At 31.8% G+C, this 72,089-nt stretch overlaps 2 protein-coding genes across 2 annotated transcripts; both read right to left on the bottom strand.

Annotated features, from left to right (window-relative positions):
• Positions 1 to 36,458: 36,458 nt before the first annotated feature.
• LOC127714929 (lysozyme-like) lies at positions 36,459 to 41,708 on the bottom strand. Its single transcript, XM_052220951.1, is given in 5 exon segments — positions 36,459 to 36,642; positions 37,578 to 37,596; positions 38,380 to 38,494; positions 39,397 to 39,431; positions 41,636 to 41,708. Coding segments are annotated over 5 exon segments (426 nt in total).
• A 2,475-nt stretch (positions 41,709 to 44,183) lies between these two features.
• LOC127714925 (uncharacterized) lies at positions 44,184 to 69,343 on the bottom strand. Its single transcript, XM_052220947.1, has 5 exons — positions 69,220 to 69,343; positions 68,207 to 68,306; positions 55,124 to 55,257; positions 47,713 to 47,904; positions 44,184 to 44,809 (listed from the first exon to the last, which is right to left on the bottom strand). The coding sequence occupies exons 1-5, from the start codon at positions 69,299 to 69,301 to the stop codon at positions 44,649 to 44,651; spliced, it is 669 nt and encodes a 222-aa protein (XP_052076907.1). The 5' UTR covers positions 69,302 to 69,343; the 3' UTR covers positions 44,184 to 44,648.
• Positions 69,344 to 72,089: the final 2,746 nt, after the last annotated feature.

Genomic DNA, 72,089 nt, shown 5'->3' with positions numbered 1-72,089 from the left:
TGTAACCCGGATTTATTTTCTCTCAATCGATTTATGACTTTTGAACACCGGTATACTACTGTTGGCTTTATGTATATGGGGTTGGCAATATAGTCTATACAGTAGTTTGCTAGAAACGACGGTACAAATATATACAATTCCGCTGCATTCCATGTGAGAAATTATCAGAACTTAGATGGTGATACCACAAGCCCAAATAAATAACCTCAGAATGACAAAATGGCTAATAATAATGGTACCCTCGTTAAACGTTTGGCTTAACCTGGATACTGAATATTCCACATCACGAAACACAAGCCTTCAAATCGATGTGTCGATTCAGTTTAAATATTGATGAGCACAAATAATTTTAGCAATTCTAAAACTTTAATATTTTACATATGTAGATTGACAACCGGATATGCAAAGATTTCAATATTCTAGGCGGTTTGTCATGGAAAGTTGGTCAACGACAATGGAGGGTAAACAGTATTGACTGTAACTGGTAAAAGAGTGTATTAGGAATAGGCATAAATAAATTGCTTTTATTTGTTTTATTAAAGCTCCATTAAGAACAATGAAAGATAAGTTGTAAGTGCTAGAAACGACTTTTAAAACATTATATTTGATCACACACAAATAAAATTCAGAATATAAATGGGAAATGCGTCATAAAGACAACAACCCGACCAAAGACCAGAAAACAGCTGAAGCCTACCAATTGGTCCAACATAGCGAGAAAATCCCGCACCCGGAGGCGTGCTTCAGCTGGCCCCTCAACAAAAATGTGTACTAGTTCAGTGAAAATCGACGTCACACTAAACTCCAAAACATATACATAAACTAAAATTTAAAAACATACAAGACTAGCAAACGCCAGAGGCTCCTGACTTGGGACAGGCGCAACAATGTGGCGGGGTTAAACATGTTTTGTGAGATCTCAACCCTCCCCCTATACCTCTAGCCAATGTAGAATAAACAAACACACAGCAATACGCACAATAAAAATCAGTTTATAAGAAGTCCGAGTCCGATGTCAGGAAAAGGTAACAGAAGAAACTAAGCAAAATGACAATGATACATAAATTTACAAAGGACTACTAGCAGTTACTGACATGCCAGCTCCAGACCTCAATTAAACTAATTGAAAGATTATGTCTTCATCATATGAAAATCAAGCACAATCCCTCCCGTTAGGGGTTTAGTATCATACCATCATAAAATATATGAGAAGAACATAACCTGTATCATGCCAACAACTGGTTTTAGAATAAATGTGTATATTTCCAATGCAAAGACCCTATGAGTGAATCAATATTAATTCCAAAATATGTCATCTTTAATAACCTGACAACAGTATCGTAACATACATTTTCAATTAAACTGATAAACACATGGGTCTTGTTTTAAAAAAATGCGTATAATTGAACCTCAGAAATAATACTCGAGCAGCATCGTAAATGAGTCAGACAAATATCGCCATAGGAAGCATTAAGTGAGAAAATGAAGAGAAAAAACGTTAAAGAAATTTTATGAAAATTATGCGAAAACACATTTACAAGGACATTATGTATGTTATGTTTCTGCAATGTTAGATCTAGTATCAAGAGTGAACGAAAAAGTGACAGCGCCGATTGCATCAAGTCTCGAGAAGAGTAATTTAAGCTATATCTGGTACAGTTGGCAGCTCTTATTTTATTCCAATACCGATCAGTGGCTCGTTTTCAACAGCCGCTTTGACCTCCATTATGCATTATGCAATCTTAGTAGTTCCATATCACCAACCTCCATAACATGCCATATAATTCTGAACACATCCTTTGGCACTTTGCTCACTCTGTATAATCTGCTGGAATAAGACAAACTTAACTGACTTTTAGCTGATTATAACTTTCATTTCGTTGTTCAGTTGTAGTATTAACATATATTACCAAGCGCAGTGTGCATGACACGATGTGTTTCTATAATCTGCATAAGCTCGTACGATATCAAAATGTTTAGAAGCAGAGATTATCACACGTTTGAAACATCAAAATAACATAGGACATACATAGAATAGCCAATTAGTCTTAAGATTAATCATGTGAGCCAGTTTATTCTCAGTTTTATTACACCTACATATTAAATTGATTAAACACTTGAATAAAACGAAACATTCAAATTTTTCCAGTATTGGCACATTGGCAACTGTGCGCATTGATGTATATGATACATCGTTTCATTATTATAGGTTGTAGTACTGAAAAAAAATGCATCTGCAGACTTTAACTAATGAAGGATAGTTGTAATTGAGAAAATATTAAAACACAATGAGTTGTAGTAAGCAGTTGCAAATAAATTAATTCTTTTCATACCGGTAAACCAATTCGTCACACAAAGATATGTGATAGACAAGTAATGAAAATAACAATAATCAAAATTTATCAAAATTACCGTCAAATTATGTAGCATTAATTTAAAATCTGTTCCTGAAGGACCTGGTATTCATGAAGCTATAGACACAAAACTGCAAACTGAAAAAGATAAGTTATAAGGTTAACTATCACAACTTAAGTAATAAGCAATAAGACTACAATACTCTTAGACAAAGTTGACTTAAATGGATTTTGTTATCAATTTAAGTCTTTTTGTCGTATACATCCTTGGATTTCAATTGTTTGCTTTAAGCTTCCCTGCTAAGGTTAATCCAGAATAGCGCTTAAGACGCATACAATTTATGTCTTATCTTAATTGTTTTTGTAAAATGCAAGCTGTTATAATTGTTGTTCTTATATTATACAATTGCATAAACATCAGTCACGTTCGATTGAAATACTGTCTGAGCTCAATACATTGTTGTTGACGTTGTTAATATCAACCGTGGAATGCGTGATTAAATTGACATCTTTGATGAAATTTAACACAAAAAGCAAATTTATAATATGTTGCTTAATCAACAGTAAGGTTATCAATAAAACACAATGCATGAGAGAATCTCTTTTCCTTTTGTAGTAAGTGTAAAACTGAAAAATCACCAAATTACTATACTGCACTAGTATGCATAGAATACGAATAGTTTAAAAATATTTATTGCCAATATGCCATAACAGGTTTTCAATCTAACTCGAGCTCCAAGAATGGTTTAAAACATTTTTTTTCTATCGTTGTGACCTGTTATCTGTAACCTGCATGAAAGATATGTCTCGCATCACTCGGAGTGTGATATGAATAAGTGATTGGAATTATGCCTTAATTTGATTTTCCCAACCAGTAAGATGTTAAGAAAATTGTGACATTTCCAGTTGTGTCCTACTTACGTTTGATTTCGTTTGATATCAGCTTTAGTTTTTCAATTTCAATAATACGAAACACTCGTGAAGTCTCGTTATTTATTTTACGAAAATAAAATAAAAAACTTGAATTGATATCAAGCAATATCGAAGTCTCACTCGTATAATTAACAATGTATACCTCATCAGCGTGGTATATACAGCTGCATTAAACTGCCATAGGGTATATTTCTAGATGTACAGCTATCCAAATAAATTCAAATACAGGTAGATTTTCCATAGTCTCTGAAAAATGTAAATGTCTCTCTCTCTCTCTCTCTCTCTCTCTCTCTCTCTCTCTCTCTCTCAAATATAAATAAAATACATGTTTACTTCAAAATATACATATATATATAAACAAATTCGAAAACAAATGCATTCATTCATCACAAAATTAAAATAGGCAAAGATAAATAACGGCTAAAACTGATGCATTAATTATATTGACAAAGCAATGGAAATTACGCCGAAGAATGAAAAAAAAATCAAGTAAGAGAAACTACAGCCGCAGTTCAGTCACTTATTAGATTTTTTTATAGAGAAATATGTTAAAGGTGAGGAAAAGCCGTATCACACCTTATTATAGTATCGTCCGCTTTTTTATCATAAACTTCGGCGATCAACTATCAAATAGTATATTATATTGGTCAATATAGATTTAGCTGAATAATAAAATAAGCATACATGCAAATAATCGTTCAGCTTTAAAACGTCCGCTTAGTAATTCCGTTTAGCAGTTATTAAACAAAACAAAAATGAAAATTTATAAAGCATAACATTAATTTCCCACTTGTGTGTAATCGTAATTTAATAATTATATTAATACACATCACGAGCACTTGAAATCAGACCCAGTTTTTGTTTGGGTTTGTGTTGCTGAGTCATGTAGTGTTTTGTGGACTTGTTTTTCTTTTCGTCGTATTTCGTGTTTTGCAACGGTGTTTTCAGTTTCTCTTCAACTTATGAGTTTCAAATTACTCGTTGATACTTTACGTATTATTTTGATACTAACTGATGCATTTATTTGTGTACTGATGTGTATTTGAAATTGTGCAGTGATGTATATTTGTAATCGTGCAGTGACATGTATATGTAATGATGTCAGTCTCAGTTAAACGTCATAATGAATTTGATGAGGCAGAAAGTGAAATAAATGAACTGAAGAATGATCAATTATTAATTTTAGATATTCATATTAGAACAACAATGACATGTAAATAAGACAAAAATTTAATAATATGCTTGCTTAAAAAGAAGTCAGTATATGCACTTTTCTTTTAATCATGTACAACTTCTCACTTACTTAGTAAAAGTTAACATATTCATCATATACTTTAATTTAACTATAATTTATGATTAGTGGTGAATAGTTGATTTATAAACTATAGAAATGAATGCCTTATTCATGAAAAAATAACTTTATATGAGTGTCGAAATTGAATCTTAATCAATATGGAAGGAAACTTGTTTAAATTAGAAGAATGACTGGACTGGTTTACTTGTGGTGACTTGTGCAGTTGTCCTTGGTGCTCCCTTCAGTATATAACTAATACGGAAACCTTCCCTGCTTATGGTATCGTCAGTTTGAAAAACAATATACAAAGAGCCGCATGTGCTTTGCAATGAGAACGGGCCATAATCACCAATACCACAACAAGTCTGTTTCAAGAGAGGCGCGCTAGCATTTGCACCTGTAAAACAAAAAACAAGAAAAAACATGCAACGGGGAGTCAACAGCTGCTCCTCAAATCGATCTATATGAATATGAAGATTTACGTAATATACCACATGTCGTGAAGGAGTTTGAACTTAGCATAGGAATATTAGTAAGACGAATTATTTACGACGATGACTATAAATTATCAAACATCTGTGATTGCTTATTACCCTGAAGTTTTGTAATAAAAATTTATCAGCATCCCTATCTTTTTTTTAGAAATAATATCATACATATCGTCATACAATACCAAGTTATCTAATAAATCATACACTCATACATATTTCAAGTTAATGTTGCTGTTAAGCAAACATTCTTATGCACCGTGGAAAAAAAGAAATGGAATATGAAGCTTTTGTTCGAAGCAGTCTAAAATTAAGTCACAGATACAGTTACATCTTACCGTTGAAGTATATTTACTAGTATTATATGTTCAATATTTGCTTAATCTAAAGCAAGTTAATAACGTCATTGCGGGCTACATGTTTCCTCAGTTATTGTTTTTAGTTAAAATTAACAATAATTACGAATATGTCTCGGGATTACTTAGGTTACTGTGATTTATTGATTGATTGACTGATTGTTGCTTGACGTCCAGTGGCGCATATTTCATGCATTTTCAGGACGAGTACCAATTAACAATACATACAGTAGGTATGTCCTGTAATAGGGGACGTTCGGGAAGAAGGTCGGAAGATATGGACTGCCACAGAAAAATGAGGGTATAATGGAAAAGGACAGAATATTTGCCTTCCAGCAGGTCACCTACGGACCACTCAAAATGTTGTTGCAAGAGTTCTGTATGTGCAGAGAGCGTGGCACTCTCTCTACACGAGGAATCGGATTTAACGCCCCTATTCTGACCGGACGTGGCTGTGTATTTGTACATCCTGCATATCTAAATGAATGGCATGGGTTTTAGTGTCGGTTGGAAGAAGACAAAGAGTGATCATATTTCTATTTTCAGCCACCCTTGGGAGGAGGTTACTTTGTTGGATATTTTCTATTTTGTTGGCTTTATAGATAGTTATCAAAGGTACCAGGCTTATAACTTAATACGCCAGACGCGCGTTTTGTCTACATAAGACTCGTCAGTGACTCATCAGTGACGCTATAGAACAAGCTTACTTTTGATTTGACATTTTCAAGATTTAGTTTTTTTTTCTGCAATTTTTCTTAAAATGATATGAAACGAATTTCTTTTAATTATAATGTTATTGAAACTATTTAACCAATGCATTCATATATACTAAACTAAGTTCTGTATGTTTTACAGTTATTGTGAATCTATAACGTATAATGGATAAATAATATTTCATTCCGTCCTTTTTGATCGCAAGCTAATCAACTTCCAAATTTGTTGCCGAAGTTGACCGGATTGTGATATTATAAACAATCTACACAGGGCACGTGGAACAAGTGAAAAAATAAATGAATTTTAGAGCCAAGATATTTGCTTTTGTATTTTCCATGCGTTTTCATTTGATAAATATACTTTTCCTTAACAGTTTTCAAATGATTTCGTGTATTTAATTTGTTTTTTAAGAATCATTAATTACTATTAACCTTCCAATGCACGTTAATTTTCATTGACATTGTCATAATTATAAATTTACTTTTTACAAAACAATAAGGATTTTATACACAAGGAATAGATTACCTTAGCTGTATTTTGCAAAACGTTTAGAAATTAGGGTCCTCAATGCTCTCCAACTGCATACTTTATTTGGCCTTTTTAACACTTTTGGTTCAGGCGTCACTGATGAGTCATCTGTAGATAAAACGCACGTTTGGCGTAAAACCTTCCAATCCTGGTATAATGATTAGTTTATCGTTTACATTCTTTCACCATGGTTTTCCCCTCGCACTTGCGCTGTGCGGTGGCCGAAGTTCTAACGAGAGGTCTCGTAGTTAAGATCACTGCATACGGAAAATAACATCGGCGAATTAGTGTACGTGAAGACAAGTTGTTCTGAAGATTTGAGTGGATTAAATATGTTAATGAGAAAGGCATGGCTATATTTGATTTGTAACACTAAAGGGCGATGACACCTGTCAAAGGTTAAACTTAACTGTACTTTTCATGAATTACATATGTTAATCAAATAGTGGCGCTTTCTATGACAAACGTATCTTATTTTTAGAAAGTTCACTCATAGATCAGGTTATTTTGGTAGGATTTGATTTTATGATACAAGTCAATGCACTAGTGACGTGATATTTTCATCAAGGTTTAAAGACCAGAGAATGATTTAAGTGTTATTGAATTTCTCCCCTCCCGAAGATTCTTGAGGGGAAAGACACAAAATGTTGTTCGATGTTTACCATGTTGCCTGCTTTCAACACTAACAAGATGTGTAGTCTTAGAAGAGTTAAAAGTTGTTATCAAAGAGGAAGCGTTTTTAAAACTTATTGTTAAGGTATTCTTCCTTTCCCAACAGCAGGGAAAAGATCGATTAATTGATGGGTTGTTGATTGTGTAAAATCCAGAGACAAATATTTTAAGCATGTTCAATTCACGGAGATATACTTTTGAAAAGTAGAGGAAATGAAACGACTGAACATCCAGTGTCATATTTTTAGAATATTCATATTCACACGATCTTGTTGCTCTCCTCGGGCATTATTTTCATCAAGTTTGACTAGTCGTGTTATGGTAAGCCCCTTTGAAGCTGGAAGTTAGAGCACTGGTCTTAGCTCTTCCCATTCTTTGCCTTTCCTATGATAAGCGGTCAATGTCGGGATTGTAGAGTGAAATAACTAAAAAATCATTCAGTTAATGCACGCCTCTGAAAATATCAGAAGTTAACTTACTCGAAGATCACAGGAAAAATTACCATTCATGTTACAATTTTTTTTAACCAACATTTTTTTTTTTAAATGCAATGAAAAATTCTTTATTTCTTTAACGTTGGATAAGTGGGTTCGACCTATTTGAACGAATCAACATATATGGGAGAAAGTAAGCCGCTAAATATTTAAACAAATGCTTGTGTGTTCAGTTTTACTACAAATCGGACTGGGTAATAGGTAACTATGCATATAAAAGTACAGGCAAAAGATACGAAGGAGGCATTCAAAACTCAAGTCGAAGAGAAACTAACAACGGCAGGGTAAAATATGAAGAACGACAAAAAAGCCCTCAAAACACCTACATGTAACAGGGTCATATGTGATTTGGATTGGTAAGCAGATGTTGTTCCACTGGTATACGTAGCAAAGGTCAAATTGCTCATAGTTAGTTCAAATTCGATGATAAGTCTCATTCACACTCAAGACCTTTTCTTGAAATAGCTGCTTGTAAGCATCATTCTTCCATCCATCAAATCATTATAGCTTTAGAAACAGAAGCCCTTACAATCTTATTAACAAGGAGATCATACTAAAACAACAGGTGCTTTGGGAAATTTTCGAAAGTTCACAATGGAGATTTATTTTTCTTCAATTTAAATATGGATATAAACGACAAAGAAATGAAACGTGAACACGCATACGGTAACATGTAATGTAAAACAATAGAAAGAAAAACAATACATCGACCATAAAAGAATTTATCATTTTAGTTATATTGGTGTCAGTCAGACCATTAACAGATATCGATAATTAAAAACTGTTAAAATTGTTGCCAATCGTAATTCCTACAACTCAATCCATAACAGCGGGTTATCATTGAGTTTCTGTATCTAGTTAACATGTGTGATATGTACATGTTGAGAAGAGGCTTATCCATCCGATTTTGTTTCGTCTACTGGTTCTATAAGACCTTGTTCTCAACGAAGTTTTAGAAATAAAAGACAAAAGTTTCTAGAGAATAAAAGAACTGACAAATGTTTTCATTGTGTTGAATTTCAATCGAGGAAGCATAAATGAAAGATTATGTAACAATAACCGTATTGAATTAAAAGGTGTACTTTTTATTCTATGCAAAACAAAGTCTCCAAATCAGTCTTTTTCCGACCTCAGTAATTGTATTTATAGATTACTTAACAATATAAACAAGAAATGTGGGACACAAGAAAACCTAATTTTGTTAGCTTGTGTAACTAACAGAAAGCTGAGTGGAAAAACAAAATGTGTACGATTGATGAGCATCGTCATTAGTTGAAGCTATTACATACCATCATAAATAAAGATGTAATCCAAAATGCAAACTCCATGACCGGTCTCCAGGACACATTCGAGGAGTTCTATTGTGATTGTGTAATTCAGTTTTTGTACTGTAATTAACCAGTCCCGAGAATAATTCCTGAAACGAAATAAGAGCCTAGCATAAACCTTAGACTCAGTATGATTGACGCTCCTACCTAAAATTCTCTCTTGTTCTAACGTTTCTGAATGTGGCTCTCCCTGTCAATGAATTATACGTTTCTGATATGCCATTGTAAGAACAATATATAATAGGTAATTCTGTATTATCAGAGTATCTAGGCACCCATTTTTGAACATAACATTCATTGAATATAATATATAATTTATAAATAAATAAATAAAAGTTCTCAAGAACAATATATATATATGGTAAAAACTTCAAATGTACTAAATATGTTTCAAAAGGAAAATTTAAACCGCAGGCTCCATTGACATATGCTTCGATGATCCAAACAAGTCGTTATTATAGAACTAATAAATCTTTTCCTTTGTTATATGTTTCATAAAGAAAATACTTTAACCGCAATGTTCATTGAGGTGTATAAAAGTCTGTATCTCAGATTTGATGGCCTTTTAAATAAATATTGTGATGAGGTATATTCAAAACGCAATGTAGATCAAATGTGGCTCCTTCAAAATTTGTATAGATCTACTCCGCTTGGTAGCTTAATGCATGATCAATAATAGCAATACAAAGAAACATTTACTTTTTTCTCTAAAATCTGCAAACACAACCTTTAAAATTTTACAGTAATATCGATCAAAATCTTTGATTTTTCTACGCTTGACATTACTATTCCCCATGCCCAATGAAAGATCGACTACAGCGTCTCATTTAAATGAGATTTTTCTACATAAATTGGAAACGTAGTTACAAATTCCTTCGTGAAGGATCACACTGATTCTAAAAACAAATACACCGCAGATATTATCATAAAAAATGCCTCACTTTTTAATCGGCAATAATTTGTTGAGCTTAATGGAATGATATTTCAGTAGACGGTCGGTATTTTCATCGATGCTAATTGTGCACCATAACTAGCTGACTTGTTTTGAACTCACATAAAGCAGAATACAGAACCTTTTAAAAGACAAAACAAAAAGTATCTTGCAAAGTTTTTTAATTTCACTTACAGATATATAGATGATGTTCTGTCGCTCAATAACCCACTTATCGATGAGTGCTTACATCTCATATATTCTATTGAACCTGAGATTAAGGATACTACAGAAAGAAGAAGGTCTGCTACATATCTTGATATTTTTCGCGATATTGACACCGATGGTCGACTTCAAACTAGAATCTATGACAAACATGATGCTAGTGACTTTCCATTTGTCAATGTAAAGCTTTTGTTGTAAGTTCTGTTCCTCAATAATATGGATTTATAGTTTGGTTTACAAATCCGACGTGTAGGGTTCATATGACCTTTACCTTATTTGCATGGTTCTTTATCATGGTTGGTGTATGTGATACCTATATAGTTGAACCTTCATATTAAATAACTTTCAACAATAAATTAAATCATGATCAGTAAAGCAGGCAAGACCTCTCAATGTATACACTCTTGTTAAACATTCGGATATGATTTCGACATTATGTCATTTATAAAGTTAAATTGGAATACTGAGTTACTGATAAACCAAAATAACACAGTGCGTTTTAATAAATGTTCAAAAAGGACATTTCAAAAAATGAACTTCATAGATATTTACATTTACTAGGCCACTAGGATGAAAATAGTTCCGTTTACAGCATCTAGGACATACTAATTTAAGTCGTCTTTATCAATGTGCGGAAGAAAAGCGAAAAAAGAGTCAATCTCTGGAAATATATTTGATCTGATGTTCAGCAGAATGAACTTTTACATCTAGATGGTTAATATCTTCCAAATAAGATTTTTAATTTCTAAATACTCGATTTTTTTTACATGTTTATGACAATGAATTTATTGTAAAAAAATAAAGGAAAAATAATCTGATGATAAGTTTAAAGTGTTAATTCAAGAACTAATTATTTGGTAGTGCTTCCGCATATGAGCAGTAGTTTTTGTTTTAATGTCATCCAGACAACATAACTAGACAGATAATATTCCCGAAAATGCGGAATAATAAACAAGTATATGCTATAATTTAATTAGTTTTAGTTTCTTTGAGTAAAATTTTTAATCGAATATAATCGATCTTTATCGATTTGTTCTAATCGGGGACAGTTTTCAAATATAACGTGTCCGAGAATACAGTAAGTGCTCTCTGTCAAATATCAGTTAAAAACATTTTTTATAGATAATATGATTAAAAGATATTCTGTTTTACGTGTCAATGGACACTCTCCTAAAATAAAATTACGCTGGGAATAGTTGTTCAAAGCTCATATGTATAATCGTTCTCCTTTTTAAGTCATATTAAGCTTACTAAATCAAAGTTGTTTCATAATATCAAGCACATAGTGATATCCATGAAATCCTTAATACAACAAATCTGTGATCTATTGAATGGTTCATACTTTGGCTAATCAGCCATATCCCATTCCCCTCCCCCAAAAAAAATTAAAAAACTCGACACCAACAGCATACACAAAGCAACGGGATAGATTTACCAACAAACGTCGAGATGTACCTTTTTAATAGATACTAATTATATATGAACCCCACTTGATATTGTAGTGCTTCATTTGACTGTGTCATTTCAACTTCGTATTTGATCATTTCTTGTTATTTTAAATGAAAAGTCTTAACAGTGTATTTTTTTCTTTATTGGGGGTTAGATTAAGTGCAGAAAAACACAGCGCTCACTTTTTACTTTTAATTTCCGCTATTACTTTTAATCAGTCTGGCAATCTTACCCTTCCGGATAATATATTATCCCATCGTACGTGTCATGTGATACAAATGTCTGCAGGTAAGGAGTTGCTGTCAGATGAATTGCACCATTTACATTATCTATAAAAGAAATGCAAACTGTACAGCAATTGATGAAACATATAGCAGATCTGGGATCGTCTATTTCTAGAATCAGGACGATTTAAGTCATGACATATTGTAAGGATACTTTGTCTATTGTTTAGAACTGTATGTAGAACTCAAGATGTCTATTGATGTTTATGTCGTTGAGTTGTTTTCTCATTGTGGTATACCCCATGCTCCTTTTTAATACTAATGTAAAACGTTTATTATGCAATAAATGATTTTTAATTACTTAAAAGAGAGGCGGATGATATCAAAGGTATATTAAAACTCATTAGTAGAAGGCAAACTGACAACGCCATGGCAAAACACTAAAAAAAAGAAAAAAAAAGCAACAGTCTTAAAACACAACATAGCCAAATGTCTGCTTCTCTTTTAATTTTATAATCCAAATCATAAATAAAAAAAACTTTCACACCTATATCTATATCGAATGTTAAAGTACTTGATGAAGATAATACCAGCCGTTTGCAGCTCTAATAATAATAACTACTTCGAAAAGGGCTAGCATATTCGTATTGGCGATTTACTAAAGTAGAGTTTTCTTACATTTTGACGAAAGGTACGAACAAACGTCAAGGAAGCATGTATTACATTTCCACGATAACACTAAGAGTCTTTGTTTTATCCAGTTAAACAGCTTTCCTTTCTGAATCAAACGTATCTTTAAAAATTTAAGCATATCGCAAATAAAAGAAAAATAGTTTCAAATACACTTACGTCTGATACGTTACTTATATTAACCACGATTGCACACATTTGCGCGGGAATTGTTCAAGCATGCGTTTCACCATAAACATTTTTTTAATGAAATTATTGAAGTATGATACTCATTAACAACAAGATTCACAATCATTTTTATTTTTAATGAGTATGCTCTCTTCAAATTGTCAACGTGGATCATCGAGATTTGCAAGACAAGGATGCTGCAAGTAATGTGAAATAAATCTGTGAAAAGAAGATTTTGCGATAAAGGTAATGTGACTCTTGTGACCGAAGGAAACAAATGTGAAACGGAACAAATACTATACCCCCTCCCCCATCACCCTTGAAAGTTAATGGTCGTTGCCTTAGTATTCCGCAGATGATTTTCATGGTCTGTTTATCAACTAGTAATAACTTCAGGTAATGCTATATACGAAACTGATTTGGGATCATTCTTTTACACGTCGTTAATTTGATTTAATCAACTTATAATTGTGGACCATTTAGAATTTACAGAAGATGTTAACACGAGTGAGGGGCCAATGAACCCACACACAAACACCCTCACAAACAGTTTTGATTTAACTACTATTAGTTCGATGTAGTATATAAATGTCCACGAGACAACAACCAACCAACAAATAGATGATCATCAACATCAATGCAAATATAGTTTAATATGAACGCTACATAGTTCACACTGTATAACAAGCATTAAATGGTAAAAAAAGAAGAAAAACAAACAAGTAAAACTCAAAGAAAAAACGGAAAACTTGGGTGTTTTAGAAACTTAAACCGTCTCTGTCTCTGACTTAGCTGTATATAATAGACCAAGGCGAAGATTAAGAATATGAGGTTAGGAATGTGTCTGCTGAGTAGAGGCACTCGGGAGCGCCTCACTCCTAAATCTGCCCTTTAGCTCTAATTATAGATCAACTAATTATATATAATTTTTGGTCGCTTAACGTCCAGTGGCAAATATTTCATGAATGTTCAGGACAAAAACGCAATTATACGCTGAAAGAACGGTTCCATAGGTGAGCCTAACTAGGGTTTATGGACACAGTTCCTTATGTCGTAACTACAATACCCTTCCCTTTTCACGAATGTGACTTACCGAATTAGACTATTTACCGGATTTGTAATAACATAAGCAACACGACGGGTGCCACATGTGGAGCAGGATCTGCTTACCCTTTCGGAGCACCTGAGATCACCCCCAGTTTTTGGTGGGGTTCGTGTTGCTTAGTCTTTAGTTTTCTATGTTGTGTCATCTGTACTATTATTTGTCTGTTTGTCTTTTTATTTTTGGCCATGGCGTTGTCAGTTTGTTTTCGATCTATGAGTTTGACTGTCCCTCTGGTATCTTTCGTCCCTCTTTTACAAGGTGACAATGGGTATTTCCCAGGGAGAGGCGGGGAATCACTGCAAGTCATTAAACCTTATTATTATCCCTTGGTATTATCCACCTTATTTTTATACCTGGTGACGCATTTATTTGTGCACTGATGTGTATTTGAAATTGAACAGTGACGTATATTTGAATTGTGCAATAACATGTATCTGAACTGTTGTCAGTCTCAATCAAACTTCAAAATGAATTGTATGAGCAGAAAGTGAAATGAATGAACTGAAGAATGACAAATCGTTAATTTTTATATATTCTTATTAGAACAGCGATGACATGTTCATAAGTAAAAAAAATCATAAAATGCATGCTTAAAAAAGAAGTCATTGTATGCACTTTTATTTTCACCTTGTACAGCATCTTGCTTTCTTAACAAAATGATCACATTCATAAATTGTATTTTACTACAGTTTCTGTTTAGTGTTGAATTGCAAGTTTATAAACAATATCAAACTTGCATAGACATCAATGCCTTATTCATGTAAAAAATTACTTTATATGAGTGTCGAAATTGAATCTTAATCAAGATGGAAGGGAATCAATTTTAATTAAAAGAATGACTGGTTTACCTGTGGTGACTTCTGAACATTTCGTTGGTGCTCCCTCCAATATATAACTAATGCGGAATCCTTCATTGCTTACAGTATCGTCAGTTTGAAAAACAACATACAAAGAGCTGTCTGTACTGTGCAATGAGATATTTACAGCAACATCACCAAATCCACAACAGGTCTGTTTCAATAGAGGTGCGCTTGCGTTTACACCTGTAAAACCAAAAAGGAAAATCATACCGAGTCAACATTTGCTTCTCAAACATTACAAACTATATGAATATGAAGATTAACATAATACGGCCCATTTTGCCAAGGAGTTTGAACTTATCACATGGATATTAATAAGAAGAATTTCTTACGACGATGATAAATTGTCAAACATATGTGATTAGATAAGCTATCACCTTGACGTTTTTGTAATCAAAACTTATCTCTATCCTTATTTCAGAAGTAATGACATGCATATCACTATACGATACCGTGTTATTCAATTCAACATATACTCATTTCAAAAATATATTTCTAGTTGATGATGAAGTCAAGCAAACATTCTTATTTTATTCCCTATGAATAAATTTTAAAATTTGGAATACGAAGTTTTGGTTCAAAGCAGTTCAAAATAAAATTACGAAAACAGTTAAATCTTACCATTGGAATAGGTTGTTATTTTTATTATATGCAAATTATTGCTTATTTTAAAGCAAATGTATGAAATCATTCCGAGCTAAACGATTTCCTATATTTTATTGGGTTTCATGCTTCTTTCCCGTTTTGATAGTAGACTTAAAACCTCATCAAAACACTAGGTTAATAAATTTGTAGTCCAGACCCGCGTTTCGTCTACATAAGACTCATCAGTGGCTCTCAATTTAAAACAGTTGGTAGGCTAAATAATATATGAAGTTGTAGAGCTTTAAATACCGAACATTCATATCTGAGGTAGAAAAACCTTAGAGTTTCGAATAATACAACATTTTATATACAGTAAATTCGCAGAAATTGAATATATTGATTATACTTCATGTCTACACAAAAGGGTTGACTGCTGGGTTGGTGATACCCTCGGAAACGAAACTTCCACCAGCAATGGAATCAACCCAGTGGTTGTAAAAACTCATCAAAGATACCAGGCTTATAACTTTGTACGCCAGACTACGTTTACATAATACACAATGTTGTCGCTAAAATTAATACAGTTGGCATGTCAAATCAAATACGTAGTTGTGGAGCTTTAAATACCAAAATTGCTACAGTTGTGCCAAATAAGGCCTAGACATTCTATACTTAGATGTAGTAAACATAAGTGTTTTGAATAAATCAACTTTTAATAAACAGTTAATTTTCCGATAATGAAAATATCAAAAATGTTTTTGCATGCCAACTCAAAAGTGATGACTTCTGTACCTTTACACAGAAAACAGATTTGGTTGTTAAAGAGGATTTGTTTTTTTCAAAAATGAATTATAGGGCAACTGATATTCTTATACAAAGCTGAGAAAAATCTGGATGTTATGAAACAAACATTCTTTTGATAAATATCTTTTGAAGATTTCATTTCTCAGTATTTGCCCTTATTTAAAAATCACAATAATAATGAACACTTCTCGGGATTACTAAATTTGCTTTAATAAATATTTTCTTTTTTGTTGTTTTATAAATCAAACTTATTTTCGGTTCGCACTTTTCTCAGAATCTCTTTGTTCCTTCAATTTTTAATATAAATATCAGGCAGACAATAAACCGATACCAATAATTAAAAAAGGTATATTTTAAGTGCCAATTGCTCACCCAATTTTGTCAATAAAACGGAACTATAATAAACTGTCAAACAACTTGGAGAATAAGCTAGCTGTACAACCAGGTTTAAACCATCATTTTCCCCGAAAAATGCCAGCACCAATTCAGGAATTCGACAGTTGTTTTTCACATTTTCCGTTGGGTGATACTTTTGATTTTGTCAGTTTTTGTGGACTTCTCCTTTTTGAATTGACTTTTGGTTCGGTATTTTTGTTACTTTTTTTCAACAACTTAATTGATAACAGCGGGGTATTATTTAGTAACTGTATCTCTTTAATCTGTTTTATATGTTCATTTTGGAACAAATAATCTTCATACTGTATCAAATCATTTGTCATTTTAAAAAAGAGGGGTCCATGTACTCGTTTTTAAGCTAATGGTTAAAATCCCTCGAAAAATGCATCTTTTCGCGATATGTTTGACACGTCAGGAAAAATAACATATTACGTTAATTGTATCGTATGCCCTTAAGGCGAAGTATACGTAATTGCACGACTCCAGCGGAATTCGGGATAATAAACGTGCGTCGTTAGTTACGCCGGTTATCTCCCTTACTCTAAGAAAGGAAAAATTGACACATGAAAGAGAAAAGACCTCGAGCGGTCTTTTACGAATCCAAAATGGTATGCTTGTGTTGTCTCAAAGCTTCAAAGAAATTATCTGAATGACTCCAATCAGAAATCTGAGTATCGTATTGTTAGTTAGCCTGACTCATGTGACTCTAGATCAATTATCACTGTTTTTGTTTTAGGCACGCAGGAGAGAGAACAAAATACGTTTTGTGTTTATATCAAAAGAAGGTAATTATAAACAATAGAAAAATAAACACGTGACAATTCTGCTTCTATTCGTACCAAATTGATTAAAATCAAACCAGATTTGATCCCGCAATATTTTTTTGAAGAATTGAGTTTTGAATGAAATACACACAGTAGCGTGAAATTGGAGGTAACGAATTATTATACAACATGTGAATTTGTGTGTTGAACTAGAAAGACGTTGACACTTTCTTTTTTATGAAATTGAAAATTTTAGGACATGATTTATATTTATATAAAAAGTAAAAAGAAACAAAGGGGGTAATTCGACCACTAGTGCAACATTTACAAGTCGAAAAAAAGGACAACAAACAAAAAATACCATCAGATTCGGTCCACAAAACATTGCACAGAAACTAAGCTTTTAGCACTCTAACATTTATCTCATATTTTAAGTAAAAACCATTTCATTCAACTCTCAGTTTTCAACTTTATCCACAGGTACAGAAAATAAACAGGTGTCTTCTATTCCGTCCGCAATTTGTAAGGGAAGTCAAATCTAAATTAAGAACCATAGTTGAAACTGAAACTACACATGTATGATAAAAATAGAACGTGTTATTTTTTTCTTTATCAAATTCCAATTTCAAAGTGACAGCGAAATTTGTTTTCTTTTATTGTGCTGTTGTGTATCATTCAGACGTCGTGAATGCAATTTTGAAGTAACATTTTTTCTTCTCAAGTCTCAATTCAAGATTATGACTGAATAGAGAAAAAGGTAGGGGGTCAAGAAAGTAAAGTGACACTTCTAACTGCAATTTACAAAAAAGCATTCAGGAGCCTGTGGTTCATCGGTTGTCGTTGGATCATGTCTGTCATATTTGTTTTTCGTTAAAGGCTTTGTTATAAATAAGGCCGTTCGTTTTCTCTTTGAATTGTTTCACATTATTTATGTCGGGCCTTTTATAGCCGACTATATGGTATGGGGTTTTTCTCATTGTTGAACCTCCTCGGTGGTTTCGTGGTATCGTGTTCGCCTCGAGTGCGGGAGGTCGTGGGTTCGAACCCTGGCCGGATCAAACCAAAACATTGAAAATTAGTATTTGCTGCTTCTCCGCTAAGCACGTGGCATGAAAGAGTAAGAGCACAAACTGGTCGGTTCGGAGTCAGAATAATGTGTCCGTGTAAAGTGACATGTCTTCCTGCGTACTGTTACCTTGTGAACTAGCATTTTAAAAACCCGGCTCAGCGTGTCGGTCTAGTACAAAGCAGGGTTATTATTCATATTATATTAACATGTTATCGTCCTAAATATGCATGTTAATTTGTCACTGGACATTAAGCATCCATTCAGCATCATCATCATCATCATCATCTCATTTTTGAAGGCCGTTTGGTTGGCTATTATAATTGCTTACATCCACTTCATTTAAACTGTGGCGGGTAATTGTATTATTGGCAATCATACCATATCTCCTGCTTTTATATTATATTGATAAAAAAAGCCATTTATTTGCCTTATCTACAGGCACAATTTGTATGACACTACACTAATTAAACTCGTATAGCATTACATTATGAACACTTTCCTAGCATAACACTAGGTACATGCTTATAAGATTACACTAGGTTATTTGTTTAGCATCATACTGGATACATTCTCATAACATCGCCCTTTGTACATTCTAATAGCATTACACTAGTACATTTATAGCATTACACTATACACATTGCTATAGCATTACACTATACATAATGCTATAGAATTACAATATACACAATGCTATGGCATAACACTGGAAATGATCCTGTAGTAAATGCACTAGGCACTTTGATCTTAAAGTATCATATAAAGTGTATGTTTTCATCTTGAAAATGTATAAATTATGTGCTACGGGAAGTTATACTAAAAACTCCAATCTGTTCTATTTTTTGTAAAATCTATATTTTGACCTTATTACAACCATAAAAATTCTCAAAATAATATGCAGATGCCTTTTTCTATTTTTGAAACCGTGCATGCGGCCATTTATCAGATAATGGTACCAAAAAATATATATTCCATTGTACTCTCGTCAGGAATATGCTGCATTTTGGGTTTTGTACCTCCGAAGACGAATGGCTGCCAGGCAATGCACTCCGTATAATCCATAGTTGAGTTGTAAAATAAAAGTTCTATAACGTATATAATATTGTTATAGATATTTAAAGTATCTGATTTTTCAACGACAAAAGTATTTTCCACTGCGGTCACATGATCAGTAAAATGGCTCTTCACAGAGAAACGAGAAACATGGTTTTGACCGATAGAAAAATCTTAAATATTTCCTTACTTAAACACTTTCAAGACTTATAATGGGTTGAAACATAATTTCAGGCATATGAATATTTATGCCAGACACCTTACGATCGTTAAAAAATATATTTGGTAAACAAGTGGAAGAGGGCACTTACCAAACCAAATGGAAAAAGTTAAAAGATACAAATGTTACAATATGCGCAGTTCAAATTAATGTTCATGAAGTCAATAATATTTTCAGTTGCAGGTTATCATCAATAAAGTTTATATCCATATGTAGTTGATTTCTTTCTTCAGTTGAATTGGTAAATTCCAGGTTGTTAAAATAAATAAATGTCAGTTATTCCAGTTATTACAATATCATGCTTTGTCGTGTTGTTAAAGAAAAGGAAATGGGATCGAGACACGAAATTTTGTGAAATAAAGTTGCCGAGTTGTGGCACGTGCATGTGTGTGAACCAGACAAATAAAATGGGTTTTGGTGTAGACTATATTGTGAGCAATACCTCGAATAGCACTGGAAATGGTAAAGATGAAAAGATACAGAAAATAAGGTTTACTTTACAAGCATTACTAAAAAGGTGCGGAAACCTGTCTAATTTAGAAAAGATGGAGTTAAATGTAAAAATAAGAAGTTGTGGTATGATTTCCAATGAGACAACTCTACACCAGAGACCAAATGACATAGAAGTTAACAACTAACAACCACATAGTCTTCACTACGGTAACTTTCTTTCACTAGCAGTACATTTATTTGTCAATTGCATTATTATTTGGCGGCAAAAATTTCCTTGAAGATTAGTCAGTTTAATTTCAGTTGGTTACGCTTGAGCATTTGCAATTATTAGAAAAATGGATAATAAACATTCACGATTTTATTACGACCCTGTACAGTATAATAGCGTTATAGCGTTATAGCGTAGAAGTTGTGGCGACGTTAACGTTACTGTAGACATCAATAACGTCGACGAATATTTCATTTTTTCCCGCTAAAAATCAAAATTCCACAGCGAATAGCTTGAAAAGTAGAACGGTTGCTAGGAGTTTTTTTTGCATCAACAGATAAGTTGTTCAATTTTGAATCGTATATCAATTTTTTTTTTTAAATTATATGTATCAACAAAATAGAAAATCTTGATAATGTAAAATTTTCTGCCGAATTTTATGATTTTCTCTATGTATCCTTTATATTTTTGGCGTATCATGCTGGTAATTTCAACAGCTCGTTCCTAAAAAACGACAATGGTTACCCCCTTTTTTATTTTATTTTCGGTTATACTTTTACAAGCAGAATCTATATGTGAAATTTTAAAGAGTTCTGTGGGGTAGTTAATTACGTACACTTCGCCTATCACGAAAAAATGAAAAAGTTGTGTAACTTATGACTATTGATTATTAATTATACAAATGAGAAATAAAAAGTGTCATTGCCGTTCAGTTACCATAATTATATTATGTTAGCTATTTCTCTTTTTCCGATCTCTGTTGACTATAATTCAATTCATAGATAACTAACCAATACCAAAAAAAAAATGCGTCACATGAAAAAAAAAATAAACACATAAAGAAACATTAAAGAACGACGGACGACAATTCATCCGGTTAGTTAAACTATTACATACCATCATAAATAAATATGTTATCAAATATACAAAATCCTTTATTGTTAGCGGTCTAGAACACATTTTAGGATTTCAATTGTGATTACGTTATTCGGTACCTGTCCTGTGATCAACCAGTCGCGAGAATAATTTCTGAAACGAAATAAGAACATAGCATAGACTCAAGGCGTAAAAATTTCGTTTTCTATAATCGTTGGAGACTTTCCAAACTAATGTTTCGCAGGGATAAATTGTGTTATAGCTTCTCTTTTTAATCAATATATGAGATGAAAATCGATAAACTACGGTTGCCTATATTTAAAGTTCACCTGTATATTCGTTATCTTCTTGAATGATATTAATGTAAAACAGATAAGTATGGTTTTTTTTTTATAAAAAACACAGTTATTCCACGAAAGACTTCAAACACCGATGATTTGACCTATGGTGTACGCAAACAAGACTGCATATACAAACCAATCGGAGAAGTAAACCTTAAATTGTCGAGATGTACCTTTTTGATAGAAATTGGCTCTATATGAATCCCAGTTTATATGTTGGTGCTGTATATGATGGTATCATTTTAACTACGTATTTTATATGGCCTTCCATCTATTTTCATTCCAGCGCCTCTGGTGAGTCTTATGACCAAACTCGATTCTACCTTATCAAATTATAAGCCTGGTATCTTAAATGAGTCTTTTTCCCTAAATATTTCATACATACAAGTCTGACCGTATTTAGTTTATAGAAATTAGGGGTGTGCAAACTTTCATGAAGGCCCAAATGCGACATCAGACATCATTGCAAGAAAGTGCATGTTTTCTAAGAAAATAATTATTAAATGAAACATTGTTTTTATATCAAATTAAACCAAGAGAAGAAAAAAAACTAACAATCATTTCTTTACTATTTCAATCCGCTGTAATTCATTATTTGGAAAAGACAGTTTGACTATCCTACTTACCCTTCCGGATAATATGTTATTCCATCGTACGTGTCATGTGATACAAATGTTTGCAGATAAGGAGTTGCTGTCAGTTGAATTGCAGCATTTACATTTTCTATAAAAAGGAATGCGAAATGTACAACAATTTATATAAAATGTAGAGTATTTGTGAAAGGCGACAATCGAAACGGTTTAGAGCTTGACATACTGTAATAATTTTGTGTCTATAATAAGGACTGTGTACATCTGAAGATGCTTTTGATTTATGGTTCATTAAGTTGTTTTGCCATTAGGGTAGGCCAATTTACTGATATTGATTTTTAAAAAGCAAATTACTTGCTCGCTCAAAATTTGTTTCGTAAGACAATTTCCCTACTCTTGTGTCGGTTCGTTGCTTGTTAACTGTCAGTCTCAAATCGCTGGTAATTCATCAATTGATTGTTCAAAAACTGTGTTAGAAGCTCTACAACGTTCACCGTAACCAATGTCTGTTGTGTTAAAGTCCTTTTGGGTTTTGACTTTCTTAAATAAACCAAGAGAAAAAATACCAAATGGATAATCAAAAGTCAAATAAAACAACAAACATCATGGCCAATACTTAAAAAGATCTAAAGATTAAAAACAATTACAAAGCATAAACGATTAGGAAATAGGGAATAAACAAAATAGATTGAACAGTAAATAGACACCAAATGTTGAGGTACAGTATACAGACACTAAATAATGAGATACAGTATATAGACACCAAATGTTGAGATGCAGTATACAGACACCAAATGCTGATCAACTTCATCACGACCAAAAATGATTTTGAACTCAGGTGCTCCATATTCGCAGTTCCTTTCCCCAAAGTTTAAATGCTTGATGGAATTTTCCTTCCACTTTTGTTATATCCAATGGACCTACTGAACGGAATTCCAGACACTGTTTGTATGCTTTTATATTTGACCAGATTTTCATTACATTACCAATAAATCAAATGGAGAATAATGTCTCATTATGAAACTCACTATTTAAAGAATTAGATAAATTGTAGTATGTTTTCCGACAGTTATGTAATTCTCAACTGCATTCAGTTTATTTTATCCAATGAAATTTATGATTTTGGTTGCAAAAGCTATCATTTTCAAGCACTATAAATTTCCCTTTCATTTGCATAATGACTGTGACAACTATGAGACAAATGGCTAGTGTACGTGACATCTTCTGAGAGTTGGTACTCGCATTATCCTTTTTAGGCATATAAACTTCTTTTTTTTACACTGGATATACTGAAAAAAAAATCATATGATTATATATTTAAGAATTAATCCTTGCAAGCCGTAGATTTGTTGGCAGTTTTCGCAAGGCCAGGGCCGGCATACTCGATTTTCATACCGAGCGTTAACGGCCATGTAAGAATTAGAACATGTTTGGCCTGTAGAATTATATCAATTTTATTTATGACATATACGGTAAAACTGAATAGAAGATAAATGTGCCGTTTTTGTGACTGTTCTTTCTTTTTACCCCTATAAGATAAAGATAGGAATTTCCAAAGCGAAAGCTTACAAAGCGAATGCAGCACATCATATTAGAATATACACTAACGTATTGAATACAACATGCTTAAATAGTATTACAAATACAGATCTTAAATAAATCTAAATTTACATTAAATTGTGATCGGATAGTACATTAAACAGTCAAAAACTGTCGCATTTTTAAAATTGATAAATGATCAAATTTGGGTGTTAACCTGCTTGCTTTTTAATTGAATACATAAATTGACACTAAAAGTCAAAATTGTAAACTATTAAATCACATTTGAAAACTTTTTTCTGCATGAATCAACTATCCAAACATCTTTTAAAAAATGCGCATCTGCTACAGTAAAATTGGCACCGTTAATGTTATTACTACCACTAGTTCCATACCTCTGTTGTTGAACTGTTAGTCTCAAAGGGTATCATCAACCAAGTTACAAGTTTTTCGTCGGTACTGATATGTTAATACAGATATTGTTTAATTAAATGGAGTTTGGTCAAAACGGTCAACCAACTCGTGATGGCGTCCGTAAAGTTCTCGAAGGAATAATGTCAACTTCAACACTTGGAACTCATGGTTCAATAGCTTCTTTATAAGTTGTAACCCTCTGTTAAGCTAGGAAATCGTGATAGGAAATGCTAGCTCTGGAATATCGTATCAACTGGGAGATATATACTTCATATTCAGTCTCTGCTGGAATGGTACTACATAGAAATGGAAAATTCACAATGGGGTAGCTGAAGCCATCTCTTTTGTCGTAAAGTTTTGTTCTCAGCCAACCTTCATTGTCAACTTGTAGATGTAAGTCAAAATAAGAGGCAGACATAACTGTATCATCTGTATCCTTTATTTCAAGTTCAATGGGATAGATGCGTTCAACATATTCATCAAACTTTGAAAAATGTAGTGAAAGGACATCGCATGTATAGCGGAACGTCAAGTTATAGGATAGTTAAAGCTAGCTTCTTTGCAATTGATTCTTCCTAGGAAGATCTTGGATGAAGTCGGCAAAAAGCGGAGCACAGTTGGTTTACCATGGGTATGCCGATTGTGTGTTCTTTAAAAACACATCCTCCAAACGTATAAAATATGTTGTCGATCAAGAAATTAAGCATTTTGATAATATTGTAGAGAATTGATTTGTTTGTTCAGAGTGATTTTTTTTATAAAATACGAATTATCCCTCCCTTAGACAAGGTACATGTATCTACGTTAGCCATTCTTTTTTTTATGAAACAAAACAGGACAAATTCTTTCAATTTGTCTTTCAGCTTGGTATGGCGAATACTTGTGTAAATGGTGCATAAGTCAATTACTTTTGCAAGATCATCGTTACTTAGATTATATGTACTCTAAAAGATCTTTTTAATTTTGAATTATCCACATCTGATTCACGACGCCCATGATTAGATAGTTTCACATTCACTTAGAAGACCGGCTTCGATTGATGATAAAATTGATGTTAATAATTCAGAAAGAGGTTTCATGGGGCACTTGGAAGACTCAGCAACATTGTTCGTAAGGACACAATCTAAGTATCCAATACAATGAAGGAAGATCCAGTCCATCATCTTTGGTTGAAATTTCAAAGAAACATAGAACAGACCTTTGACCATTCAGGATTTCTTTCTTAGTAAATGTCGTGGGAGTATATGTTGAGTTTCCAAGTGAATTAATAACACTGAATTCCTTCATCAATCAGTTTACGTAATGGGATTTACACACAAACACAATGCTGTTTTGGGGATTTAACAGGTGCCTATCAACATTTAAATATGCAAACTTAGATAAACTAAACACTTTTGTTGCCTGCTGTCCGTTTTAACAATGTTGACAGCTTCAAGAGGATAATATTTTTCGAAGATTTTAGCCAAATTGCCTGTTTTTATGCATTCGTTAGGTCTTTTTCCTTCGGGAAAATATTGGCCACACCCTTCGAACAAAATAAAATTGTTACAAAAAGATTTTCATTACTAAAATTTACTTTCACGATACTTTAGGTTCAATATGTACACTTCGTGAACTTTCTCCTTCGTTGTAAAATTTTGAAATCATTTTAAGTTAAGGAATATATATTTTTTATCATTATTATGTCAATACGCTATTGAGTTGTCTTTATACTGCAATCAAAAGCAACTGTAAATAAATTTTCTGTTATCATTTTTGTTGTGTTTTTTTATATTCCAAAAAGGTTCACACTATCAAAGGCCTTCTCGGTGTAACATTGTAAAGTTTCAAAATGTGTAATGTGTAATCAGTTGGATGAACGAGCAAGTGCGGGCGATTTCAGAATCAAATATCGACGTTAAGCAACGTTATGCAGCTTAATAATGTATACATTCTTATCAACAAATAAGAACAAGAAAACCAATATACATGTATACAGTCAACGCAGTTTGATTACTCTCATCTTTAGATTGCAATTGATATCAAGACGCTGTACAGAACGCAAGTAGTTAATCTGCAATACGCCATACACCGTTGTGCAATTCGCCGTACAAATTGTTTGAAATCATATCCTTTCGTTAACATCTTTTTGTACGGGAATTTCAGAGAATATTTAATCACATTGGGGTTGTTTTTAGAGTGAAAACAGTTGTATATCGGGCCTGCATACATAAAGAAATTATTTTATCAGTGGTAATTCAAATCATACTGATATTAATGGTTTAAATAAAAGAAATTCTCACCTTGTTAATTGTTCCTTTCTCTCCGCTTAGGTGTACTCGATTTAGCTGACTGAAATACAGTGGTCATGTGAACAATCTAATTATTCTTACGAATACTTATAGATGAAAAACCAATAAATCTAAGTAACCTAAGAATTTGAGTTTAATATACGATTAAGAGTATGATTAACTTAAAGACATGCTCAGGTCTTAAAGAATTTTTTAGTATCACAGTATAAAATAACGGCACCAGTTCTAATATTTTACAGATGTATAGACCTCATAAATCGATTAATTAAGAAGACAAATCACAGTAGAAAACAAAAACTTTGGGAAATGAATGAGCTTCGAAAGAAGGGATCCAGGTGTGTCGACAGGGTAAGATGATTAAGAAGAAAGTGACAGTATAATTAATTTTATTTTATTACATGTGCAGGCTAATCGATTGAGAGGAAAGTGACAGTTTGATTTAATTTTATACGTATACAGTCAGAGTGTATCATAGAATTCTTCAGTATCTAAGTATAAAACCAATTCATGACATCAATTTGAAGAGATTGAAGATTTATCTGAATCCTTGAATGGGTTCTTTATTTTTGATTTCTTATTTTATGGCCATTTTTGCATTTTTCTCTTTTCTATATTTTAGTACCCAATTATTCTGTATTTCTTTGTTCATTCTTTTCTCTAACCTTTCTTTGCTCCTTTACCTTTAACGCCTTCAAGAACCTCATATCTACTGCTTTATATGTATAGCTAGCTAAATATAGAAACTTTTTGTACTAAATACATGTATATATTTTCTAATAAATTGTGCTAATTTCTTTAAAAAAAAGATTGGGGATTCTGCTGGAGGGATGAGGTAAAATTTCGACAAAATAGGGTTAAACGTTTTACTAGTAATTGAAATGAAAGATTGTACAAGGTGAACTTAATGAATAGTATTTCAACACTTTGGTATGATAGGGAAAACAAATGTTTTTTGCCATTTAATGCAGTTTAAATCAGCAATTTTATTCTAATTGCCTGCTATATAATATCCGCACAGCGTGTCTTATTGCTGTTAAATGCCAGAACATTAAGAAATGGATCACCATATTAAATTAAATAAAGAACGAGATCTTCTTTGAAGATCGAATTCACATGATGGCAATTCTTCGCGATTTTATTTTAATAACGAAATTGGCGTTAATAAAATTCTTACTTTACAGTACTATTTAGCTAGTTTACTGCCAAGTTATAACTCCAAATCCTGAATTTTATATTAATTTTCTAATTTCTAACACAAGATACATGTATTTCATTAGGAAAAATAACTTAATGAAACAGTGAATGTGTCAAAGACAACAATCCAACAAAACAGCCCAAGGCCACCAATGGGTCGTCAATGCATCTAGAGAATCCCGCACCCGACGGCGGTCTTCAGCTAGCCCCTAAACAAAAATGTATACTAGTTCAGCGAAATAGACGCCACGCTAAACTCCGAAACATATAGATGATATGAAAGTATGGTATATAATATGTAAACGCTTGTGGAGTCATTGAGTTAATCTGTTCGCACATGACACATTATAATGCCGGTTTAGATTCATCAGAAACTGGTCTTACCTCGGTCACGTACAACATTTGTATGACAGGTATGCCACAAGAGCATCTCATTTCGGTAGCTTGGGTAACTGTTACAAAACTGATAATTTTTAATACTACTGTCTATCCAGTCAGTATTATATGATACTATATACCATCATAAATAAGAACTTCATCAAATAGACACATTCCTTCATTACTACCCGTCTACTAGACACATTACAGGAGTTCTGTAATTTTTAGTTTTTCAGTGGTTCACCTGTAACCAACCAAAAAAAAAAGTCACGAGGATATTTTTTGAAACGATTTAAAATTTAAGCATAAAAAAAACACTCACACATGTCATTTCTTATTCATCATTTTTTTATTTTAATCACAAACTGGTGAATAAACAGACGAAGAGTTAAATGAAATGTACCATAATATAAAGAGAAAATGTCCTGTACCAAATCAGGAATATGGCAGTTGTTATCACATAGTCCGTGTCTATGTATGTTGGAGTTTGTGTTTGTAGCAGTTCAGTGTTTCTGTTGTTCCGTTTTGTTTCCTCTTATAGTTGATGTGTTTCCCTCAGTTTTGGTTTGTGACCCGGATTTATTTCAGTTCAATCGATTTATGACTATTGAACAGCGGTATACTACTATTGCCTTTATTTACAGCGCTTGCTACAAATATGCTTGATATGACAGCATGTGTAAAGCCTGAGAGAGACAACAAAGTTAAGGTCGGTGCCATGCAAAACAATGCGATGGTTATTATATTTCGGAGTATCGGTCACCGTCTGTTTTCATATACGAAGCCTACGTTAACGAACGACACCATCATTTGGTTGACCATTCACATATTTTTCCTCACAAAAGGCAAATGATATTTTCCACTTATCGTATTCATAATCCTGTTCTCATTTCTCGATTGTGATATCGCATGCAACGACGTATCCCTGAGTTTGTATTTTCCATGAGCAGCAGAACGGGTGCCATTAGTAGGACCATTGGTTTTTTTTGGTAATCCTTTTTTTTAAAGTTAAATATGTGTTCTTGTCCTTCAGTGCTGAGATTTAGACATAAACCGAACGACGAAATCTTTATTTAATATGACCTATGTTGGTCGTATGGTATTTGCATGAGACAGCCTACATATACAGGGGTATGGCACTGAAAATGCTCTTTAAGAACGCCATCATTAAATTGATTGCCAATAAACGGTACATTGTTAATGACGTTGAAAATACAACAAATACTAATTTTTAAAAGACGTTTGTAATATATTTGAAATTAAAGATTCAACTGAAGAGGTTCTCATTATACAAGTCTCAGTTGTACCTAAAAGAGAAACTTTAACAACTAAAAACACTATACGTTCGGAAGCTATGCGGTTTATTGATGGGAATGTCTCAATGGCTCAAAGGGGGAAAGGAATTTATGATCTTGGATTTGGGAACGCTGTTAATTTTCGAAATGATTTGAACAAGACATTGAATCTATTCTAATTCCCTAACTGGGCTGACTTTTTTGGCTAACAACACTACGGTTTTTCATTCCGAGTCCGTTTCAAAAGCACTTCACGCCGTCAGCACAATCTTAAGTCCAATCAGAATTGTTCGATATTTCCAATACGACTATCAACTATGAATTAAGTTTTGTTTTGTTGGAAGCTTGGCACGTGGGATCATTTAACGTTATAGGGAAAATCAAAAACTGCTTATACAAAGACAAATACAATAAGAAATATTCTATAAATCAATGGTATATGGGTTGATAAACAACAAATTTATTTATTTTGTAAAAAATATTTCCTTACTCCTAACAAAAAAAATATTATATTTAAATTTACCTGTGTACGTTATTTTATCTTACGCCATTTTGTCCAAGGTTATATTTGTCTTTTTGGTATTGTTTTACATTCCCTTTTCTTATAAAAATTGTATTTACATTGTGTCATAGATCAAATTTATTCGTTCAGAGTATGTTTACTTGTTTTTGTTAATATGCCTTTTTGATTGAGTTAAGCCATTTAAATTGATATTTTATAGTGTGTCTTTCTATGTTATAATGTTACACTACTGTTTCAGGTTAGGGTGAAGGTTCTCGCCTGCTAACACGTTTAACCCCGCTGCATGTGTCTGCACCTATCCTAAGTCAGGAACCTGTTGTTCAGTGATTGTCGTTTATTGATGTGGTTCATATATTTTTCTCGTTTCTCGTTTTTTGGGGCCCTTTATAGCTTGCTGTTCGGTGTGAGCCAAGGCTCCGTGTTGAAGACCATACTTTGACCTACAATGGTTTACTTTTATAAATTTTAACTTGGATGGAGAGTTGTCTCATTGGCACTCATACCACATCTTCTTATATCTATAGACCGTTGGTTTTCCTGTTTGATTTGTTTTACATAGTCATTTTGGGGCTCTTTATAGCTTGCTTTCGGTGTGAACCAAGGCTTCGTGTTAAAGGCTGTACTTTGAACTATAGTTGTTTACTTTTTACACAGTGTCTCATTGGCACTCATATCGCATCTTCTTATTTCTATTTGCAAACATAGTGAATGCAGCAGTTTGCTGAAAAGCGACGAAGTTACAAATACTTAGATTTTGATGTCTGTCACAAGTCCAAATAAATACCGTCAGAATGACAAAATGTCTAATAACAATGGAACCCAATCTTAAAATTGGTTTAACTGGGATACTGAATATTTCACATGGCGAAACGTAAACCTTTTGATCGATGTGTCGATTCAGTTTAAAAATAGGTAGCGCTAGAAATTTTTAGCATTTCAAAAACTTTAATTTTTGACAGATGTAGATTGACAACCGGATATGCCAAGATTTCTTTATTCAAGGAGGTTTGTTATGTAAAGGATATAAGCCGATAACAGTCCATTCTGTAAAATATTGGACAATATATTACCGAATGGCCTGTTAGAGGCTTATATCTTACTTAAAACATTGTTTAACACGTCAAAAAAGGTGAAAACAAGCAAACAAATACAAACTTTTGTTAAGATTTGTTTCCATCAAGTGTGTAAATTGTTTTGTGAATAAACTTTATTTACATGATCCTACATGTTGGCCTCTTTAACAGTAGCTCAACTTAAACAATAGACAAAAATAAAGTACAGTTGAATATTTTGAAGATAAATACATGTATTGCTACATGTACATGAAGACACAGCGTATGCGTATCATGATTTTTGCCTGCGGTAGGACTACTTTATATATGTCTCATAATGGATAAAGATGATGAAAGTATATTCTTAATGCTAAAAAACGAAGAAAGTGATGTCGTAATTAGTGATTGTGTTGTTTCAAACTTTAGATTAAAATCAAATGTGTATTCAGATATATTCGATTTCAGTGTGGATTACAAAGAGGATATAGTTATAGCAGCTAATAATGGCAAGTTTTATATATATATTTTAAAATTTAGTCCTCTCCTATCACTTCCTTATTTCTTCTGGGGTTTTATTTCTTATTAGGTGAATGAGAAAAAAAAGAAAAACATGTGAAGACAGTTAGGTTCACGTTGAAGAAAAAGGTTCAACCATATCGAGTGCACCGCAGTCGATTTTATTTCATATAAAACTCTAAAACATATAATAAATGAGCATAAATGAAGAGATAACAACATGCAATCAATTTAAATTATTTTGTTGTTCATCGGAATTTCCCCATCTTATATTATTTCAATGAATTTGTAGAGTATTATGATCCAAATATCATATCTTTTATTTGTAAAAATCAATTAATATAGTTATAATATCTAAATTTATCGCCATGATCCGGAGATCAATAAATGGATCAGACCTATTCACCTACTTTACATGAAAAAATATATATATTCACAATGTTCCCGTATGACAGTATGACGCAGGCCCCCTCTTTTCTTCCTCGTTCACCAAAATTTATTTCGACTCGGTTTTTGTCTTGCAAGAGACGGTTATTATTTACCCAAACGGTACCACCTGAATATCCCACTTTTTTCTGGGGTTTTTTTTCTACAATGTCGTGTCGCTCTTTTTTTCGTTTATTTGCGTATTGATGTTCTTGTGGTTAATTTAATTTCAAGAGAGAACATCGGTTTAAAAAAAAAACGATCACTACGAACAAAGTGCGAATCGGACACATGATTGCTTTGCTTAACAGATAACCTGCGGTAACGTATTCCTTTATTCTGCTTCCCATATTCATCGTCGTTGATAAGCGAAGTGTTGCATTGTATTCCTATTCAAAGCAATAATATCAGATTGAAAGAAAAACCTTGCTGTGAAATAAATTTTGGCAGTGTTAAAATCAATTTGAAAGTTATTTTTTTTTTCAAGTAACCGTCTTGATGAGTGACAAAATTATTGTATTAGAAGGTGACTTTGATAAAATATTTTTGTGCACTTGTCATTTGTTCTTTCGTTGTATTTTTTTTTTTTTTTTTGACATGAAGAAACACATTGTGAATTGATTGATTTTTTTTTTCAGTTCTTGAACTATTATTTACCTGTAAGAATCAATTATACTAACTTCAGCTGGCCAATATTTTTTTAAGAAAGAGGAGGGTTATTCTTAAAAGTATTGGACAGTTAAAGGAAACTTAATGGTTTCTAACAGTTAAATGATAGTCCAATCATTGAAATAAAGGGTTTACTACTGGTTTGCCCACATTTAATTATACCAATTATCTATTATTAAAGAAAGCAAAAAACAAAATGTTTAATGAGCATACAATTGTATAGTCTGTTCCAACTTTATAATTATATAGTTTATCTGTGTTTTCTATATATTCAGGTATTTTTCATTTTGTAGTTCCATTTTTATTTGTATAGATAAATAATAAAAAAATCAAATGTTTTGTTTCTCAATAATTTAATACAAATCAATTCAATTAATTCACTTAACATGTGACAAAACAATGGCATTCATTTATAACTGTGTCTTAATAATTCAGCAGTTTCTGAATGATTATAATGTAAATATATATGATACAGTTTGCTTTAATTGCAGACATAATTTATATATTTTATGAATCAAATCTATACATGCATTTCATAAGGAAATTGATAAAGCACTATGGTAAAAATAAGTTATATGGGGCACTATATGTATAATGATGAAAAATGCAACATTTTATATGTACTTCAAAAGTCACAAAACATAAGATTAAAGAACTTGGTAACTTGATGCTCTAGTAGATGGTTGGGTTGGCAAGTTGGTCAGTCTCTTTTTAATTTTTGTGTGCCATCCTACAGGTGGCTGGTGGTGCAGGGTCCTTCTGTGAAGTAGTGATTCCATCCAAAGCGGTATCCTTCAACCCAAAATTCTTGTTACGCAATCGGTAACTCAGAACAAGGTGGGGCTGAACGAGAGGTAATACTGCTGCTCGGCGTATAAGTAGAGTGATGTCTTCATTTTTTTTTAAAAGTATGACTGTAGCCCACATTTCTGTGACTTTCGCTAATCAGAATGTACCAACACTTTAAAAAAAATTGTCGATAATTTGTCAAAATAATAAACATTTTTTGTATTTTATTTTTTTAATATTTGTCAAATTCAATACATTTTCCTGGTAAATTAAAAAAATATTCTTTCATTTGTCAAATTAAGAAACGTTTTTGCATATTTTCTTTTAATATTTGTTAAATTCAATATATTTTCCTGGTAAAATTATAAAACATTTTTGCACATTTTCCTTGATTTAAAAGTAGAATCTTTTATAAAACTTTACAGGTAAACTAAGGTAAAAAAATAAGACTATAATTCAGAAATAAACTATAATTGTTAAAACAACAAAACACTTTATGTTTTTATAAACCTGCAATTAAATGTGGGCAAACCAGGATGACATTAAATAAAGAACGAGTACAACAATAGAATGACGTTTTAAGGAAAGTTAGTTGACGACAATGGAGTGGAAACAGTATTTACAGTACCTGGTAAAAAGCGTTTTATGGGTATAGACATAAACATATTTATTTTTTAAGTCCCATTTAGAACAATGGAAGACTAGTTGTAAGTGCTATTTTACGGAATTCAATGTACTTTGTGTGGATTACTTTATGTTGGTGAAACTTGACAAACTTTGCAAAAAAGGATGAATCAACACCGGTCTGATAATAAAGATCCGCAATTCAGGATCTTGATTTAAAACAAAACCTAAAAAAAACTCTGGCATGTAACTGGTCCCACTCGTCTTATATGTACAGCCCATCTGGCCATGTTAACTGGGGATCTAAACATAGTTCAACATGAACATCTCCGAAAGGTGATATCTCATGGGCCAAAGTTTAGAGAAGCCCAACACATCAATTGGAACCATAACTTCGAAAAAATTATGGATTCCATTGAGGACTACGCCAGAGCATGGGCTAAACGATAAGAAGTTGAGCTGGACACTTTATCAGAAGGGGTCAAAACAATCCGGTCTCTGATAAAATGTCGCATTCATAAGTTGAAATACTGTGCGAATGATCGACCAAAGTCCGTTTTCAGAGACAAAGAGGCTGTAAAATGTCTATCATCTCTTTACGATAAGTATGTTGTTGTTCCTGGGGACAAAGCTTCAAATAATATTGTCTGTGTATGTAAATCGTACTACTACGAGTGTCTGGTAAAAGAATTAGGAATAAATGAGCACTCAGGTATTCCCAAATACAAAAACATATCATTTGACAAGGATGAGATTTTGGCGAATCGTAAGTCCGTCATGGCTTCAATGAACATTACATTGAACAGCAAATCGGAGGACTTACCTTTTGTGTATAGGATACCTAAGCTTCATAAAATTTCGTACAAACAACGGTACATTTCCGGCTCATCTGCATGTTCGCCTAAATAATTGTCCATTAGATTGAGAAAAATTATGTCCGCAGTGAAAGAGCGTCTTCAGAAATACTCGAAACTGTTTACTCGCGTAGTGTTATTAACCATATGTGGATTTTAAAAAACTCTAAAGAACTTCTGGATAATTTTAAATCTCGATCTTTTTCTGAATTTATTTTTATCAAAACTTTTGATTTTTCAACCCTGTATACCACCATTCCCCCATGTGAAATTGAAAAATCGTCTAAAATAAATAATCCACAATGCTTTTCAACATAAAAATGGTAGCATACGCTATAAATTTATAACTTTGGGATACATACGGCGTATTTTGTTAATAGTGAACAAAAAGGTTAACCATGCTACACAGAGGAACAAGTGATCAGTATGCTGGAGTTTCTCATTGACAACATATCTGTTGAATTTAGGGGTAGACTTTTTCAACAAATTGTCGGCATTCCTATAGGAACGAACTGTGCGCCTCTACTTGCCGACCTCTTCTTATTTTCATATGAGTCGGAGTTCCTTCAGACACTTGACAAAAACAAGAAGATAAAAGAAGCCAGATCATTTAATTTCACATTCAAATATATTGATGATGTTCCTTCCATTAACAATCCAAACTTTTCTGATTGGGTTCCATTAATATATCCCCCAGAACTAGAAATTAAAGAAACAAAAGACACGACTTCTTCCGCCTCATTTTTAGACTTCGAATTTGACAAACGCGGTCTGAGCAGAAAGTTGATGAACTAGGGGTATGTCAAATAAAGTCTCGTCCTTTTTCTAAAAAAGTTCATCGGAATGTACCAAGACCTTGTTGATAAATATTCCGTATCAACATCACAAACAATACACGATGGTCTTGAAGTATAGATTCTGGGTACTGAGGTTGTTTATCATCTTAATAACGTGCTCATGTGCTTTGTCTATATGCCTTTTTGTGTTTCTTTGTTACATATTTGTTTGTTTGAATAGTGATTAAGATTATAACACAATGTTGACTGCTGTACCCCTATGTTTGACAATTTTGCCTATTATTTCTGTTTGTTTTGTTCACACATAGTTGTCAATATAATGGAATTTTATGTGACTGTCTTACAAGTGAGAGGTTTGGCTAGTTATAAAACAAGGTTTAATCCACCATTTTCTACATAAGAAAATGTCTGTACCAAGTCAGGAATATGACAGTTGTTATACATCCATTTGATTAGGGTCTTTCCGTTTTGAACTTTCCTCGGAGTTCGGTATTTTTCTTATTTAACTTTTTACATTGAATCCTTCCATTGCTATTTATACATTTTGCACAAACTAAGTCATCCGTAAAACATGGGTTAACTTTCTGAGTATTCATGTTCATTATATGTCTATATCCAAGTAATTCTCCGGTGAGATTGTATACTCAGGCAAAAAGTGCAACGACTTTCAAAACATCGTTACACATGGGTATCGTTTTCAAAACAATAAGTAAAATCAGAACTTTTAAACAATACTCAAGGAGCATCGTAAATGAGTTAGACATATTTCGCTATAGGAAGCATTTTCTGAGAAAATGAAGAATGACAAAATGTTAAAGAATTTTTTGGAAATCATGATGAAATGTTAGGTCTAATATCAAAAATCAATGAAAAAGTGGCTGCTCCGATTGCAATTAGTCTCAGAACGAATTTATAGATTTCAAATTTAACTATATTTGCTGCAGCCGGCAGCTCTTATTTTATTCCAATACTGATCAGTGAAACTTTTGAGGCAGCCTGTTGGACCTCCATTATGCATGCGCACATAATTTTCACAAGTGGTTCCACAACTCGAACCTCCATAACGTTCCATGTAATCCTGAACACATCCTTTGGCACAATCATAATCTATGGAACGCAACAGCTGTGGTATTCTGATAGTACGTTATGTTGTTTTATTATTACTTGATGATATTTTGTCTTTACATAATATGGTTTTGACATTACGTAATGATGTTTTGATACAACTCAATATGGAATAATCATTACTTTACGATATTTCGATATTACATGATATGGTTTCGTATTGACTTGGTATATTTTTGTCATTACTTAATATGGTTTTGTCATTACTCGATGTGGTTTCACCATTATTTGTTGTGGTTGTGTCATTATGCAATGTGGTTTTAACGTTACTTGATGTGTATTTGGCTTAGCGTTATGTAGTTGTTTCATAACATGATGTGGTTTTGTTATTTCGTAATGATGATTGGCCAATTCTTTATATGGCTTTAACATTACATAATGATGTTTCAAGATTTGACAATTTTACACTACATGACGTGTTCGTTCAAGTATTTGATGTGATCCTGTCATTTTTTGATGTGGTTATCTCATTACTTGATGAGGTAAAACAACGTGATCTTTTGTCGAAAAAATAGTTCATTTTTTAGCGTGTATGCTCATTTGAACAGATACGAATATCAATCTTTTATTTATATAAATAGCATTCTCAGTTATAACTCGCACTAAATTGAAAAAAAACTAATGTTAAAACCACATTGCATAATGACACAACCATACTAAATAATGGTGAAACCACATCGAGTAATGACAAAACCATATTAAGTAATGACAAAACGATATCAAGTCAATACGTAACCATATCATGTAATATCGAAATATCATTTAGTAATGACTATTTCATATTGAGTTATATCAAAACATCATTACGTAATGTCAAAACCATATTATGTAAAGACAAAATATCATCAAGTAATAATAAAACAACATAACGTAATATCAGAGTACCACATAAGACAGCTGTTGCGTTCTATAATAATCCTTTGCACACTCTTCATAACCTGCAAAAATAAAAGAAAGACAACTTCTATTGAATTTTAACTAATTAATAATAATTGATAATTGATAATTATCAAGGTGCACAGTTGTAGTAGTTACGTCTGATACGAATTGCAGTGTGTATGACACGTTTTTGTATAATCTTCTACAGGCGCGTACGAGCGTACAAGATATAATTTTTTTCAGTGGAAGATTCCATTAAACGTTTGGGAACATCAAAATCAAAAGGACATTTGTATAATAGGTATAAAGTCAAAGGGTAATTCTGTCAGCCAGTTGAAATGGTTACCTCATGCAGTTTTAGTACAACTAGTTAGTACATAGTTGATTGATTAATAAGACTTGAATAAATTATATAAAATGAGTAAAATCAGACCTCTTAAATAATACTTCAGGAGCATCGTGAATGAGTAAGACAAATTTCGCTATAGGAAGCATTACAACTTTTAAATTCTATCAGTATCGACGTATTGGCTATCCGATGCGTTGATATGTATATATATCATTTCTTGATTATGATAGTACTTAACAAAATCCTGTTGCGGACTGCGACAAATAAACGATAGTAGTTGTTGAGAAATTATCGTAAACTATAGAGTTAAAGTAAACAATTGCACAAAAGAATGACTATTTTTTCGCCTTTAAGTGTTAACCTAAATTTAACTACCTATTAATTCAGTATAACTTTAGTTGGCTTTTGTCGATTTAAGAGTTTCGATTGGAAGACCAGTTAACTTGTCATATCCTAGTTAGTGATTAGTTTCTTAGATTTGAATTATACTTACTGTCGCCTGGTCTATGGCAGTCAATCCAGTACACTTCTTTTATTTGAAATAGACCACAGGAATCCGATCTGCCATCATCCGCACATCCAATTGTCTTGTCACAATTTGATTCTACCTATAAAGTTCATAGCAAATCTGTTATAAACCTAATCGAGATTTTAGAAAGATACGGCTGAGATAAACAAAAATTTTCGTTCAATAGTAGCAACTGATATTAGCAAAAGAGAAAGTAACATGCGAAAATACTTGTATCATGGCGAAAAATAGGACTGAAAATAAAATGCAGCGACACATTCTTTTAAGACTGACTCGCTTAATACGGTTATGATCACGAAATTGATTGATTGACATGATTGATTGAGCAATTGATTGACTTTCTCTTTACTTCTTGGTGTAAGTACTACATACATTTTCAAATAAATAAACATGAGAGCTTTATGCACCATTTGTTTAAGTTTTTTGTTTGGTGAAGTCGGGAATCGATGCAACGATATCTAACACTATGCAAGCTCTGGGCGAGGACACTACAACGAGACAATGATTATTAGATGTAACGTTTTTATCATAAAAACATCAAATTCCATTAAGTTTACATATTTCGATTCGACCAAGATTCTAAACCCAATTCCGTAATAAAGCTGGTGTACTAACCATAACATGAAAACCTCAAATACAAATACAAAGAGTAGAGAATAAAAAGATAGCACGGCATATGTGTTATCCTAGTTAAAATATCAGGCAACCTTAATATAATGAACACTCCTGGAATAAGAAGGAAAACTTTTAATACATAACTTTGTGAAATAAAAAAAACATCAGTTTGGTTTGTTTCCTGTTGTTAATTGTGATATTATCTTAAGTCTATTTTATCTATATTCTTTCTCCTTTCATCTGTTTTCGTCTGTTACAATAAACCTTTCAGTCCAATCAATATTTTTAAATGCAAATCCCATTACTTTTTAAGCGGGGTTGTAAGAAATGAATTATCGATGAATCTCTAGTATATTATATACTTACGTTACAAATTCAGCCCAAGCAAGTGTCCGAAATTCCTGAAAGTTAAACTAATATGTTAGGGTGAAATGTAAAGGAAAGATATTTTAGATATTTTGCATGCCAACTATACTTACTCAAAACATACTTTATCAAGTACTAAGCTCGCTATACATATCGGTATGTTTCCATGCTTTTTTTTTCTATTTCTTCTTTTAATGATTAAGATAACTGTATAAAATAAATTTCCCTTTGTTCATTCAACAACCTTGTGTTCAATGCTATACGGAGAATGTGTCTTTTAATCAAAATAAGATTTATAATATGTCTTGATATTCTTACGTAACATTATAGTTTAAATAAACGTTTTCAGCTAAACAAAAATGAATACTAATATAAAGCAACTTTATAGATGTATAATTCAATATGAAAATAAGAAGATGCAAGCAATTATATGCAACTATGCGGCTTTTAACAATGAGAAAAATCCATTCCACATAGTTGGCTATAAAAGGCCCCGACATTGAAAAATATGAAACAATTCAACTGCGAAATCATTGAAGACTAATTTGAGTACCGTTTAAACAGGTGTCTCCAAACATCATTTTTACCTGTGATAGCTAGGTTCAAATAGAAATAAAAGAAACTAGGATAATTAATTATAGTTTTTGATCCACATTTTGAGGACATTAACACTGAAAAAGATTATATTATTTTTGCAAACGTTTTAATACTTTACTATATATTGTTTTATGGCGCATTACTATACTTATTTCTCCTGCCAAAATACTAAAAAGTAGTAAAGAAGTAAGCTAAATTAGATATTTATTTTACCAAGTTGTTTTATTTAATAAACAAAAAATCGTACAATTAAAAATAGTTGAAGAATAAGAAATACTATGATTTGCATTAACGTCTTTAATTACATTATAAAAAATGCACCCGTAGGCATAAATCTTATTGCGCTCAGAACCTACGTGTACCATTAAAACACACTTCAGTTATAAATTACCTGTGTTGGTAGAACAATTTAATCCTGGTATCTATCATGAGTATTTTCAGTGTCTTATAGGTCCAGGTTCAATACTTCTATAGTGTTGCAAATTATTTTTTTGTATCATATCATTTTAAAATTTCGAACCTCTAGTCAAACCTGGAAATTCTTGTTATTTTTTGGGAACAAATAATATCTAAACCATGTATCTGATTCTTGATTTTTTCCTTAGATGTATAAAGCAGAAATTAAAATAAAAATATATAAACTTTTACAAATTTAAGCATTTGAGATTTTGGCAAATTTTTGCACAAGCGTATTTAGTTTAAACATGGACTTAGTTCAACATTACAAAGATTCATCCAACTCTCACACATCATAAAACAAAAAATTGATAGCCCCATTGGAGTTTAGATATAAGAATAAGAAGATGAGGTATGATTGCCATTGAGACAACTCTCCACAAGAGACCAGATGACATAGAAATTTACAACTAGAGGTCACCGTATGGCTTTCAAAGATAAGCAAAACCCATACCGCATAGTCAGCTAAAAAAGACCCCGAAACAACAACTTTAAACAATTCAAATGAAAAAAACTAGCAGCCTGGTTTATGTACATAACAAATATGATATACTGCAAAAAACGACAACCACTCAATTACAGGCTCATGACTTGGGACAGGCACATGCAGAATGTGACGGGGTAAAACTAGTTATTTGGCGCCAAACCCTACCCTTTACCTGGGACAGTGGTGTAATAGTTCAATATAAAAACAAACTATAAAAAACCGTTAAAAAAGGGCTCAACTCATCACATCGATACAAAGCAGAAACACATCTAACAAAAACATAGACCGGACGTGGCAGGATATATATAATACAATCTGTACACATCCAACATTCAAAAGATTAAGTGTAAAGACGTCATTAACAAATAGAGAAAAACCTGAAGACTGATAGAGATTGGTCTAAATTGTATAAGTATAAGTTTTCGCGAGCGAATTCCTTTCTTTGAAATATATTTGATAAATAAAACATTCAACTATCTTACAGGAAAAATTTATCGCATATTTGCCTTGAATACATTACAGGTCTAATACCGTCGAAAGCTCGAAAGGCATACAATATTTGTGTATAGATCACGCAGTAAGTTTTCAAACGTACAGGCGTGTTTAAATGTCCTATAATGATAATGTAAACTCGTAAACTTTTTCAGCTCCGACCAGTTGAAAACCGTCTGTACAATTTTGAAATATTTTGTAACTTACCTGCAAATATCAACCCAGCATTGATAGTCAAAATTATTACCACAATTTGCAGAGATAATTGAATTGGTACCATTCTGAAACAAATAATTTAGGCATCAGGCAATGCAATCGGCTTAGTAGTGCAAATTGATGAAAGACAAAACAAACACACCGTTTAAGCTGTTGACCAATATTATTCTAGTTAATCGTCTTTTTTTGCTGCATGAATTTTCAAAACATAACATGTTTGCATAAAGCGTCATCAATTCCAATCGGCTATTAGGCGCTCATAAATATATTTTGGACTTGAAAAATGAAAATTAGGGAAAAACATAAAAACCTTCGCTATTTAATCTAATTTTTTTTTAGATACCTTGGCTTACCTGAAGCTATCGTTATTCGCCAATTCAAAAAAAAAATGCCAACTGATGAAAAGCCAGTATTAGTTTTTATATACCTGTGGTCCATTAATAGGGCTATGGATTTCTGGTATCATATATAGCTATGAATAAATTCAAAATTAATATCATTTTTTGAGTTATTAACAAAATCCTGTTTGATATATATTTTTCATTCATATTAAACATGTATGTTCAACCTCAGGTATAAAGATATAAGAAGATGTGGTATGAGTGCCAATGAGTCAACTCTCCATCCAAGTCACAATTTGTAAAAGTAAACCATTATAGGTCAAAGTACGGCCTTCAACACGGAGCCTTGTCGGGTATAAGTCGAACGAGATACGTAATGCATCCATACGAGAACAAAAGCTTTTTACTGTGTTTTTTTCTTTTATTTTGCTACTACTGCAGCGGGAATCGGGTACATTGAAAAACGTTACTTGTAAAAACAAATAGCGCTGAACTTTTAAATTCAAACACTTACCTTTGAAACTGTTGATTCCTTGATACCGGCTAAAGGACTTGTGCATGTTTCATAGTGTTGTCATGTGTTAAAGTATATAGCCAAAAAAGGTATGATAAACACTTTAAAATACAAAGATTCAATGATTTGTATAATTCTAAAGTGGTGTTTTCCCAATGTTGACTTTTATTTATGGTTATTTGAGCAATGGTTTGACATTTGACATAATTTGACAAAGAAGTCTATACAGTGTCATCATCTTAGATTCAGGAAAGACCTTGAAAATGCATTTGATGTTTCAAAAGTATCCAGTTCATGCATTTATATATATTTGTTTTAGATTAAAGTGTTAGAGAGAAAGCCTGTTGAAATTAAAAATGTAAAAGAAGATTAAAGTTATGGCATACTGAAGCAATATCGCAACACATCATTTCTATATAATTTTCAATATACTTTATAACATGGTTCATGTTTGATGAGATTTATTCTCTCTAGGGATAAGCACGGAAAAAATCGTTCGTCCCTGAAACACATTTTGAAAAGAATTTTTCATTAATTGAAAAGTATCGTACAAAATTTTCTCCTCACTATGAAAATTTGAATTTTCAAACGTCCATACATGATGATAATTTTGAGAAATCACAACCCACTCACTTTTGTGTAGTATTTTTTTTTTAAAGTCTTAGCTCCTTAAATTATTTTGATTGTTTATGATAAATAAGACACTATCATTTGACTGTTTGCGTGTAAACAAACATCGATGGAGCTTGACCAACAGATTGTTCAGTGATATCACTTAAACAATCAAAAACATCTTCAATAAATATTACAGGTATAATAGTATCTTTTTTTTTAAATCTTGGTTAAGACCAGAAACTAATTTTTGTTATGTGAACCTACTTTACACAAAGGCAGATATGAACTGAATATGTCTAGCAATGTTTTACTCCTACTTGTATAATTGTTTACATGAAAAAAGTATCTGTTTTCGCTTTATAATTTGTAAAGTGTTGAAGGAAGTGGTAATAAAGTATGTTGAACATGTGTGTAAAATTTATATATTTTTTAATTTTCAATAACATAACCAAAGTTTAATAAATTTTAAATTTTCTTTCGCCCTGCTCGTCCGAATTTAAAGTATTTCTACTCTAAATTCAAAAGGCTATAAACAAGACAAACACAGAAATAGGATTTGTTGCTCGCAGTAACATATTATTTTCTCTTGTGCTACAATATTTTATTTTACTTTATAGTACAGATTTCTTTGATTCAAACAACATATCAGTACATGTAATAAACATAGCAGCAAGTGTATTTATATATTAATGTGACTAACTTTGATTCGACGTAACTGCGAGCACCTTCGATACTTATACATTTAAATGCCAAACTTTATATAGTACCATAAAACCCCACCCGTAGAAACCGCCAAAACTTTTATCGTGCCTCATGCACCTAACATCAAACTTTATAAATAGTAATAACTGTTGCAGAACTAGTATCAGAACTTGTTATAATAGTTCCCATCTATATATAAGTACTACAAATAGCAAACAGGAAAACCACAATTTCAAACGAAATGAAATATATATATATTTGAGTGCAGATAAAAACAGCGTAAAAAAATAGTCTGTTTGTACTCCACTATCACCTTATGATATTGTTTAGTGGATTAATAAACGTTAAATGGAAAACGTTCACTAAAAACATTTATCAAATAACTTTATTAAACAGTAATAATAGACAAAAGAAAACACGGGTTCTAGGAAAAACAGTCATAAATTATACCACACCCAAGAATGTTCGTAGCTATAAAAAAACAGACAATTAGCTTATAATGGTTTTATATCATTTATAACCTCATTTTGATTTATTCCAAAGTTTTTAAGGCTTGCAATTGGGGTAAGTTAAAGCTTGACACAATGAATAGACACCAATATATCGTTGTACACTTTATGCTTACCCCTACGTGTTTTTAGTTATTTGTGTCACATAACTGCTATCTCAGTGAAGCATACCTCACTTATTCTTTTATTCAATTCAAATAAATTAAAGATCTGATATCAAAATTATACCGTACTACAATCGAATATTGGTGGCTAGTCATGCATTTACTCGTTCAATGTTGTCAATTTATCACTTTTTTTCCGAATTTTGTTGATTGGAGCTTTTATGTTTTTATTTCATAATTTTCATAGCATTGAGTATTATCACCACTGGCTGTCTTCCTTTTGTAACAACATACAGCAGAAATAAATAATATGATTGAAGCTACAAGTACGGCACATCCAACAGCTATATACATTGGTAGTTTACTATCGTGGTTTGTGCCTGAAAAATACAAATATGAAATCTTGATATTTGTCATAGCTACTGATACTATTTCTCTTTTTGAAATTCCCTGTTAGATTTACCTCTTTTATAATATCATATTAAGAAGGTTGGCACACTGGAAGCATATAATTGTTAAAAGTTCTATTGCTGTGTTTACTTTTTTCTTACGAGACTTGTAGGCGGAACCAAGTCATTTAAACTAAAATAAAGATATATGAAGGAAAAAAATGGTTTTATTCTATATAAATTGGAACATAACTCTTTAGGTATTCCTTTACAATTATGAACAATTATATTCCAACGTAATGGTCTTTTGGTACTTATATTTTGGCGTCGCATAACGTCAGACAAGTTATGAAGTTTTTACACTTGATCCGTTGAATGTGTACTTGTCAGGCTAGGGTTGAGCGCACGAATATCCCCCCCCCCCCTCTCCTCCACACACACACATACACTTTACATGTCATCTCACAAATTAATAACTCCGAGGTAATTTGAAAAAAAATAAATCCATAAAAACTGACATAATCAAACGTAAGAATATCAACCACAGAAACAAATAAAAAACATATGTCATATTCTTGACTTTGTACTGGCATTTCCGAAGAAAACGTGGTTTAAACCTTTTACAATACATTAGTTGCTGTTTGTTGCTGTCTGTTAAATACAATTGTTTACTTTTATATTTTGACAAAAATCTGGCCAATAGTTTTCCAGTTTGAATTCTTTATTAAAGTTATGTTTTTTGATGATCTGAAGTACCCGTAGTTTAAAATGGCTCCTAGCGACGACAAAAGTGATGCTCATTGATATACATAGAAAATAAGTGTTCTTTTCTTTTTATGTCTATATTCAGCAAACAAACAACGCATCAAATCAATTTGACTTTCTTGACAAATTGTGGTCACATCTCTTTGTAGGAAATCGACAATTTGTCTATGCATTTCAGTTGTGTTATCTATTGATTTAAACGACTGAAGGTGTAATACCACCCAATCATAGTACTTCACATCCGGTTTCATACGAAAAAAGGGTCGAAAAAAAATATTCCATTCAATTTGACAGTTGCGGGAAATTAATCTTACATTTTGTTGCAGTAAAACAATTCTGCATCATAAATATATATCTTGGGTATTTCAAAGCACCATTCTTTTTTTATTTGGTGTTTCTATAAGATATTTTTGAAAATTGAGGTTACATGGTTACTAAAGCCTGTAAACAGGAAAAATAAGGGATCAATGTATACTGAATATAAGGCTGTATGTTACATTGCACAGTAAAATTCGTACCGTTTATGTTGTCATACTCGCTATAAGTTGTTCAGAACAACGCAAATAATTAAAAATAGTGAGGATCAATAAAAATATCAGTTTATCACGAGACGTGCTAGTAATTATTATGATTATTAAAATCAGAAGATTGAGGAATAAATGTAAATATTCAAATCTTCAAATAACATTTTTTTTTAATTAAAATCAACAATTCACAGTGCTCGATAAAAAAAAAAACAGCCGTTTTATTGTTTTATTTGTGCTGTTTTAGGAAAGTATTTCACTGCCTTTAGAAATTTATCGTGCGTTTTATATACGCCTGTTAATGAAAAGGCAAGGACCTATGTTATCTACGAGATGTCGATTAAGTTGCTATTGTAATAATTGATCGGAAAAAAATCATTACATTTACGCTGTTGTTTGAAAAATGAGTCAGTTACTCTTTAAAGCGAATCGTGAAGTAAATGAATAATGCTTTATTAAATCAGGAGATTGTGTGATTGCCAATGTGACAGTTATCCACCACAGACAAAATGACATAGATGTTAGCAACTATGGGTCACCGTACGATTTTCAACAATGTGCAAATACCACACCGTATAGCAAGATATAAAAGGGTCCGACCTGACAAATGTTAAACAATTCAAACGAAAACAACGGCTTGATTTATGTACAAAACAACAAACGAAATACCAAATATGATATACGATAATTACTGAATTACAAGCTCTTGACTTTGAACGGGCAAATATAAAATGTAACAAGGTTAAACATTTTTCCGGGCACCCAATCGTCCCCTTAAACAACCGGAACAGTGGTGTAACAACACAACTTAAGAAAACACTATTAAATAGTTGAAAATCCTTGACTTATTAAATCGATACAAAGCACAAAACCAAATAGCAGATGCACTAAAGAGACAAAGTACCAATCTGACAGTATTCGCAGTTACAGGAAGCTTGTTCGTGGCCATTAACAAATCAAACAAAATGATGTATTTTAGACAAGAAATCAATCAGTTCACATGAAATCGATTAAGGGGTAAAGATGTCTAGGAATACAAGGACTTGTGCAATGCCAAAGGCTTACTATTGATAGGATGTAGAACTGTAATTGTTAATAACTGCATATCAATATCTAGCTTATTTTCACTAAGCTTGCTCATGTGAAACAAAGGAACAAGTAAAATAAATTTTTAATAGTTAGTTAACATATGAATGCCAACTGCCTCTTGGAAAACACTTCCACTTAACGTCATAAATATGATGTCAATCAAAAGAAGTCATCAACTTTATGGTCCCTGTTTTAGAATTTATTTTGTTTGCTTTGATTTTTCAAATAGCAGAATTTGTACTTCCAAAATCAAAATAGTTTTACCTACTTAGAAAAAAAATAATTCTTTATAATTTTCTTTTCGACCCATAAGAAGTCTCACTTCCTTAGTAAAAACTTCGATTCGGGACGGCCATTTAATTTTTGGAAATGAATAAGCTGTCCTGGACAGTACTGAAACAAATCTTGCCTCTTCAATGCAATGAAAACAAATATTCTATCCCTCATAATACTGGATATGATAAAGAACAAAATGGAAAATAAAAATGAAAAAATATGAAAAGGATAATGGCTTACTTGTGGTGTCACTTGCAGTTGTCGTTGGTGCTCCCTCCAGTATATAACTTATACGAAAACCTTCCCTGCCAACTGTGTCGTCAGTTTGAAAAAGAACATACATATAGCCGTATGTGCTCTGCACTGTGAACGGGACTGTGTCATAAATTCCACAGCAAGTCTCTTTAAGTAGAGTTGCGCTTGCATTTGTACCTGTAAAATGGAACTTAGCACAGGAAATAACAAGCTCATTATCTCAGCAGCTGTTAGTTCTCGCTACGGTACTCGCAATGTATCACAACATTAGTGTTTAATCAGAAATTGGAGCGTATCTTATCAAAACATCGGATTGTAATCAGATTGAGGAAGATCAGTGACGAGAATTGATGAACAGGATGACTTAAGCTACTAATGTTCAAAACAATTTGATGAAATAAGAGTCTTATTATCGAGAAAGTAGTTTTTGTGAATAATTAGAGGCATGAGTAGTTTACCGATGTTCCAAATGGATCACCAAGCTTTTTAATGTTTTGAAGTAGTATCTTACATACAATCCCAAGATTCGTAATTATTTGATACATAACATACTCATTTCAAAAATTTAATTTTCATCAATTATGTTCCAACCAAAATAATTCTATGCACAGGAAAGAAAACGAAATATAAGCTTTGTTTCAAAGCAGTTTAAAATTGATACATGTAAACTGTTAAAATTTGCTATTGAAACATGTTTAAATTTTAAAAACAAATAATGACATCATTCCGGGCTATACATTTTACTTATAATTCTTCATGCTTTTTTTCTTTTGTTTTGGCAATAAAAGCAACACAGTACACATAAATGGTTGTAATAGAACAAATTATTACAAAAATGTATTATCGTAAAATAGCGGATTTTTCTATTCAATGCTGAGAAAAAATTATATTTTCTTTAAAACAGATGTCTTTTTGAATTTTGAAGATGTTTTTTTTTTTTTACTCTTCGGTAAATGTGTCTCGCGGTCCTTGAAGTAACTTTTACTGACAAACTCTATAGTTTTGCCTGAAAGAACATACTAACTCTCGGTTTTCAAATGGTTTGTTTTCCTTAATTTACCTTATTTTAACTTTTTACAACATTTTGAAACTTTTCTGTGAAGAAAAACTTTATATAAAACATGTAAAAGTTAGTGTTGAACTTAATTCATCTTCAGTCTAAAAGTTATGTTAGGCTCATAATATTTCGTGTAAAGTGTTTACAGTCCTTGGATGGTGTAAACTTCCCGTTTACACCATACACCATTACACCATTTACCATACACCATTATCCCATACACCTTGTGCCATTACACCATACACGTTACACCTTTGCACCATACACCTTACACATTACACCATACACCCTTCCCCATTCTATCTACACGATCCGAAATTACCCATAATGCAATTAAATTTCAAAGAAAGCGTGCGACTACAAAATTATTAATTTGTTTTAAAAAACGAATTTTGATCACAATATTGTAAATTAATGTATAAAATTAAAACCTCCGTGGTCATGCCAATGATGGTTATAAAACAATACAAATTAAATATATATACATGTATATGTAAATAAAGTACGCATAAAACTTTGCTTGTAATGCAAACTTTATCTGAGATCTGCCCATCTATAAATTCAAAACGAAATTGATTACAATGCTATTATTATCGGTTTTAAAATGTAGCGTAAATCTTATAAACTTGGTTTTCAGATAAAATCGACAAACAATGCCAAAAACGAATAGTAGTTAGATCATATAAAATAATCATGATAAATGAAAGCAATATTGGTGTACAGTTTATCATATGTAGATATAGGAAGATGTGGTATGAGTGCCAATGAGACAACCCTCCATCCAAGTTACAATTTATAAAAGTAAACCATTATAGGTCAAGGTACGGCCTTCAACACGGAGTATTGGCTCACACCGAACAGCAAGCTATAAAGGGCCCCAAAAAATTACTAGTGTAAAACCATTCAAACGGAAAAACCAACGGTCTAATCTATATAAAAACGAGAAACGAGAAACACGTATGAACTACATAAACAGACGACAACTACTGTAATCAGATTCCTGACTTAGGACAGGTGCAAACATTTGCAGCGGGATTAAACGTTTTAATGGTACCAAACCTTCTCCCTTTTCTGAAACAATAGTTTAACATCACAACATAGAAAAACATACTATAACATATCAATTGGAAGGCTTAACGCAATCAAAAAACGTAAATTAACACACAATGAACGAATAAATTTGACCTGTGACACCTGAATGCATATACACAGTTAATAAAAAATTACAAGGGATAAATACTTAAAGTCAAAAGTAAATAAACAGGTTTAAACAAAGTTAAAGTATGATATCACTGTGAAATTTCAAACAATTTTTACAAAATCATCACTTTTGAAGAAACCTGCGTCATATTATACACAGGTAAATGAAAATAATTTTGTAATATATATCTCTCAGTTCAGGCTGACTGGTACATGTACAACAAAATTATTTTAACGCATCAAACAAAACTGACCATACTTGCACTTAATTATAAAATTGAGAATGGAAATGGGTAATGTGTCAATCTGTTAATTTATATAGGGTTAAAAAATTTGGAAATATTTTTGTCCTCTTTTTATTAAAAATATTGTCTCGCAACAAAATTTCAGTACTTTTGATACCTCAGGCTGACTCATATAACAAAATTATTTAACGCATCAACCAAAACTGACCATATTTTCACTTTATTATGTAAATCTATATATAGTCGCATAGTAAATCAGCAATAGTTTGACGTCAGGATGGATTGTATAATACAAATGACAGCAACTTTGCAATACAACATGAACAATGACAACAAAAATTTGTCCCCATCAATCTAGATTGCCAGCATGTCCTCTTTTTATTCAAAATATTGTCTCGCAACAAAATTTCAGTAGTTTTGAAACCTAAGGCTGACTAGTATACCAAATTGTTTTAAGGCATCAACTAAAAATGACCTTTTTTGCACTTTATTATGTATATCTATATAGCCACACCTAAATCAGCAATATCTTGATGTCAGGATGGATTGTATAATACAAATGACAGCAACAGTGCAATACAATGACAACAAAAATTTGTCCCAATCAATCTAGATAGCCATTATATCTTCTTTTTATTCAAAATATTGTCTCGCAAGAAAATTTCAGATGTTTTGATACCTCAGGCTGATTCATATAACAAAATGATTTTAAAGCATCAACCAAAACTGACAATATTTGCACTTTATTATGTAAATCTATATAGCCGCATAGTTAATCAGCAATATTTTGATGTCAAGATGGATTGTATAATACAAATGACAGCAACATTGCAATACAATGACAACAAAAATTTGTCCCCATCAATCAAGATAGCCAGCATGTCCTCTTTTTATTCAAAATATTGTCCTGCAAGAAAATTTCAGTAATGTTCATACCTCAGGCTGACTAGTATAACAAAATTATTTTAACGCATCAACAAAAAATGACCATTTTTGCACTTGATTATGTATATCTATAAAGCCACATAGTAAATCAGCAATATCCTGATGTCAGGATGGATTGTATAATACAAATGACAGCAACATTGCAATACAATGACAACAAAAATTTGTCCCCATCAATCAAGATAGCCAGCATGTCCTCTTTTTATTCAAAATATTGTCCTGCAAGAAAATTTCAGTAATGTTCATACCTCAGGCTGACTAGTATAACAAAATTATTTTAACGCATCAACAAAAAATGACCATTTTTGCACTTTATTATATATCTATATAGCCACATAGTAAATCAGCAATAGTTTGATGTCAGGATGGATTGTATAATACAAATGACAGCAACTTTGCAAAACAACATGTACAATGACAATCAATCAAGATTGCCAGCATGTCCTCTTTTTATTCAAAATATTGTCTCGCAACAAATTTTCAGTAGTTTTGAAACCTAAGGCTGACTAGTATACCAAATTGTTTTAACGCATCAACAAAAAATTACCTTTTTTGCACTTTATTATGTATATCTATATAGCCACACCTAAATCAGCAATATCTTGATGTCAGGATGGATTGTATAATACAAATGACAGCAACAGTGCAATACAATGACAACAAAAATTTGTCCCAATCAATCTAGATAGCCATTATATCCTCTTTTTATTCAAAATATTGTCTCGCAAGAAAATTTCAGATGTTTTGATACCTCAGGCTGACTTGTATAACAAAATGATTTTAAAGTATCAACCAAAACTGACCATATTTGCACTTTATTATGTAAATCTATATAGCGGCATAGTAAATCAGCAATATTTTGATGTCAGGATGGATTGTATAATACAAATGACAGCAACATTGCAATACAATGACAACAAAAATTTGTCCCCATCAATCAAGATAGCCAGCATGTCCTCTTTTTATTCAGAATATTGTCTCACAAGAAAATTTCAGTAGTTTTGATACCTCAGGCTGACTTGTATAACAAAATTATTTTAAAGCATCAAACAAAACTGACCATATTTTCACTTTTAATATTATGTATATTTATATAGCCACATAGTAAATCAGCTATATTTTATTGTCAGAATGGATGGTATAATACAAATGACAGCATCATTGCGACACAATGACAACAGAAATTATCCCCATCAATCTAGATTGCCAGCATGTCCTCTTCTTATTCAAAATATTGTCTCACAAGAAAATTTCAGTAGTTTTGATACCTCCAGCTGACTTGTATAACAAAATTATTTTAAAGCATCAACTGAACCTGACCATATTTTCACTTTTAATATTATGTATATACATGTATATAAAGCCACATAGTAAATCAGCAATATCTTGATGTCAGGATGAATTGTATAATACAAATGACAGCAACAGTGCAATACAATGACAACAGAAATTATCCCCATCAATCGAGATTGCCAGCATGTCTTCTTCTTATTCAAAATATTGTCTCGCAAGAAAATTTTAGTTGTTTTGATACCTCAGGCTGACAGTATAAATAGTATAACAAAATGATTTTAAAGCATCAACTAAAACTGACCATATTTGCACTTTTTTATGTAAATCTATATAGCGGCATAGTAAATCAGCAATATTTTGATGTCAGGATGGATTGTATAATACAAATGACAGCAACATTGCAATACAATGAAAACAAAAATTTGTCCCCATCAATCTAGATAGCTAGCATGTCCTCTGTTTTTTTCAAAATTTAGTCTCGCAACAAAATTTCAAGAATTTAAATACCTTAGGCTGGCTTGTATAACAAAATTATTCAACAGAATCAAACAAAACTGAACATATTTGCACTTTATTATGTAAATATATATAGCCGCATTATAATGCAATAATATTTAGATGTTAGGATGGCTTATATTTAAATACATACTGACATATGACAGAAATATTGGACAACAATGACTACAAAATCTTGTCCGCTATATTTTAGAGTGTCAGCATTTCATCTCCCTATTCGTAATATAAAACTGTCACTAAAGTCAGTATCAGTACCTATATTTCCCAAAGATGGGTACGTCACAGATTCTTTTTGGGCTATTGTGTGATGGGTTGGTCTGCGCATAAATTAGTCGTGCTTGCTGAGGTGTGATGATTTAAACTCAGTAGTTCAGGATGGTTTGTATAATATAACTATTCCACCACATCATCCAACACTGTGACTGACATGACAGATTTCATTTGTACTTTATTATAATGAAAAGTATGAGAAGTTCAGAAAAAGTATACTGTTAGTTTATCATGTCGATTGGTTGATTTTGTTGGTGGCTAAATATCAAGTGGCAAATATTTCATTCCTGTTCACCGGACGTTCAAGATATCATTTATAATCCGTAAAGACAAATCTAACGAAATAGACGAGATTGTTCATAATTATACAACACCTTATGTGCAGTAACACTGTATAATTTTCCTTTGAGCGTTTTGTGGAACACAGAATCGTAAATCCAAGACAAACAAAGGTGAATTACGATGAAATATTTATAAAGAGACTGTCAAAAATGGGGAACGAAGCAACGTTAAAAATAATGTTGATAACCCATGATATAAAAATATTGTTCCGATGCGTGGATAACCTTTCTATCCGCCTTCTAGTTAAAAAAAAACTTTCTTTTATGATAACTGCATGTGATCACATGTGTGTAAGTTTATAGCCATTGTTTAATGTAAATAAGAATATGAAAAAAAAAAAAAAATTTGATATGTGTATAATATCTATAACATAGTGTCTAACGAGTAAAGAAATTTGCTTTACTGGGAAAAAAGAACAAAATAAGATTATATTATTATTGTTTATGTTTACAATCCGACAAAATAAAATAAAATGAACTTCGGTTTCAACCAATGAAATGTCGTACACCATTCATTCATACCATTCCCGATCGCACGTTACACAATCACACCATTCCTCATACACCATTACACCATTCCCCTTACACCATACACCATAGCACCACACACCTTCTACCATTGCACCATATACCATACACCACTACACCATACACGTTTTTTTTTTGGGAAGTTTACACCATCCAAGGGCTGTACCTAGATATGTTTTGGTATTATTTTTTTGTGTCTGTTTAAAACATTTGAAAGTTGTTCATCTCGGGATAATGTTTGTAAAGTTTATTTGCGGTTGACCCTTACTGTCCATTTCTTAATGCAAGTCAAGATTGAAGGTCAATAATAATAGAACGTAAAATGTTAACGCATTTTAAAAATATTTGACAGATAATCCTTATTGAAATTAAAGATAACAATGAAAAAAGTCATGGGTATAAAATATTAAAAATTACATTCAATACTTCAATCATTAAAGATTATTTTATCAATTGTTTTGCCAGTCAGACATTAAATATAAATTAATAACTAGTATGTTGTCGTTGCCAAGTCAAATTCCCGCAAATTAATCGGATTCCACTTAGTTGTTATGTCTAGTTAACCTGTCTGATAGATTTATCCACATAAGTTGACAAAATGATAATCCACCCCTTTTTGTGTCGTCTATCGATTAAACATACATCCTTCATAATGAAATTTAAAACAAAAACAATTTTTTTATCTAAAGAATAGTAATGACTTATTTTTACATTAGGTTGAATATTAGTTGAAGAACCATTAATGGAAGTTGGTGTAACATTAAACGTATCGTTTTGAAATGTGCTATTCATTCTTCTTAAAATGGGGGTATTCATTATTCATTATCCATAAGGTATTTCACTTGCTCTGACTTCTGTAGACCCAAATTGAAAATATTTAACATTATTAGAAATAAATGTGTGACATAAGAGATGCTTCTTTTCTATAATTTTGTTCCTTATAGAATTTGATAGGAAATACACACAAAAAATTCACTAAGTAAAAATAATCTATTACATACCATCATAAACAAATACGTTATCCCCTATACAAACTCCTTTATTATTTCCCGTCTCCAAGGCACATTCGATGAATTCTATTGTGATATTGTAATTCGGAATTTGGCTTATAATTAACCAGTCGCGAGAATACTTTCTGAAACGAAATAAGAAAACGAAGCATTTACATGAAACTCAGAAGGATAGATGTTCTTCCTTACCCAATTCTGTCTGACACTAATCCTTCGGAATTTTGCTCTCCTTTGCAATGTTTGATATATACAGTTCTTGGAACAACAAAAGGCATTTTTCAGTGCCATTTTTTTTCCTCGAAAAGCTTTATTTTTATGTTTATATATACGTGTGTGCATAACCAACATCTAAAATATATTGATACTTTTTTTTTAATTTGGATCAGCAAATTTGAGCTAGAGCATTACACTAAAGATGTTTAGCTTATAATCATACTTCTGCTATGCCAGTCTATGGAAAGTGCTAATCGGAAAATCCATTTCTTATGTGAAGTAGCGATATTTTCTATTGTAAATGAGATGCATTGTGGGGAATTCTCAGACGCATGTTATCATTTCTTGGAATAAAACAAAATATCATAAAGGACTTGCTTTTTCTTTTTAAAACATACACGCATTTAACAGGACAAATTATATACAACTTGCTATGTATTTGGAGAATTTTAATCCCAAGTATGTTGTATTAATACGAGTAATAATGCATTTGCATAAAAAAAAAAACCTATTTGCACGATCTATAATTTCGAGGTGTGCAAATACTTTGACAATGATGTACCAAAGACAGTGGAATGGCCATTGAGCTTATCCTATTGCATTCCTCGCCACGATCATTTGTAATAGGATAATAATGCTATTTTTTTCTTATATGAATACAAAGTTTTTCTAATATAACAGCTATATATGTTATTATGAAAAACTTTTCCACTGCGGTATTTTTCTTATAGAAATGCGATACTTTTTTTCATTTGAAAAAATACGATAATATGGCATCAAACATTAAAACAGAGTAGCAACATCGACAATTATTTATGACAGGTTAGATGTTGCAGGCAAAATATCACCAAAATTTTTACGTACATAATAAACCAATTTATACTCTTATAAAGAAGTAGACACGATGTTCAATATCACTTGCGTGTCGATCAATTTTGTGTTTACAAATCAATATTCATAGTATACACCACCTTTCAACTTTCGCTGAAAAACAATATCTGGCTATAATGTCGGTCTAGAATGATAAAGTGTTGACACAGATATATGTTTCATCTGTCGTGTCTATATGTAATTTTAATATTTAAATGCAGTTGTTGGAATTAATGGGAAAATACTTTATCATACATTGTTTACATTGGCACAAATGATCGATTTTGATCATCAAAAAATTAAAACATAACTATATTTGTATTCTTTTCGAATATTTTTTTTGGGGGTGGGCGGGAGGTGAGGTGGATGTATTTATACACATTCAAGTGTATTTTCTATATAGAGATTGCTTATCTATATATAACATGAAACATATTCATTTTAAGGTTAAATCCTAACTATCCTACTGCCTGTCGATACTTTTATTTTGTCGTTTTTACAAGTCATGTCTTCTTTGAATGTCCATGGCGTTAAAATACTAAATCCCCGGGTTTTTTTTATTTGATTTTAGTCTTTGATGCATGATTTTTTATTATTAATTGTTTTAGGTTTTTAACTAGCTTTCAGTAACTGCTAGTAATCTCAAATCTTACTTTCGTGTTATTTTGACCTGTTGACACAACTTGTAATGCTTTTTTGTTATTTAATGTTTACTAATTTAGTGTTATATCTCGTCTCACTATTTTAATATGTAACGCCTTTGATAAGTATTGAGTATGACGATAAATTTTCACTTCTGTACTCGTAATGTAAACAACAAATCTATTTATTTTGTAAAATATCAAAAAATATTTCCGTACTTTTTACAACAGAATTATTATATTTGAAACTTCTATTTTTCTGTGTACGTAATTTTATTTCACGCCATATTGTCCAAGGTTAGAGTTGTCTTTTTGCCATTGTTTTAAATCTTGTTTATTAATATTGTATTTATATTGTGTCATAGATCAAATTTATTCGTTCAGTGTATGTTTACTTGTTTTTGTCTTTATGTCTTTTTGATCGAGTTAAGCCATTTAAATTGATATTTTATAGTGTGTCTTATTATGTTGTAATGTAACACTACTGTTTCAGGTTAGGGAGAAGGTTGGTGCCTGTTAGAATGATTAAGCCCGATGCATTTGTATGCACCTGTTCTAAGTCAGGAGCCTGTTCAGTGGTTGTCGTTTGATGAGGTGGTTCATCAGTGTTTCTCGTTTCTCATTTTTTATATAGATTAGACCTTTGGTTTTCCAGTTTGAATTGTTTTACACTAGTCATGTTTGGGGCCTTTTATAGCTTGCGGTTCGGTGAGCCAAGGCTTCGTGATGAAGGCCGTACTTTGGCCTATAAATGTTAACGTTTTACACATTGTCACTTGGATGGAGAGTTGTCTCATTGGCACTTATACATACCACATCTTCGTATTTCTATTTATTATACAAATCATTCAAAGTCAATGAAACATGAATGAGGTTGCAAGGCCAAATAATCTCCATGGAAATGATAATGAATATGATAATGCTATTACAACTGCATACCATATATCGTTGACCTATTGTCAACGGTTCTCCTTAAACTGACATAAAAACTCTAACTGTAAAAAGTAAAATAACAAAAATACCGAACTCCAAGGAAAATTCAAATCGGAAAGTCCCTTATCAAATGGCAAAATTAAAAGCTCAACACATCAAGCAAATGGAAAACAACTGTCATATTCCTGACTTTGTAAGCAATGCAAAAACTTTTACAGTCAATGAATTATCGTTCAGGGGTGAGACCTTATTATCTCCATAAAAATATGTCAATGCTAATACACATGCATACCAAATATTCTTTGACTTATCGTTAGAGATCCCCATTTAAAAAAAACTTACCTTATCACAAATTACAAAAAAATGTTGACGCCGCCGACGCAACCGAAAACAGCACGACTCCTTTGCTTCGTAGAGGCGAGACAAAAGGTATTTTATACTAACATTTTTTCCCCTCTTATGTCTGGAAAATCTATCTTTGATGTAATGTTATTGCAATTTTATTGAATAATGCATGAAGATTAAAAAGGCCAAGAACTGCATTCGATAGGTTAAAATGTGGAAAATGAGAACACACTTTTTAGTTGTGAACTAGGAATCGTTTTTCTTTTTTATTACTTAAAGTAAGTTTCATTATCAATGATCATCTATTTGACATGTCTGAAAATTCGTGTTTAGAATTATGATATTATCTAAACACATTTCTAAGCAAACACATTAAATGCACCCATGTCTTGAATATAAACCCTTTAAAATGTGTTTTAAAATTAAAAGTTGTTAGGACTTAAACACTAATTTCTGAGCTAAACATGATCCTAAAGACAATCATAATCACTTTCTTCAATGTTACGAAATTAAACATGTTATAAAAAGTGCGCAAACAATGAATATGTATTTAGAATTGTGTTAAGGATTTAAACACCATTAATACAGTTTACATGTAGTAAGGATATAGGAAATGAATTTTTGCCATATTATCTTATCTAATACAAATATGTTTGAAGAACAATTAAGAATTTCGAAAGATGTCTCAAAAGTTCGTTTTGACAGTACTCAATGGGCTAAGACTGCTATCTCATATAACACGAAACGTATAGTTACAATAACAACATACCACAACTACATTAAATAAAATATTGCACACTCTATTGATTAATGGTAATACATATCACTCTTCTGTGTGTCGCATGAATTAATTTCGGACTGAACGTATTCATATTTTAGAATTAAACTTTTTTTTTATTGCAAAACAACATCTTTTTCCTTATGGAGTGTCTGCATATTTACAATTTCATATTAGAAAATATAAAAAAATAAGAAGACTCCACATAAGAAACGTTTTTTCTCGATTCGCAATTTCCATAGACTATGTCCTTGTAATTGCATGATATAATAGATAATTCCGTATTATCAAACCATGGAAGCACAAATATTTGAACATTACAATACTATTGAATATATGTCATATGTCAATTAATCAAATCAAGTTCTCGAATATAATATATTTATTACGTATGTAAAGTAATATCTACCATATTGTATTGAAACATAATATTAATGTTCTGATGATATGAATTCAATATAACATTTAGGAACTTTTCGTTTTAAGATGTTTCATCAGTAATTCATACTGACGAGTTTACGTACCATTCAATAATTTGAACACGTCATTAATCATCCTTATGAATGCTTTTGGTGACGATGTTAATGACAAATGCTAAATGTGAAATGACAATCAGTAAACTGATATGCATGCCAAATTATTCACCCTTTCTGTTCGCATTCCATTACCAATCATCATTTCTTTAACGTCTAGCACAATCCTTCTCAATCAATAAACTCATTTTGACCAGTAATTCCAGTTTGTTGATAGAAGATGTGGTATGAGTGCCAATGAGACAACTCTCCATCCAAGTCACAATTAGTAAAAAGTAAACCATTATAAGTCAAAGTACGACCTTCAATGCGGAGCCTTGGCTTACACCGAACAGCAAGCTATAAAGGGCCCCAAAAATGAATAGTGTAAAACCATTTAAACAGGAAAACCAACGGTCTAATCTATATGCAAAACGAGAAACGAGAAACACTGATGAACCACATCAACAAACAACAACCACTGAACAACAAGTTTCTGACTTAGGACAGGTGTAAACAAGTGCAGAGGGTTTAACGTTTTAACACGCGCCAACCTTCACCCTAACCTGAAGTAGTGGTGTAACATAACAATATAGAAAGACACATTATAAAATATCAATTGAAAAGGCTTAACTCAATCAAAAACACATATTAACAAAAACAAGTAAACATACACTGAGCGAATAAATTTGATCTATGGCACAATATAAATACAATATGCATAAAAAAAAAGGGGGGATGTAAAACAAAGTCAGAGAGACAACTATAACCTTGGACAAATTGGCATTAAATAAAATAACGTAGACAGGTAAATAAAATAAATTTGTAGTAAGGAGAACATGAAGTACGGAAATATTTTTTTACAAACAAATAAATTTGTTGTTCATAGTACGAGAACAGAATTGAAAATTTATCGTGATACTAAATACTTATCAAAGGTGGTAAATATTCAAAATAGTGAGACGAGATATAACACAAAATAAGTAAACATTGCATTACAAGTTGTGTCAACATATCAAACCATCAAGAAAGTACGATTTGAGAGTACTCGCAGTTACTGAAAGCTAGTTAAAAGCCAAAAACAATTAATAATAAAAAATCATATATCAGAGACTAAAATCAACTAAAACATATCCCAGGGATTTTTTTTTTTTTTTTTTAACGCCATGGATAGTCAAAGTAGAAACGACTTGTGCAATGCCAAAATAAAAGTATCGACAGGCAGTAGAATAGTTAGGATTTAACCTTATAATAATAATGTTATATATAGATAAAGTAATCTATATATAGAAAATAAACGTGAATGTGTACTAATACATCCCAAAAAAACTTTTGAAAAGAATACACATTTAGTTATGTTTTAATTTGTTGATGTCAAAATCGATATTTGTGCCAAAGTAAACAATATTGAAAGATCTTATTACAATATCATGAATATTGATAAGATAACTTTTACTAAAAGGTTCGATGAGTTTACACGGATCACATAGTGATTTCCGCGCTTTTAGCACAATATTACCGTAAAATTTAGGATGTGAAATACCGTTTTTTTTATTAGTTTTCTACAGGTACAGCCAAATTTTCTAATCAAATCTTTGTATCTATGAAAGAATTTGGTAAAGGTTTTCAGTAATTTATGGTAACGAAATCCCAGACTTAATAATTTACCAGTGATGCATTGATTACGTTCGTTAAAATCTATGACATCATCACACATACGAGCATAACGAACGAGTTGGGATATATAAACACCGTATGATGGAGCCAAAGGAACATCGCAGTCATAAAAGGGAAAATTAACAATAGGGAATGAAAAATCGTCTCTTTTTGTCGTAACACGTATATATGACAACGAAAACGACAACTGAGCACTTTAATAGGAGGCTCCTATGTTCTTTAATTGCTTACCTGTCCAATACATATATTGTATTGCTAATAATTTTGTTGTTTACAGTTTCCACTTTCTTTTGAAAGTTTTCAGGATAATCGCAAAAACTTATAAATTAGTCACACATCGTCATTTAACACTCTTGTTGCCGGAGGGACACATGTCCATATGTTTAATTCATGCAAGCTTCTAATCATTTCAGTATCTCTTTCAAATAAAATACCGAAGATTAAACATTATAATGCAACATCGTTTATAACATTCATTTTGATTGGATAACGGCACCAATTTTCATGGAATCAAATCACAATTAATGCTTTGAAAATGTACGCGCAAGCGCAGACAACGTATGACAGATTTTAAATGTATGATTTGACGTTGTTTTCTGTCAGTTTCATTAGAATGGAGATAACAATATTGTATTTTAAGCTCCGACGACATCAGTTGGTGATTTGATGCCGTCGGAGCTGAAAATGCAATACAGTTATCTCCTAAGTGTAGTATTTTTCTTAAATTGGTTACCAATGTAACGTTATGAGGGCGTGACGTCATATATCGAATAAAGTCATTGTTGAAAATATGACGTCACAGCCGTCAAGCTGTCCTATTTTCTGCCACACGAAATGTACCCATATAGAGTTAGCGGTAGTAAACATAAGAGGCTTAATGAAACAGTATCTTCAGTCTGACTTTTGTTTCTCCAACCAAAAGGCTTTAAAGATTATTTTCTCAAAAAATTATATACTGGATTTGTAAAATCTTTTATTCATTTTAAAGCTTACACATTACTCTTTCTTAATCTTTAGATAAAGTGTTCTGCCTGTAAGGATGAAAGTAGCACTTCCAGGTTAATTGGAAGTCAACATTTCTTCTTTTTATCCCTTTAATTGACCATACACAAGCTTCATAACCGTGTGGCTAACAGTTATATAGTGTAAACCAACCAGCGATTTTATCGAGCCGAAAAATGCCGCGAATATAAATTTTCGCGAATATGTAAAACTTTTCTTTATTCAAATACTCCAAGTAAATTTGAAAATCGCTTAGTTGAACTAAACGCGGAATAAAGTATCCGCGAAAATAAGTTGGTTTACAGTATGCATCAAGTTAGAATATATGTTAATTTAACTGCAAAGTGTCAAATATCATTTCACCTTTTATCTTTGGAGACCTATACATTCCATCAGAAACAAATAATCTTACAATCATCACACGGATTTGTAGTACAAATGTAGATACTCCCTTAAACCACATATATCAAAGACAAGTCGAAGTGGGTACTATTAAAGTTTCTATTGTCAATTATTTCAATTCTTATAAAACGTTTTTGTGAAAAATCCTATCCAAACTGAAATCCCCATAGGAACCTTATTAATGCAACTAAATTCCACTGGGAACTCCCAAGTTGTGATCTAAAACAATCATTTTATCAATAGGACCATACCGGTTGTGTCTTTTCTACACTTAAACTGAAACTTTGTTTGTGCACAGTCAATCCCTAAGTCCACGAAAATATTTACCGACGAAAATAAACGAATCCACAATTATATCTATTATTGTAATAAAAACGAAAATTGATCACAAATCTTCTTTAAAAGGCAAAGAGTCATCGTATAGTTTAGGTCATTATATAAGCATTTCTGTAATACCGTTATTGCTGATCATGTTTACAGTTCTTTCTTTCCATTCTAGTTTTCGGGATAAAAGGCATTATGATAATAGTTATCAAAGGTACCAGGATTATAATTTAATACGCAAGACCCGTGTTTCGTCTACATAAGACTCATCAGTGACGCTCAGATCAAAATAGTTATAAAGCCAAACAAGTACAAAGTTGAAGAGCATTGAGGACACAAAATTCCAAAAAAGTTATGTCAAATACGGCTAAGGTAATCTATTTCTGGGATAAGAAAATCCTTAGTTTTCGAAAAATTTAAAGTTTAGTCAACAGGAAATTTATTAAAATGACCATATAATTGATATTCATGTCAACACCGAAGTGCTGACTACTGGGCTAGTGATACCCTCGGGGACGAAACGTCCACCAGCAGTGGCATCGACCCAGTGGTGTAAATAGTTATCAAAGGTACCAGGATTATAATTTAATACGCAAGACGCGCGTTTCGTCTACATAAGACTCATCAGTGACGCTCAGATCAAAATAGTTATAAAGTCAAACAAGTACAAAGTTGAGGAGCATTGAGGACAATTATTGACAATTATCAAATATCTTGATTAAAGGGCAATACACTGTATAAAGCGTCGTCCGACTAATTCGGTCATATTATAATTTTTGAAGATCTTCGATTGCTGATGATTTTTGAAGTTTAAATATTCTATCTGTCTATTATATTTTTTTTTAGGATAAAAGGACAAATACGTAAAAATAAGTCAAAAGTTATTTAAGGATAATAACTCCTACGAGGAGTCATCCAATTGTTTCGGTCATATTAGCATTTCCTTAGATCCGTTATTGTTGATCATGTTTACAGATTCTTTTTTCTATAAAAGTGTTTTTCAAGTTAGAAGCGAAAACTCAAAATTATTTTAAAAAATCTTCATTTTAGAGTCATGACTCCTATAAGGATAAGGAGTCATCTGATACTTCAATGGAAATTGGAAGTAGGTAGATCTTCACATTCTGAGCATTTTTATTCCTGTAAGTTTTTCTTTCTCTATGGTAGTTTTTAATAAATTAGACGATTTGATCATTTTACTCCTATGTTCTTTTCTTTTTAACCGTAGCGGCCATGTTAGTTGATTCGCATGAACAAAAACACAAACCTTATACAAGATACCCTAAGGATTATGCAATTAAAGTTGTGTTGAAATTAATCATGTGATGTCAGAAGAGAAGATGTCGAAATGTTTACGACGACAACAGACGACGCAAACCAAGTGACGACAATAGCTCACATGTCTCATAGGACTTGGTGGGATTACAAAACGCAAACATAAACTCAAAAAGACAATGTACGAATTAGACAAATCAAAAGCACCACAAAGACGAAAGGGTATATAAACCACGATACATGTGAAGGAAAATCTAGAAAAAGATTAAATCAAAGTTTGAAGCTATATGTTGATAATTGACATCATTATAATGTATAACATATTGAAAACCAAATCATCTCAACAGTCTTTGTTTGCATGCAATCATTGATCCTAAATACTTAGTATAGAACATACGTTATCACAATGGCTTCACTGATCACTGAACAGTCTGGTCTTTTACTAAGAATAAATAAGCTAATGACGAATTCGAAGCACTCTTTTTCCTGCTCTTTCTATTTTCTTGAAATGTGTAGTCATTCTGTATCTTAGCAATTTATATCCCGTTTCGCTTTGATTTTATCTGAATAATTCTAATACCTAGTAAAAGGATAGATGTCCATAAATCAGGTTTAAAACATTAAAATATATAATGATTAACTTTTTTTTAAATCAGTAAAATGTTATTTGGAATATTCCTGATCTTGTAAGATTAGTTTTATTTGGTGATCGTTTTCAAATGTAATGTTTTCAAGAATACAAAACCTGCGTTATTAAATTTCTCAAAGATTCAAGTAACAGATTTTAAAAATTATGAAGGCTCGATTTAAGCAAGCGAAAAATCAGAAGGTATAACTAAAAACTATAATAGCATATAAGACAAACACGTTTTTTTAAGCTAGCGAACAATTACAGAGAGCTGGCGAACAATTATGAAAATACATACAATCTTAAACAAAAAACAAAAGGATACCATACTCTATTTATAAAAAAAATATAAAGCTTGTCTTTCCAAAAGGTAAATAAATCCCTGTGTTTTGACTGAATAACATATAAACTTGAGATTGTCTATCATAAACCATTCTGGAGGGTTATTGTTCGATAGCTAGCTGTTAGCCTAAATTGTTCGCCTGCTTGAGTCAAGCAATATAAAGGGTTCTTACCATATTATTGAGGAAGTGAAAAATACAGTTACGTAGGATAAAGTTGTTAAAAATCAAACTGCATATTTTGTTTTTACTTTAAATCATATCTATCGGAAAAATCTATATTGTTTCTGAATATAAATTACAAAATGGTTTATGTGATAGTCTAGGAACACATAACCTAGGACTGTCAGCGTAGGTCACAATATGGCTAAACAACATACTTACCCACCCAAATAAAAAAACTGCAGGTGCATGTACACACAAGACACCATATACGATTACAGGTGAACGAATAAACCGGAAACGGATATATGAAAAATGAATATCCACATTCATTTATTTTATTGGCAAAAAAGAACTCTTATAAAAGTCCGAGATAAATCTTTTAGACAACTTTCTTTTTTTTTTTTTTTTTTTTGACTTGCAAGGCAATCTCGGACTTAACAAAATTTGATATGGTTTCAGATCCAAAGGAAGGGTTTAATATATTGCTTCGAATCCGACAACGATGATATTTCCAAGAGGTAAAAGTCGGTAATGCTCCAAATTATGCAAAGGCAACTATACATAAGCAAAGTCTATGGTCATTTTGACACTTTCACTTGATAGCGATTGATCAATTCGTGAAGGTGACCGCAACAGTTTTGTGGCATGATATCATTTCATGTTGAAAATTATCCCAAGTTATCAAAAGCGGCTGTGGTAGTTTTCTCTAAAGACAGGTACTGTAATGCAGAAGCATATCATTAGTGGAAAGTAAAAGAACAAAAAACTACTCCAAAGAAAATTCAAAACGGAAAGTCCCTTATCAAATGGCAAAATCAAAAGCTCAAACACATTAAAAGAATAGAAAACAACTGTCAAATTCCTGACTTGGTACAGACATTTCCTTATGTAGAAATCGGTGGATTTAACCTGGTTTTATAGAAGTGTGTGTTATAAAAGTTCCTGGAAGTATGTTATGCATCGCTCTGATTTCTTGTCTTGATTTTATTTTTTTTTCTGGTTTTATCAGCGCTTCGACTTTTGCAGTAGGTTTTGAACTATAATTGTATGTCTTCGAGCATCACTGAAAAGTCATTCATTATGGAAATGTGCATCTTTTGTAATGAAATTGGTACCATTAATGTTATTTTACTTACTATAAAGAATTAATTTATTACAATTAAATGTAATATTTTCTTTATTTAAAAAAAACGTCGATATGTACCTGTTTGGTAAAATGACTTTATATGACTTCAGTGTCTCCTTCTGATATTGTAGTGCTGTATATGATTGGTGTATCTAATTTCCTAAATATATCAATTTTTAACTATTGATGGGCTAGCATTCGTATTTTGTTTTTAGACAATATAGGTGAACAAACTTCCTTCTGGGCCCAAATGGTCTAATGTCATTCAGACATCATAACTAGTAAAACATGTTTGTTCTGTTTCCTTATACAAATTTTTAACACTTATTGTAGGACTACACTGATTATTAAGTAATCGTCTCAAATGATTAGTCTTGTTATTTAACACTGTTTTTTTTAAATTTTAATTCTATACAATGTACTTTGCTAGGAATTTCAAAGTGTTGCCCTGGTTATAAGAAAGGCATATTTGAAATTATACCTAACTCTGAGGTAATTTTTTTGGACAGCCAACTATAAAATACCACATAAAGACGCATATTTGTAGAGAGGTTTTTAAGGAATTATGGTGCTTACAGAGAATGGCTCTTGAACTTTTTATATATAATGTATCTTGAATAGTTTAACTTTTCCATTTTAATTTCCAGAAATAATATTTTGCCAATGAAACAGTTACATAAAACAAAATTAAAAAAAAATATATTTTTCTGAAACGTTTTTTTTTCGTTGTCACAGTTGAAAATCTAGTGACAAAATATTACCTCCCCATTAAACACTGAAAACTAGATCTTCTCAATGTTTGTCCCATTTTAGCAAGTACGCTATCACTTATGGATTCAAGGGAAAACGTTCTGGTAAATAGTAAAAATAGAAATAAGTTGAAATAAAAATACACTTCCATTTAATGTTATCCTTTCCCTCCTTATGTATCAAACGACGAGAACACCAGGCTATAGAAGCTTGATGTAAAATTGGTTTAAAATGTTGATATGCGAATAAACCAACTTCAATTTATTTTCTACTGACTGTATACCTCTCTGGAACATGCTAATTATCCGTATATATATATATATATACAGCTATATCAGGGAAAGTCAGGTAAAAAATTTCAAAGGAATCGACTGATATGCAGCAGAGATTGGCACTTTTGAAATTAAGTTACTAAGCAAATTCAAACGGACCTTATCTAGATGTAAACATTGAATGTGAATAGATCGAGAAGACCGCAAATACATGTACAAAAATCGAGACGACTTTTTCTTAAAATTGTACTAAAAATAGTAAAAAGATAACTTCTTTATAAAAATAGTTATCTTTAATTTCTTAACCTGCACAGACAGACTTTTTTATATTCACGAAAATACAATATTTGTCAACTGAATGTACATGTGACAAGAGCAGACCGGTGTGCTCGATAATTTAGGTGTGAAAAAATAAGTTTATTTTGGGAAATTGGAACATGCTAAGGACTTTGTGGAACACTCCGAAAATTGGTGACCCAAAATATCTGTACATTTTGTATGTACATGATTTTTTCCAATTTTTTTATCAATATGCAGAAAAGATTGAAATTTCACAAGCTTCTAATGCAATTATCTCAACAAATACTGAACATAAAATATCGTGTATATGCATGTATATTTCTAATAACACAGTTTAACAAATAATTTCTTTAAAATGTACAATTATTATTTAGAAATAACCTTTGATCATTATCGTCACCGGCATTGTTTTATTATTGACTTTCCCGACTCTATCATAAGAAGAGTGAATTTTCTTTTGTTTCGTGCACTAGATTTCCCACTGTGTCATACATTATTTAGATTATAGAGTCTATCTTACCGTTCCGGATAAAATGATGTATTTCCATCGTACGTGTCATGTGATACAAATGTTTGCAGGTAAGGAGTTGCTGTCAGATGAATTGCAGCATTTACATTATCTATAAAAGAAATAAAGCAATTTATCAAATATATAGCAGATCTTTGAAATTATTTGCCTAAAATTGGGATGATTTTGTGCTCGACATAATGTAAAGGCATATAATCTATTAGGTTGTATGTTTATCTCTAGATGTCTATAAATTTAAATATGATTGATTTCTGAATTCCTGTCATATTAGCTCCTTTTCTAAACTATAACTAAGCGTTTATAATGCATTAAATCATAATAAATTACTTGAATAAGTTTGTTGATGCTCCATTTTTTCAGTCAGAGGTTTGCTTCTCTTTTGATTTGATATCGAAATAGAAAACAAATTAATACATTATTATCAAAAACTTGGCTAATTGTTTTTTTTTTCCTTTTTTATTATATAAACAATGAACAATTAGCAATTTGAGTTTCAGAGGGTACCATCCACATACCATCCAGTTTTCAGTACTGACATGATTTAGCGTAAATTTGAACTTCAAATCGTTAGTTATACATCATTTGAGTGTACAAAAACTCAAACAAATTTGACTGTAGCCAATTTTGTCTGTTTTGTTATGAAGATTCTTTTCGGTTTAGTGCTCTTAAATGTTTAATTCATTTGTCTTCTCTTCCAGAATTATTGGTTTCCAGTGTACTTAATAAAAGTTATTCCAGAAACAATCTTTGTGTGTACTGAAAACGGATATTTGTTTGTTTTACAAATGTATCAAAAGGCAAATAATAAAAATAATAAACTGTATTGAAATATCTGGAATTAAACAAATTTGATAAATGAGATATGACGATTCTTTATATAGGTAATGTCTCAACAACATATAGTGTTTTGTTTTTTTGTTTTTGTGTTGTCAAAAGTTATAATTGTTAAAAGCAATAATTTTGTTGAAAAAAATAGATGCCTTTCATGCAAGTTATAGATGTACCTTTTGTTTGCATAATGATTACAAATACTGTCAGACAAATGACTGCTGCACGTGACATCTTTTGGGTGCTGATATGGCACATATTAACTTTTCTGGCATATAAACTTCCTTCTTTATGCTTGCTATAAATACTCTCTTTGTGAAGGGCTTTCGGTACTTTCTATTCTATACGTTCAACTATGCTGAACGAATATTAACATAGTATACAATAATGTATTGATTAATACATTTAAATAATATAAAAACGAAGATGTGGAGTATCAATAAATTGACATGTACATTTGTGATCTGCAGGAAATATTTAAATACCGTGCATTCATTTTTCTTCTTTGGATACTAATTTTCGTATATTTCGTGGATATAGATTTACAACGAACTTAAAATTTGACGAGGTAAAAACTTCTCAAAAGCCTGTATTCCACGGAAATAAAACTTTCCTTCAATCCACGAAAATTGGTACCAAAGAAAATAAATGAATCCACAGTAGAAGAAAATGTACCGTAGAAAATTATGATATGTTGTAAATAAGCTGTATTTTATAAAGACTAGTTTGACGAATGGTCTAGGTAATTGGACAATCACAGGATTATTGCACCAAGGTTGAATATACCATCGTGAAGTCGATTGCCAATAAATGGTGAGTGTTTGGTGAATCTTTCATGCATTGCATGTATCTCGTTCATATAACAGGTTTGACTTTTTTCAAAGAACTATTACTAAGATATGTTTATATATTCTCGAAAAGCTGATAAGAATCATCGACATTCTAGAAGTCCATATTCATTTGCCAGGTTTAATCCAACATTTTCTACATAAGGAAATGCCTGTATAAAGTCAGGAAAATGACAGTTGTTTTCCATTTGTTTGATTTGTTTGAGCTTTTGATTTTGCTATTTGATAGGGGACTGTTCGTTTTGAATTTTCCTAAGAGTTCGATAGTTTTGTTATTTTACTTTTTGCTCGTTTTCAATTTCCAGTGTTTTCCAGCATATTGGGAAAAAAACAATGCATGGTATTAAATCTTTTAAAGAATTTTTCATTTTTGGAGATAACCAGGGTGTCTGAATGGAGGATCGTTATTTCCGTATTCTTAAAGCTTAAGACCATTCTTTACTTTTCTTTATATTTTGCAAATTATGTTTTATTCCTTCTATTTTCGTATTCCATTATTCTCTAATTTTTATTTTTATATTTGAGTCATTTTTCTTTGCACATATTTATCTGTCGTGTAAACTAAACCAAGACCCTCTTGTGTTATGTTCTAGCTTGATATTTATACTTTCGTGCTATTATCGTAGTAAGGCAACCAAAGATCATTTAGTAGAGACAACATAACATGAACAACATGATGGATGTACCTTTAATACTATTTATTTCATATCGGTTAAGAATTAGCTGTTCTTATTGGATTAAAAGCGGCCACATGACATTCTTTATTCTTCAGTAATAAAATTCATCGGTCATTAATAGAACAAAACTGACCAGAAAACCGGTCGTTAACGGACTTTTACATGTTAATGACCGGTGGGGAGTGGTTTCTCTGTTAATTACCGATGGGGCGTGGATTCTTTGTTTAGAGAGATGTCCCTTTAATAAAAGATTTTCCTGTTTTCAATTTTATATTTAAGTTGTTGAATTGTTTGCCATGTGTTTTCGTAAATTATGAAATTATAGAAAACTTTATTGAGTATTCATATACTGAAGCAGTGTTGTCGATTATTTTTAAGCATCTGAAGAACTTGTACCAAATTTCACATATTTGCACACTCATAATGTTTACCTGATTTTTCAGATCATTGTCAAATCTCATGCATGTTAAATTGCAACACAAAAGTATATGAAAGAAACTCAAATCTAGCTTTAATGCCAAATAAATATATCTGGGATGATAACTCAATCTCGGCATTTCAAGATGCTGTAAATTCAAATGAAATCAAAAATTGTATTAGGGAGTATAAAGAAAAAATTTACGACCAAGATTCAATCAATAATGCAGCAGAAGATTTAAATAAGATTTTCCTAAAAGCTGCAGATATATCACTAAAGAGAATTATAAGAAAACCAAAGGAAAGCAAAAAGAAGAAAATTAAAAAGAGAATGGCAAGATCAAGATATAATTATTTTAAAGCAAACTTTATATCGAAAATACAGATTAATGCAAAATCACAACACAGATCCTTATATACGAGGGTCCTTTTTTAAATGCCTGAAATCGTATCGAAAGCAAAGACGAGCAAACAAAAACGAAAATTCAATCAAGATATCATGAATAAACTTGATAATTTATATGATCCAAATCCCAAAGCCTATTGACAACTATTCGATAAAATTTAAAATATCTCAAATAATAGTCAAAACAACTCTGAGAATTAGTCAACCCATCTGAATGGCAAGAATACTTTGAAAGATTGAAAAGAATGAGTAATACAGTGATGATTTGATTAAGAAGAAACTTGAATCATTTCATGATAATAATGTTTGTAATGAACTTGATTACTTGATAACACCTGAGGAAATAGAAAAGGCAATAAAAGGTCTTGAGAATTCTAAATCAAGTGGATTTAGTATGATTTCGAATGAAATGATAACAAATAGCCAAGCTGTTTGTATCCATTTAATACAAAATCACCTCCATACACAGGTCTGGCTCTAAACATAATCCAGCAAACTACAGGGGAATAACCATTGCAGATAACATAGGCAAGATATGTAATCTAATTCTAAATAACAGATTGACAAATTTTTATAAACTAGAGATATAATTAGAAGTGAGCAAATTTGGTTTTAATAAAGGATGTCGCACAACAGACCATATGTTTGTGTTAAATGCTATCATTCAAAATTTGTGAAAAATAATTCGAAGCCTATGT

This window comes from Mytilus californianus, unplaced genomic scaffold, assembly GCF_021869535.1.
Source record: "Mytilus californianus isolate M0D057914Y unplaced genomic scaffold, xbMytCali1.0.p SCAF_9, whole genome shotgun sequence".
Classification (NCBI taxonomy): domain Eukaryota; kingdom Metazoa; phylum Mollusca; class Bivalvia; order Mytilida; family Mytilidae; genus Mytilus; species Mytilus californianus.
Note: the sequence above shows the minus strand (reverse complement) of the source record. Positions and strands in the feature narration are given on the sequence as shown.

Bases quoted from the DNA above. Each gene is read 5' to 3' on its own strand.
- LOC127714925 (XM_052220947.1), bottom strand. From the start codon at position 69,301: ATGTGCCATATCAGCACCCAAAAGATGTCACGTGCAGCAGTCATTTGT. The intron at 68,307-69,219 runs GTACATCTATAA...TTTCTTTTATAG, and splicing joins AATCATTATGCAAACAAAAG to ATAATGTAAATGCTGCAATT. The intron at 44,810-47,712 runs GTAAGCCATTAT...TGTATTTTTCAG, and splicing joins AACTGCAAGTGACACCACAA to GCACAAACCACGATAGTAAA.